This window comes from Cygnus atratus, chromosome 13 (genome assembly GCF_013377495.2).
Source record: "Cygnus atratus isolate AKBS03 ecotype Queensland, Australia chromosome 13, CAtr_DNAZoo_HiC_assembly, whole genome shotgun sequence".
NCBI classification, from domain to species: Eukaryota; Metazoa; Chordata; class Aves; order Anseriformes; family Anatidae; genus Cygnus; species Cygnus atratus.
The window spans coordinates 20,834,295-20,904,317 of record NC_066374.1 but is presented as its reverse complement, the minus strand read 5'-3'; the positions used below and the strand labels follow the sequence as shown (position 1 = coordinate 20,904,317).

At 48.1% G+C, this 70,023-nt stretch overlaps 2 protein-coding genes across 14 annotated transcripts; one reads left to right on the top strand and one right to left on the bottom strand.

Moving 5' to 3' along the window:
• The first annotated feature begins 16,312 nt into the window (after positions 1-16,312).
• On the top strand, positions 16,313-44,573 carry LOC118245620 (G-protein coupled receptor 83-like). 11 transcript variants are annotated; one of them, XR_007708829.1, is made up of 8 exons: positions 16,313-16,544; positions 17,787-17,976; positions 19,400-20,272; positions 21,036-21,161; positions 22,272-22,405; positions 26,191-26,799; positions 34,075-34,167; positions 36,495-36,742. XR_007708829.1 is itself a non-coding variant. In XM_050713516.1 (8 exons), the coding sequence occupies exons 4-7, from the start codon at positions 19,889-19,891 to the stop codon at positions 26,783-26,785; spliced, it is 1,239 nt and encodes a 412-aa protein (XP_050569473.1). In that variant the 5' UTR covers positions 16,313-16,544; positions 17,787-17,976; positions 18,943-19,053; positions 19,400-19,888; the 3' UTR covers positions 26,786-26,799; positions 32,863-33,326. The 11 variants fall into 11 exon arrangements, 8 of the variants coding, with proteins under 8 accessions (XP_050569473.1, XP_035397869.1, XP_035397871.1 ...); XM_050713516.1 differs by lacking the exons at positions 34,075-34,167; positions 36,495-36,742 and adding exons at positions 18,943-19,053; positions 32,863-33,326; XR_007708828.1 differs by lacking the exon at positions 17,787-17,976 and having other exon boundaries at positions 36,495-36,750.
• On the bottom strand, positions 39,909-55,436 carry EDA2R (ectodysplasin A2 receptor). 3 transcript variants are annotated; one of them, XM_035541965.2, is made up of 9 exons: positions 55,197-55,436; positions 50,043-50,152; positions 49,286-49,464; positions 48,305-48,390; positions 47,829-47,993; positions 47,149-47,295; positions 46,252-46,766; positions 45,412-45,460; positions 39,909-44,989 (listed from the first exon to the last, which is right to left on the bottom strand). In XM_035541965.2, the coding sequence occupies exons 2-9, from the start codon at positions 50,127-50,129 to the stop codon at positions 44,694-44,696; spliced, it is 1,524 nt and encodes a 507-aa protein (XP_035397858.1). In that variant the 5' UTR covers positions 50,130-50,152; positions 55,197-55,436; the 3' UTR covers positions 39,909-44,693. The 3 variants fall into 3 exon arrangements, with proteins under 3 accessions (XP_035397858.1, XP_035397859.1, XP_050569470.1); XM_035541966.2 differs by lacking the exon at positions 55,197-55,436 and adding an exon at positions 51,380-53,007; XM_050713513.1 differs by lacking the exons at positions 50,043-50,152; positions 55,197-55,436 and adding an exon at positions 48,796-49,169 and having other exon boundaries at positions 49,286-49,428.
• Between the last annotated feature and the right edge of the window lie 14,587 nt (positions 55,437-70,023).

The window sequence follows — 70,023 nt, the reverse complement described above, 5'->3', positions numbered from 1 at the left end:
ATTCTGAAGTAGTTCCTGAATTAGTCTATTATTAATAATCTATTTTCACCATAATTGGGAGGACAAGAAGTTCTAGCAGGCAGTGCATGAGACATACAAGAGAAACTGATTAAAACAAAGCCAGAAATATCATCATACTAGAGTCGTGAGTCAGATCCTGACCTTTCAAATAAGCACCACAGCAAGACAGCTCATGCGGCTGGGACTCCGGTGACCCAGGTGACACTAACTGGACAGCTCGGCACGGCAAGCTTTTAACAGAGGGGGGAACTGGGAAGGTCGCGCAGTGACACTGGCGTGGAGGAGGCACGAGGGGCTTTGGGAAAGGTTCTCCTGGCCCAGGGCCTGCCTCCTGCCAGGAGACTTGCTATCCAGCTCCGAGACTGGCACTAGACCCCGAGGGTCCTCCTGTGGGGCCAGGGACCAGTGCCCTCCCCAGCCGGCCCTGGCTCGAGACTGGTCCATGCCTCCAGAGCGCTTGGCAGTGGTTCCGCGGGGGACAGCAGCCTGGGTCAGGCCAGTGCCAGGTGCTGTGAGGGGCAGGATGTGTCCCGAGCCCGTCCCTGGTTCCAGCAACAAGTAGCAGAGGCATGCCATGGCAAAATGTGCATTTGGTAGGAGCAAAATACTGCTAATGCCCGTTTCGGTTCTCCTCCTAATTTTGGCTCAGGATCCAGACTTTCACCGAAGTCAGAACTGACTAGTCTGGCGTATGACTCAGGCCATAGGCAGCACAGAACTACCAGCCCCTCAGCAAGCGAGGATGTAACCTAAGCCTAACCCTCAACCTGTGTTTGTCTCAAACTTGTGCCTCTCCTTTATTCCTCTTTGTGTTTCGTGCCAGCTGTCACCACCAAAGTGCCCGACAGGAACCAGGGCCAGTGTGTGCCAGGGGGTTTTGCCATGCTTGCCCTGCCAGGTCCCGCAGTCCCAGAGTGATGCAGCGAGCTCTGCTCCCGGCGCTGCGGCAGACAGGGAAGGAGATTCCAAGCATGTTAATCAGCTGAGCTGTTGACCTTATCCCTTCTGCTTCAGGAAAACATTTTCTGTTGCTCACTCTTAACAACGACACACCACCTCCCTTGTTCAGTCACCGAAGATCTCCACAGAGGCAGAGAAGAAAGCCCCATCTTCGCCATGAGCAGAGATCCATGGGGCCCTGCATACGCTGTGCTGAGGCCTCCTTCAGGGAAACTTTGTGGTGCCCGAGTCCCAGCTGCTGCTGCGGCACGCCATGGGCACGGGACAGCTGCCAGCTCCGGCAGCCCTGGCTCTGGCCCCGTGGCCCCGGGCGCTGCCCCGGCGTGACGCCCAGGCAGTGGAGGGGACGCTCCAGCGTGGCCGACGCAGCCTCCCGTGGAGTTGCTCGCACGCCCGCCAGCAGCACTGGCACACAAAGAGGGAGAGAGCTTCCACGCCTTGGACCCAGGGCCTGAAACTGTGTTATCCGTCGCCTTGCCTTCCTGTTCCCCAGGAAGCTGGACAGATAGCTGCCTGGCTTACGCACACAAAGCCTTTAAAACACACAGACAGCTGCTGGCAGGAAAACAGCATTTGTCTGTATTAATTCACTGATAAAAAGCTAAGTCTCTTTTAAGGTCATGGGCAGTGGAGTTGTCATGTCACATCCTGCTGTTTATTCCTCCGCAGCAGCCCTTCACTTTCCGAACACGCAGAGCAGCAATGTCTCGTTCCAATAAATTAGCTCTGCTCACCATCACTGCTTGGTAGCGGCAACAACCAGCAGGCCACGCTCCAGCAGCAGGAGCATGAAGAGCAGCAGCACATGATAAAATGACAAGGTGGTACCCGGGCAGCCCATGGTGCTTTGCTCCCTCTGAGACTGTGGGATTTGCTGCCTGTGCAGCTCAGCAGTCAGCAAGGCCTAATCAAAAGCTAGGAGATGGAAAGAACAATTAGAAAATTGTCTTGATATTTAGTTTCCAAGCCCAGAGTTACTCGCCTTGCCTGGGGACTGTGGATGTTTGACTGGGATCATGGGTGTTTCATGGGATCATGGGCACAATTTTCTCCCTCCCAGGCAGAAAATAGCCAGATAAAACAAGCAAAAGATACTGCTTGTGTTGATTCATGAGGAAACAATTTCTTTCCCTTCTATTTTAGCACATACCAGCAGGAAACTGGAGGGCAATATGCCACAGGGGCATAGAAAATGATACTAGGTACAGATTTCCTGGGTGTCAGATAATTCCTTGATGGCCCTAAAATCTGTAAGTAGGTTTACACTGAACAACATGATGTAGATTAAAGATATTTGTCTTAGTGTTTAGTAAGCTTCAATACCAGAAGGAGCTTAAATCATAAAATCATTAAGGTTGGAATAGGCCTCCAAGATCATCTGGTCCAACCACCCCCTCTACCACCAATGTCACCCACTAAGCCATGTCCCTAAGCACCACGTCCAACCTCTCCTTGAACACCCCCAGGGACGGTGACGGCACCACCTCCCTGGGCAACCCGGTCCAATGCCTGACTGCTCTTTCTGAGAAGAAATGTCTCCTCATTTCCAACCTGAACCTCCCCTGGCACAACTTGAGGCCATTCCCTCTAGTCCAATTGCTATTTACCTGTGAGAAGAGGCTAACCCCCAGCTCCTCACACCTTCCTTTCAGGTAGTTGTAGAGAGCAATAAGGTCTCCTCTGAGCCTCCTCTCCTCCAGACCAAACTTGCCCAGTGCCCTCAGCCGCTCCTCACAGGATGTGTGTCCCATGCCCCTCACCAGCTTCGTAGCCCTTCTCTGGACACGCTCCAGAGCCTTGATGTCCTTCTTGTACTGAGGGGCCCAAAACTGAACACAGCACTCGAAGTGTGGCCTCACCAGAGCAGAGCACAGGGGGACGATCACCTCCCTGGTCCTGCTGGCTGCACTATTCCTGACAAAAGCCAGGATGCCGTTGGCCTTCTTGGCCACCTGGGCACACTGCTGGCTCATGATCAGGTGAGTATCAATCAGCACCCCCAGAACCTTTTCCTCTGCACAGCTTTTGAGCCATTCTCAGTGGAGTGTTATCTACACCACTGGAAAACGAGATGGGAAGGGTAGGGAACAGGAAGGGAAGTGAATCCCCTTGGTGTTCCCTGCTGTCAGCTGTGCTGGGATTTGTGCATGAGATTTCTCCAGGTTTGTATCCACACCTTTCAAGTGGCTCTGGTTTTGAGCCACTCGACTCAAGTTTCAGTCCCCACATCTTGAAGCACTTAAGAGTTTTAATAGCTTAGATTTCACTTTGCAACTAAAAGCCTTATTTGCTACCTGTATAATTGCCTATTATTATCTGCTTTTCAAAGTCACAAAGTGGTTTCTTCCTCCTATGAATCCTTCTGTAATACCTCACTCCTCTGTCAGTGACAAGGCAGTTTCACAACTCTGACTTCTCTGAGCATGGTTGCTGTACTCTGAGAATTCAATGGCATTTGGTTATGTTGTGGCAGTTGAAGCCACCCTTTTTGCCTCTGCTGGCATCAGTAATTACCCCAGTAAATGATCTGCAGTGCTCAGAAAGGTGCTATGTAGAGATGCTTGAAAGTGCTGGTTCTGAACTCATGAAAATTCAGCCCTTTGGGTTGAAGGTTCCCATCAGCTCCCATTCATGGAGACAAAGCCTCATGTTTTCTGCGACTCCTGGTTGAATCTGGAGTTTGTGGCTCTGGCTTTTAACAGCAGCTGCTCAAATAACCCTGTTCTGTGTTTTGTAAATATTCAGGAGAAGAAGACAAAAGATTGTCTAACAAAGTGAGCAATTTTGCTTTCTCTGAGAATTAAGTAACTGCTAAACTGCTTCTCCAACAATTCTCCAACAGCTCCAAAATATTTTTCTCCCCTAATGATCTGTCGTCATTATTTCTGAGCTGCTGTGTGGCAAGGAGCACAATGGTGCAGTGAGTTAGACCATCCATTTCCTGTTTTCTCCAGCGTTGGGGCCATACTATTTTGAGTAGAGTGTAGCAGAATGTGTTGGCTTGGTCGTAAGAGTGGAGATAGCACAGGGAAAGGTAGCAGAAAACTATTCAAACTAATCCAACATTAAAGATGTTGATCTGCATTAAAAAAAATCAATATAATTGTAGGTTGGTATTTATTTCCTTGTTTCTGCTATGATCTTGCTTCAGTAGTGAAATAGCTTGCAAACAGAGGTGTGAATTTAAAAATTTGTTACACTCCATTGCCTACCACCCTAAAAGACAATAAAAATTGCTGAAAATATCCTGTTTCTAGCAGCCCTCAAAGGAAATCATATATGGTCTGCAATCTTGAAGGGCATTCTGGTGAATACACAGATTAGCTCTCCTGCAGTTACCCTCAATTTTGAATTTTGAAGTCATGGTCATCAATCTCTGTGAGAAATAACTAAGAGAGCAGTAAAAGCAAAATGTGCTCAGATACAGAAAAATCAAAAAAAAAAAAAAAAAGAGAAAGTTAGGTTAGAAGGCAAGAAGCATTCATGGCTAAACTTGAAGGGAACTACCAAAGGATCTGCACTCCCCATCACCAGTACAGTTTCCTCCTCCCTTTCTGCATCCTGTCCAGGATGTTCATGTCACTAACAATGCCCACTTGGTCATCTGTGTGAGCTTCTTGCGTATTTTTATAGATTTTTCAAGAAAACTTTTTTCTGTCTCCTAGGTTGTGAAGAAATGGACAGTCCTTTTGTACAGTTCAAGGATGAAGCATATAGGAACTGGGATGGTGGGGTTTTTTTGGCATTTTACTGACATGAATATTCAGGCTATCCTGGGACATTCACAGGAAATCTTTTTTCTACCAAAGTTCTGAGCATCCTAAGAACCCAGAAAGAGTTTACTAGCAGCAACTCAAAAAATGCTTTCATAGCCTTTGAAGAGCCACCCTGTATCTTCTGGTCCCCTTTTATGTTCGATACTTGTCAGAGCGTTCAGATAAATATTAATTGCTGAGCCCTGTAGGAAATGGGAGTGTTATGATGTGGTCTATAAAGGAAGATCTCACATATTTCAAAGCACTTGAGAAACAGACAAACAAACCCAGATAGCAACATCAAAGCTGACGTTATATTATTCTGATAAAATATACAGCATTTGGTAGAGGAAGAAGATTTCATAATATAGTTGTGTTTCTGCAAGAGAATAAAATACCACTTTGTGAACGTTTCTGAGCTGCAAGAGCTGCACTGTTCACAGCCCCCAAGCTCAGTCATCAATCAAAACTCTGGGAGAGCAGTTCCAGCAGTCTGATGGGCAAGAGCAGAGAGCAATGAGGAATTACACCTGGGCCAGAGAGGGTAAGCTGGTTCAGCCGGGCATTTGCCAGGTGTGTGGGAAGGGAGGAATTTGCAAATGCTTGCCAGGGACTGGAATTGACATTATCTTGAAATGATTTCAAAGTTCTTTGAAGTACAATTACACTTAACAGCTTTCCATTTTAATGCATTGATTTCTCAAAAGGAGGTATGAGCTAACATGGAGAAAAACTAGTGTTTAATCTAGATTTGAAGTTTTGAATCTTTATTGTCTATCTCCAGACCAGACCAGGGTCTCCATGATAACATCCAGTAGTGAGAGCTACAGATTGAGTCCCAGGTTTTATTAGAAAACTAGATACTTTGGGGAAAAAAAAATAAAAAAATAGCCTAACAAGTTTGAAGAACAACCAGTAGAAAGACTCCGTCATGACCTGGCAGCTCATCTCCAGAAAGCAACTGTGTATTGACAAAGTGTTCATTAAATAAACATTATCCAGCTCTGGTGGAGAAGAAGCAGAAGCCCTGATGGAGAGATAGTACTGGATTACATAGATGAAGACTATCATGAAACAGACACATAAGCAGCATGGATTCATGTTGCACAAGAAGTCTTTACTCTGGCATTTATTGATTGCTGAGTCTTTGGCTGTGCAGTCCTAGCAAGCACTCCACCAAGGCAGTTTTCCTGTGGGTGTAATTGCAGATGAGTCTGGAATAGCTTCGAGCCTGGGGTGAACGCAGTGTTCTGAAGCTGTGATACTTCGCAGCTTTGCTGCAGGAAGCTAAGGACTGCTGGTAAGCCACAACTGACCGATAGCCATTCCTGGAGCACAGCGGGCTCTCTGTGGAGCAGATCAGCTGCCAGAAGGTCTGTGGCATCTGGTCATTCAGAAGCAAAGAAAAACTAATATTTTTAAGCCATAGAATGGTATTTATTTTGCTCTTTCTATTGCCCACACATTCACACAACACTTCCTTTCTTTTTGAAGTCTTCTTTTCAAGCTCTTTTTCAGTGTGGAGGATCCCAATCATATACTAAACAGAAACAAAAGGAAATCACTTGCTGAGCAGCCTTGCAGAAGAATCTCATGACCTAAGGTACTCGTCCTGCTTGCTGCGGTAAGGGAGGTACCCAGGTGCTTATGTGGGCCACTTCCATCACTTTATTGCAGTGCTGATGATTGACTGGAGCAGTAAACTCTGGCTGGCATGAGTAGGAGAGGTGAAGAGCTGCAGCTACCTTGAAAGCTACCTGCAGCTTTAGCATATCTTTTCTGACAGTGAACTTCTCACACACAGAGAAGTTGTCAATTCACAATCACTTCAAATGCAGGCAAAGCAGAATATCGGCCTGTCTTTGTTCACAGCCCCATGCAACTGTAACAGCCATTTCTGCACCTTTTCTTTTTTGAGATAAACAAATACTAGTTCCTGAATCAGAATGGGAGAGCTTAGACTGTAAAAATAAGTAGATGGCAATAGCCCAGAGATTTATCTGTGCTCTTATATGAGGTCTCCAATGTTGACAAGAGATGACTATTTTCATAACAGAAGGTTTTTAGGGTTCAATTCCATAAATCAGTTTAGGCTGGTCTGAGTCAGGCTTCCCTCTATCTCAGCAAGCCACATCAGTGACCAGAGTAACTTTTTTTTTTTTTTTTTCCCACTTAAATTATACCCTGTTCATTAGCACAAATGAACTGAATGGAAAGAGGAAAATTGCTCCCCAGACTCTGCATTTGGCAGTGAATTTTCTATATAAAAAGGAAATGCCTGTCTCTTCAGCTTTAATTGTTCATATTCTTAAGCAAACAAAGAGAACATAGCAAAGTGAGGTTCATGGTATTCTTCCTCTGAAGCCATTCATGTGCCTCTGGGAAAGATTTGGCTTCCGTGCTTGCCAAGCTAATCAGTGAAACAGAAAACACAGAACAGTAATGCGCATTTTAATCCCAGGCACTGCATAGTCACACACACAAAAAAAAAAAAAAAAAAAAAAAAAAGTTTGAAAGATAAATCCACCTGATACCCATGGCCACTTGACACTAAACACCTTGGACTAGAGAGAGAAAAGCAGAAGGGACATTTCTCATTTTAGTACCAGCAAGGACAGGAATTAAAACTGGAAGAAGAATGGATAGGACCCAAGTTCCAGGCTGGACAAGCCCCAAATACACAAATTAATCCATCATCCGGTGTAATTAAGCATCACTGACATGAGCAGTGGGTTGCCAGAGCGGCCAGATGAACAGACAATGTGGCAGGCTTTCCACAGGTCTCAGTGTTAGCCTTGGCTCTGCTTCTACTATGGATAGCACAAAGCCGACCAAAAGCTTTGAAATCCTGCTCCATGTTTCCTCTTGGGAAAAGCCTTCACTTAGCATCTGTATCTGAATCCTGATATGGCATGGCTCTCCCTCGCTTTGACATAAAATATTTTGTAGCTGTGGGTTAGGTGTTTGGAGGCATGCACCGTGCGATGCAGCGCACAGTGGGGAAGGTCAGGTTGGAGTGTGGGGCAGCCTCCCCTCCCCAGCCCCTTCTTGCTTCACCCATGTCCCGGGCAGTTTCCCTGGAAAGACGGGATGTGCCATGAGCAGCAGCAGAGGTGACTCGTCTCTTCTGGTGAGCGGCTTGCAAAATGTTGCAAAAGCAAGAAAGAGTTTCCTAAGTTTTGTTCTCACATCTAGAAAAGGAGGAACCCTACAGGACTGTGATTTAGATCAGTCCCTCAAGTGAGAAAGAGAGACGGAAGCAGGAAATTAGCTTTCCTGTGACATCTTCTTGTATCGAGGTTACTCAGCCTCAGACAGGACTAGCAGCCTCTGATTTGTCAAGCACGACACCCAGCAGTTGAGCAAAGCCCACCCCCCCCCCCCAATCCAGAGGAAGATCAGAGAGTTTCAAGAACATTTTGAAGCTTCATTTGACATTTCCCTGGAGATAACAAATCTGCAGGCACTGCATGCAGGATCATGCCCAGAGCGCCCGTCCAGGTTGAGTGGTCAGGGGCTGGGCTTTGCTCCCCAGGACACTCAGGTGTCACTGCAGGCACCCGTGGAGCCGCACAGCCCCAGCTCACGTCAACAGCCATGGACAAACTGAGACTGTGTTGGGAACTGGAGATCAGCAGCTGCTTCATCCCTGAAAGGTGGGGAAGCCTCGGCAATTCTTCTGAGATGAAAGCACTGCGAACAGGTAACAGGCAGTAAACCTTCATGTATTTTCCTTTTGCTTTGCATTCGTTCCACAATCCTGGTTCCGGAAGATTTAAGATTAACTCCACAGAAGCAGTATTTGAGTTTCCATTTGAGTAAGTTGTAGAAACTATTGCAGATAAAAGAGCCTAAATTTACACATGTAAACATGTTTTGCCCAGTAATTGAAACTTGGAACAGTCTTCACAGAGTATGCTGGCTGGCCACTCCATACAGCCACATGCTAGTTGGGTGGTTTGCCTATTTATTTGTTCCCTGGATTGTTTAGGACACTGGATGATTCTGCATCAGTAAGGAAAAAATGGAAAATTACTACCTTGACCACAAAGTATTACAGAAATCAGTCTCCAAATAGCTCTGGAAATCTTTCTGTATTGCTTGGTCCCAGGTCCAGAGGTCGTTTTCCAGTGCTCTCACTTAGCTCCTTAGACCTGAGATTTTGAGGCTGCAATTTGCCCAAGCACTGCATTTTGCAAACACACTCAAGCCCCTGAATTCTTTGCCTGCTTAAAGCTGTAGAGATGTGAGTATGGTGCGGCATAGCTGTATGTCTGAAACAGCAGTATTTTTCAGCAGCTAAAGGCCAGCCCTTCAAGTAAGTCCCAGCACTGTTCAGCAAACCTGAGGCTTTCCCTGACGTTGAAAAATGCCCCTCTCTGCTTCTGATCAGTTAAGCCATTCCTCCTTTGCTGCAGTATTTTCCTGGACTGCTGTGGAGAACATCTCAGCCTGCAGCCCTGCTGTCTGCCCGTGTCCTGTACACGGTCTCCTGCTTGTTGCCCTGGGTCAGGCAAAGCAGCCTGAGGAATTCACCTCGCTGCCAGGTTTTTCTGTCCCTGGGCTGTCCGGGCTGTACTGGGCGCGCCATCACACAGCGGCTTCATTTCTTCAAGAGCCTTTGGTGAGAAATCCAGCACAAACCTTTCTGGGGACCCAAACTGGCTGTATGTAGTGGGTCCTCCTTGTCCACACTGCCTCCTTTAAGCAAGAACGTTTCTCTAAAACCAAGGCATCAGACATTTCCTCCAGTCAATCACCTTTCTCCACATGTGTGTTGATTTTGTTTTTCAGGCTGCCTGGGAGGGAAGCTGGATGTGCTGATCTGAAGTGACTGGGATTGCCCCTGGCTCTTGTTTTAGAAAGGATGCCACATTTGCCATTTTGTGTTCCCTTGGTGGTAAGACAGGTTTAATTTACAAATTAAAAAGCACAGTAATTAGTGTTTTTGTATTTGAGCACTTTAGACCTTCTGGGGAAGTACTGTTTGGAATATGTTCTTCAGATTTCATTATTGTAACTTCATAACCTCTTTTGCCTGAATTAACTGAAAACTAAAAAATAAATGCGTCAGAGTGACTGACAAAAACAAATGTCCCTTTCCGATTGTTTTTGCTTCTGCTTCCACTCGTTTGCAGGCACAGAGAGCTGTACTACGCACCCCCCCTGCTGAATTTCAGACCTGCAGAGGCTTTCAGCTGCCTGTTCTCCCCACGAGTTTGTGGCTGCTTCAGGCATCACCTGCTGTCCAAAGCCCTCCTGAGCCGCAGCTCCTTGCACAGCTGCCCACAGGTACACTTGTCACCGTATTCAGGTACCCAAATCAGGGGCCCGAGGGGTGCTTTTGCCCAAGCAGAGCTTGGAAGGACACTAATTACTGCCAGCTTCTCTGTGGGACCATCCTTTGTAAGCTAATGCGTTTTTTTCTTTGTCACCTCTCTTCCTTTTCTCAGAGCTGCACAAAGAGACAGAGACCTGAAATGAAAGCACACTTCACCACTACAGCTCAAGCCTCATCTTCCTTCATTCCTCGCTTCCTCAGTATGTGAGTTATCCCAGCAAACCTATCACAACTTCAAATCAATCCAGGAGCAGAAATGATGAGCAAATGCAGGATGCCCTTGTTTAAAGGCAGGAAAATGTACAGCAAACGCTAAGGTGCTACTGAAATTTTTCTCACCCTGTCAAATGCATCCAAATCCCAGTTAATCAACTTGTCTTCCTAGATGATGAGTGGAGAGGTGTAAATGAGAGGTCTCTGCCATGTCTCCCAATCTCTAATGCTTTGAGAAGGGCTCAGGGTGGCAGGATTCCCGTTACAAAGTCTTGCCTGCAGAGTTGCAGCTCTCTGGCCTCAGATCCACAAGGCACTTGTAGATAGGCTTGTTTTTAAGACTGAAAAGTGAACAAGTTTTGAACTTCTCGTCAAAGGCAACACAACTCCATGTGAATGCAGAGAGAAGTGTGCTTCTAAATGCTTCTAAATGCAGTTTCTGGATGGTCTCAGTTGAACTTGAGGGTCTCCTGCTTACGGTTTCTGTATTTTCACAGACAGACTAAAAGCAATACGCACAGGTTGGTGCATCAAAGAGTAGACTGCTTTCAGAGGTGAAGAAGCAAATGTGTACAGTAACAGTATATGTACATGACACATGAAAAATTGCTTATTTTCTCCATTCATCGTCAAGTCATTTTTGTTAGCAATGAGTTTTCAGTTAAGGAAAAGATGGTTTGGGTTTCTTTTTTCTGTCCTATATTCCAACAGAGATTATGAAGAATGACCAGATCTAGCACCTACCTAAGAAGAAAACTTACCCTAAGGAGTGTTAAAGGCTTGGAGGCTTCTGGAGCTAAAAGTCTACCACAGCAAAGGAAACTGCATTCTTCAGAAACGTCAGGGTGGCTGCTCTTCCCAGAAATGGGGCTCTTCCTGTGGACTGCAGACTGCCTACCAGCACAGTGAGCCGTGCTGGCGTACCAAGAGACTCCAACAGGACTTCGCTGTCTGTCAGTGTTACCTGCTGGTTTCATACCACAATGGATATCATGTGGCCAGATGTCAGATGGGAACTGAACACACTGTCAGTGGCAGTCTCTGCGATTTTAAGGAGATAAAAAGGAAAAAAAGAAAAAAAGAAAAAGAAAAAAAATTAAGGCTCAAGATCCAGACCCAAGAGGACTAGCTAGACAATACCCATCAGCTCAGGGAGAGGGAAGATTTACAGTGTCATATTGGTTTTCTTTGTTCTGTCACCCAAATCTTTCAGCTGAAAATTCAAGGACTATCAAACCCATTTTAAAGCCTTTCTTTTCCAGCCACTCTGAAGTTCCATTATTAGTAGCTATTACGTACTTGCCATTTGTGTTTTGAATAATAAAGTCTAAATTGTAACAGTCCACAGAAAATCAAATGCAATTGCTATTGCATTATTGGTCTTTTCTTGTTTTCTTTTCTTGTTTTCTTTTTTTCTTTTTTTTTCTTTTTTTTCCTTTTTTTCTTTTTTTTTCCTATTGAAGCCCTTTTTATAAGATTTTTCCCTCCACCCACTTGCTTATGATGAATGTAAGTGCTGTTTAAAATATATGCTAATGGAAAATTTTAATCTGAAATAATATGTATGAAAGCACTGTTCCCATTTATATGGACAGCTAATGCTGGATCATACTCTGACCCTGGGGAAACTGTGCCTGAATATCACTGGAAGTTTAACTTACAGTTCTTGCCACCTGAATTTTAATTTGACTTAAGACAGCAAATGAATTTAAAATTTGGTTATAGTTTCTGTTTTAAATTTGAAATATCAGTTGTTTAGATATCTGACATTTTTATCCCAGGTAGGCAAAGCCTCCACACAGCTCCATCTGGAGAGAGGCTTGAAGTCCCTGCTTTGTGAGTTGAGCTCAGATGGAACAGTAATTTGAAGGGAAGTGGTCCGGTGCAGAAGATCTTGCCCTGCAGTTCAGAATTTGTTAATTCACTCCCTGGCTATGCTGCCATCACCTTACGTAAACCTGAACTGGCTTTTTAAATGCAAGTCTCATGAGAGAGAAGGGGTGAGTGACCTAAGTGTTGCCCATCTGTATACATTAAAAGGTGAATGCAGGTATCGTGCATGGTGATAAATATTTCAGGGAATTGGCTATGCCTTTTGTGCCTCAAAATATGATGATGATAACAGAGCAGACATCAATATTTGAGGGCAAAAGGAGTTTTCCTGATGCTGGTAAATTACAATGCCTCTGTACCTGTGTATCATTAATTCATCGGTCTAGAGGGCATCTAGCCCTCCAGGAGACAAAATGACCTTCTGACATTTAAAAGTAAGACACCAGAAGGAAAGATATTGAATATCTTTAACATCTTCAGTCTGCAAAGTCTCCACACAGACAGGCAGGTAACTTGAATTTTGCCCAAGAAAAAAATGCAGAACACTCAAAGCAAATTTATTCCACAGCACAGCCACTCCTGCTCCTAAAATATTTTCTGGTAGGCAAAGAAGCAGACTGATGTCAGAATGACATGGAAGCAAAGGCTGGCTGCTCCACAGGGTGCCTGAGGGGCAATGGGGCCAGTGGCTGGCACAGGAGCCAGGAGAGAGCTGCTGTGAAGAAAAAAAACACAGGAACCTTAAAGCCAGAACATAACAAGTTGCACTGATATGAATTATTTCAAAATAACATGATTTAAATGAAATGTTTTAAACAGTGCCTTTGGAAACATGGCTGACTTGTTTTAGTCTCCACTTGGATTTCAGGTTGCAAACAGTTTGAGACCTTCAGTTCATCCAGAAGTTCAGGCACATGCATGAACATCATCAGCAGCAGAGCACCAAAACCTGTGCTAGCTCTGAAAGCCATGGACAAGTGCTCTACTGAGTCAGCTTACCAAATGACTCCGGACAGGGACGTGCTGTGGGTTGTGTGCTGGCTTGCTGAGCTAGACATGTCGACGTTAGCTATCAGGGAAGCGCACAGAGAGAGTGGGGTGGAGAAGGTGGGCTGCTTCTGGCCAAACCCCTTCCTCTTCCCCCTTCACCAAGCAGGGGGCAGTCATCCTGGGCAAGAGTGAAGGCCAGGGAGAGCAGCAAGCATTATCCAGCTTCTTGCCCATCCTCAATGTAGAAAGCAAGCAAGCAGTAAGGCATAAGTAGAAAATAGCAGGGCCAGCTGCAAAGGGGAAAGTCACTGTCCCCAGTCAGGAGGGCTAACAAGGATTATTGTTGTAATAGGAATACTGGAGACAGTGGCTGTTGTGCATCAGGTTTTCATTCTTCAGCAAATGAGTGCGAGATTGTTTCAAGAGGTTCTAGCACATACCTGTAATTAAATAATTTGTACCTGAAGAAAGATAATACGCCTGGGATTCCGCTGGGAACTTGATTGAACTCATAGCTTTCATCTTTGAACATGCTTGCAGTTAGAAAGCAAGTAATAATATGTGTCAGGTAAGACAAGTATGAGAGGATAATGAAATGGCTCTTGAGATGCATGGAAATCCCTCAGTCCTGATAAGAATGACTTCTGGGAAAAAAAAAAAAAGAGTACAAGGTCATCTTGTTTTAATGATAATAAGTGTACAGAAGGTCCTTTTTACACCCCTCAGGTAAGAAAATATAGTAAGTACTAGGCTTCAGCCAGATCCAGCTTTAGTTGAAAGCAACTGGAGTTTTGTCACAGCCTTGGACTGGAGCAGCACTGAGACATAAGCAATAAATAATAAATTTTGAGCAAAGAACTGGTTCCCTTGAAACACATATATCCAATATACACATTTTTCCTCTCATGGGAGGAATTCCTATTTTAGCCTAGTGTCTCTCTCTTTCTCTTCTATTTACTAGGAAGTTCTTCACCGGTTTCTCAAAAAGTCTCTCAAAAGTCTGATGCAGCAGATGCTGGCATGCTCGGTCTACTTTCAACAAACAGACATCCAAACTGCAAACAACAGTAAAAATATTTAAATGATCACCTCTGTTTACTTGCTTTGGCAGCTGGCAGTGAATTAGGTAGCATGCCCATGGCCAGCTTCCATTGCATGGTAACACAGAGAAAGCCTGACTTTAGGAAAGAGAAAAAGACTGTGCTTGGTGCTGGCAACCTGGGGAGAGGAAGATCCCTGGGCGGCGGGGGAGGCAGCAGCCCTGTGGCTAGGGCACCGAGGTGCCATCACCAGCGAAGGACCACAGCTTCGCTAACAACCGTGTAATGCAGAACCCAAAGGGCTTGTCAGGCCCGGCTGGTGTTTGCCTTGTGTCGAGATTATTTCAGCTTCCTTCAGCTGAGATAGCAAAGTTCACCTACAGTTAGATGGCTGACATCTAACTTAATTTTAGTTTTCATGTATCTTTATACAACTGAGTGGTTTTTTTAACCTAAAACCATTACACTGTGTATGATAGAAGTCTAGTGCAACCAAGGAGTTGTGTTGTAATTAAACTTCTGGACCAGAAAGAAAGATGTGTTAACAACAAAATGGTCAGTGATAGCACCAAGGAGACCAAGATGGGAGGAAAAGGGAGGTGGACTATGGAAAGGAAAACAACACTGGTAAGAAGCAAAAATTGTGCAGAGGGAAAGGAGGGAAAGCAGCCATGGACAGAATCAGATCATAGGGGAGACTGGAAGCAGACAGAAAACCAAACCTTTTTTTTTTTTTTTAATAAGGTGTGAGCTACACACACATACACAGGGTGGAAAATGAGAAAGACAGTAATCTCCACTTCAGAGATATGTTTTCTAAAATCTTTAACTGAAGCCTAAGCTGCCTTTGTGTTTTTGCAAATCTGTGTCAAAATCTGTCAAGAGGGTTCCAGAGATGGGAAAAAGCACTTGTCTAAGAAGAATGCACCAGTGCTGCAAATCCACTAAGAGCCCCACTTCAAAAATTCAGACTTGAAGATTTTTGTGATTTTTTTTTCCTTTCCCATTAATTACTTTGCCAGCATCTCTGCACAGCCAGATGCTCCATACCAAAAGGTCAGTGAAGGACCCTGTCCGTGTTCGATGCCCACCCGCTGGCCCCATGCCCGCCGCCTCAGCCCACTGCCAGCAGCCTGGCCGCAGGCTGCGCTGCAGCACCCGCCGTGTCCTCGCCGGGACTGCACGCAGCCTGGCCCCGTGCTTCCCAGCCTGGGGACTTGATCCAGAGCCCAGTGAAGACAACGCAAAGATCCTCACTGAGCTCATTGGTCTTCCAGTCAAGCTTCTTGGCAATTTCCTTTCAGAAAGGTGCCATAGGCACTAACTTTCTGTGCCAGCTGGTCTGGGAATTAATGTGTGGTGGAGACCAGGCTTTATCCTTGGCATCAGGGTGTGCGTGTTCTGGCAGCCCACACAGAGGAGAAACCAAGGCACCATTCTAGCTCCTGTAAATGACTTTTGAGACCAACCAAATCTCTTGGAGTAAGAAGAAAAGAATCTTGTTCTTTTTTCACAAGAACTGATGAACAGCTTCTGTTCAAAAGGAAGTGACAATTTTACTACACGTATCAAGCATCCTATCTGCTTTTTCTTACGCTTTCAAAGTGAAAGAATAGCATGAACCTTGTAAAGCACTTTTCACTCTTCTAAAATGTCAGAGGAACATGTGAGTTGTGATTCCCATAGAGCTCTCTCTATAGGAAACTTCTGTCTTTGGACCTCTCCTTTATGTGCCTGTAAAGCATACGCGAACCCACGGCACAGAATAAACCAAAGAATCGCTAATCCCCGGCGTTGCTCTCTAACTCCACTCGTACATGCCGGGAGATGAATCGTGTGCCTCGGCGCTCGGGTCCTCCTGGCAGCCACGCTCTGCAGAGCCGGGGGCTGCCGTCAGAGCAAACCCTCGGTAAAAGCTCCGGGAGCCGGCGGCAGGGAGCCCCCCAGCTCACGCCCGCTGCGGGAATGGCCGTGGCCGAGGGAGCTGCCCTCGGGCCGCTCCGAGGGGGAGCTCCGTGCCCGATCCATCCCTGGCACCTCCCGGGCGCCCCCCGCGCCCCAGGGCTGCGGCCCGGCGGGGCCGGGGAGGGGCCGGGCCGTGGCGGTGGCTGCCCGCGGTGGGGGAGCGCCGCCCCCCCGCCTGCTGCCGGGGCGGGGGCTCCGGGGCTTCGGCAGCGCCCCCCGCAGCAGCGCCGCAGCTCGCGGCCGGCCTCGCTTCGCCTCCAGCCTTCCGCGGCTGCTCGGGGGTGGAGCGGAGCCCCTGGGCCGGCCCAGCCCGCAGCCCCCGCCCGGCGTGCTCCGGGGGTCGGCAGCAGGACCCTCAGGGGCGCCTGGCGAGGCCCGGGGGCTTCCCGAGGAAAGGATGCGAGCGGGAGGATGGCACGAGGGGACGTAAGTGGCGGCGGGTATTAGGTTTTGTTTCCTCCTGTTTTTAGGGTTTTGTTAGGGAACTGTGTATAACTTGTGCTTGCAACGTGTGTGCTCTCCTTTAAAGATTTATCCGGTGCAGGGAGTGAAGTGTTGATTTATATCGAGAATTCAAGTAATTTGACAGACTGTGGTTGGAAAGATGTATTTAAATTCTTTGGAATGAAGGGTTAATATTTCTGCATCAGGAAGAAATTACTGCTAAAGCATGTAGGTGTATTTAGCCAGCCTCTTGCAACCAGATAGTAGAAGAGCCAGGAAAAGTTGAACTGAGGTGGGATCTTCCTCCCCGGTCCTTCAGATTATATTAAGTTATATAGTTGTATAATTTTCAGTTGAAAGCTGAACTCTCATATTGCATGGAGCCATAGTGTTCCAACTCATCAGGGTAATCTGCATTTAAACACTTTCTCAGGAAGACGGTGGCCATCTCTGCTGCACCTGTGGTCTAAAGCAACAGCCAGTGCTGACAGCTTTAACAATCACCTCAAATAACGTTTTAGTGGATACAGAAAGATCTGAGGAGAAATTCCATGTCAGAAAATCAAGTTGTAGCTCCGTCATCTTTTTAAGCTCTTCCATTCCCCTTGTCTATTTGTTCCTAGAGCCTTCCTTGGAAGAAATAAGGTTCAGCCATGGAGTGGGCCAGGTCAGAAGGCTGATCGAGCTGAAAAAGCTGCTTATTTAATTTTCAGCTGGAACAGCTGAAACAGATTTGATTGTACAGGTACCAAGACATAGGCACGAAAGAAAAGTAGTAACCAAGTCCCCCTTCATTACCCACACTTAAGGCCGTGGCTCCCTGATCACTGTGAACTACCTAGAGTGCAGGTAGTGCATGAGAAACAGGCTTCTCAGTCACATGAGCACTTCAGAAAACCTGTCTGCACATTTTTTAAATTAAATAATCAGTCATGAGATTTTTCTTGATCTGGTTTGACCCATGTATTGTAGTAGTTTCTTGAAACTCAGCTTCCATTAAAAGCCTCTCTCTCAGGGTAGCAAAGACAATTGTACACATGAGATGCAGGGAAGGCAGTAGGTGTTTTCATCTGTCATACCACAGCATCATCTCTCAGGCTCAGTGATGGCATTTCATTGCAGCATGAATATCCCAGATGTGCTTGTTCAAAGATGAAAGTGGTTCTGCTGGAGCTGACTAAAATTGTCTGTCTTTGTTACACGTACACTGCGCTATCCCTACAGATCACCGTGGCTTCCTTTCATTGCCCAGCCGTGCACCATAAAGAATGATCGCCTCAGCGTATACCACAGCAGACAGCAAAGAGGCATGGAGAACCATGTGCGCCTTTCCCAGATGTGATAAACCTCACAGGTCTTTTAACACCCCAAGTGAAGCAGAGAGACTGTCTGCTCTCCCCTTGCAGAAGTCCAGGTGAATGTAGTTCTGGATGCTCTCATTTCTGGTGTGAGCATCAAGTCCTTTCTGAGTTGTGCCAAGCTCCTAGTCTCAGAGATGTGTCGCTGCAATGAGTCCCCTGTGCCAGCCATCTTCTTCAAACAGGATGAATGATCCCTTTCCTCACTTGCAGCTCTCATTTCAGTTTCATAGCAGCACCCCAGCACCATGTCTTGTGAGAAAGTCAGATTAGGACCTGCTCTAGGGCTGGGCAGATACTGAAACAGAGAATAATGAGGTCAGGTGTGGAGACTGATTTTCTGCCTGTTGCGTTACAGATGCTTTGCTGTAGCAGAATCCACGAGCATTTGTCATGCTTCCTGTCCTTTCAGGGTTATTTCACTCATAAATTTGCCCGGGAAACAGCCACTGCCTGTATTCAAAACTGCTTCTTCTCTTTGTCTCCTGCATAATGCCACCTCCTCCCACCCCAAGTTGTTTAACATTCTCTGCTTTTGAGAGGTATCTTCTCATAGGTCCTCTGTATTCACAACACTCACCAGTGTAAGCAGACAAGCAAAAGGAGAGGTTATTATGGGAATGTATGGGTATGAATACACATATGCAGTCTCCTGCAGCTTACTTCTGTAAGAAAACTGTTGATCCCTGATTCTTGCTCAGTGATATTTGCAGCTGAGGTCCAGAGGCACGAGCAGACAGTGTGTTAGAGCTCCGGATCTGCTGAAAGCCTGCTTCAGGCCCACCACCTGCTACGCAGCGAGTTCGCTGCCCTCAGCAGCCTGACAGTTTGCTGTGTGGGGAGGTATTTCAGGGAGCTTTTAGAGATCTGAAAGCACTGATTATTAATCCTGCACTCCGTATGAGGTCCATTGATTTGTGCACACAGTCATGGAGCTTGACGGGAATTGCATGTACAAAAACAGGCTCTCCTCTCTGAGAACCTGAAAGAGTTTCTAAACAACTTTCTCCTCCTGTATGCAGCATATCCAGAAATACTGGTGTGCGTGGTTCATAAGTTCCACCCAACACCAACAGATCAGTGCAATCTAAAATCATCAGAAATATGTAAACACAGTAAAAGGAGGCCTAAAGGTGAGTAAGCAGAGATTTTTTTTTGTCTAATGAATTGTTCTGGTGCATGTAGCATTATATACTGGTTTGTATATGGTATAAGTATATAGTCTGGAACTTGCATGCCACTTTTATTGCTAAGTCTCACCTTTTGCAGGAGAGACCATTTTCTCACTGAAAATGAAATGCTGTAAGCAGAATTCAGCTGTTGTTTAGAAGAGAAAATATGAAATAGACCAAAGTCAACTTCTGATGTGATTTCCACATTCTGAACCACTTCGGGATAATTGCTCGGGTTAGATGCAGACAAAAGCTTCTTGTGCTCTCAAAAATGGTATCCCAAATGGCTCTGTCTTTGTTTCAACAGGAAAGAACCAGGTGTTTTGAAGTAGAGGATGAAAGCACCAACTGAGCAGCCTTCTCTGAAAGTTGGAGGAAAAGTGTACTCAGCTGAGAACAAATTAAAACAAGCTGACATGGAATTAAAGCAACTTCAAGCTCCATCTGAGGTTTTCCTTCATTTGCTTCACGTAATAACTAATTATTCTTTTCAGCCAACCTGTGGAGCTATTACTGTTCTTGATATATGAAGCGGTTGAGGGTGTGCAGTGCCAAACCAGTCCCTTTCCAGTGTGCCTGTTGAAAATGCTCCCCAGTGCTGCCTCTGCCCCTGAGGAACCCATCACACCTTAGAGGCTCCCTTTGGCTTTGCACGTAAAGGTATTGTTCATAATGCCAACTGCATCTTCATCAGCTTCCTAGGGAACCGAGCAGTTGAAGCTGATGGATCACTTGCTATGTCAGCTAGAGCTGTGGTCCCAGCTGCCCTGAGTGATCAGGGTCTGGGTAACCTGCCATGCCTCACTCCCTGCTTCGGTCGTACGGGCCACAGATGAGGGGTTTTCTTGAGGAGTTTGACCATTACTCTTCCTTGGTGAAACTCATGTCAGTCTACCAAGCAACTAACAGGACCACCTTCAATTGGACAGACAGCCGCATTGTGGAGTGGGAGAAATTTGCTGAGCTGGCTAAATATGAGCCAGAGTCCCAGAAGCCAACAGTGAAGGCTCTCCTTATCGTGGCATACTCGGTGATTATCATCATGTCTCTCTTTGGGAACATGCTGGTGTGCCACGTGGTGCTGAAGAACAAGAGGATGCACTCAGCCACCAGCCTCTTCATTGTCAATCTTGCGGTCTCTGACATTATGATCACGCTGCTCAACACGCCTTTTACCTTGGTAAGTGGCATGCTGTGTTGTCCTTTCAGCCAGGAGGGGAGTCTCATGGAAATGCTCTGTCCAGTGGTTTCAGGCTCTCTGTGCATGCTATTCTAGGACTGAGGCATGAACCCAACAGAAATAAGTCTGATAGACAACTATGCCAGGCAAGTAAAACTCTGGTCAGCAAACTGTGCACTCCCCGTGCTCTTCCAGACTCTGTATTTCCTAAAAGACTCTGAAGTCTCTCCAGGTATGCTGCTGAACTGACACAAATTAGAAGAGTTTGGGGAATGGAGAATAGGTGTCTGGATATGTATGTGACGTTAACATACATGCTGGGGAATTACAAGGTCAAACTTAAGACTTAGTGGGTCAAAACAACTTGAATGCTGGTTGTACTTAGGTAACTGGAAGAAAGACGGCAAATTCTTCAGATCTACCAGCTGGGTAAAGTCTTTAGTGAAAGCTCTCCAGACCTGCAGGGAGTGGTTGTGTGAGCAAACCATGGTCCACTTTTTCCAAGTATAGTCAAAAAGTTATTACCATTGCTCACAAATGATGTTTATGTGATTAAGCCAGGAGGGCTGCAACAGGACCACTCATTTCAACTATGTTTTTTAACCTTATAAACTCTTCTGTAAAGTGTTTTGAAATCCAACATAGCTAGTTGGGTTTCAGGTGAGGCTGCCCAAACGGCCAACCAAAAAGCATGTGCTGGCTCGGGTGCTGTCCAGGGGCTTTCCCTACAGATTTGCTTACTGATGGCTTGTTTTCCCCTCAGGTTCGGTTTGTGAACAGCACGTGGATCTTTGGGAAGGCCATGTGCCACATCAGCCGCTTTGTGCAGTACTGCTCGCTCCACGTTTCCACGCTGACTCTAACAGCCATCGCCCTGGACAGGCACCAGGTGAGGCACTGCTTGTCTGCGCTTCCCTTGCAAGGCTCCTCCCAAGCCCCTGCCAGCCTTGGCTGAGCCGGTGGTTCAGGCTTTATTTTAAATGGGGGCCTTGAAAGACAGCAGAGCCACTGCTGAATGCAACGCATTTGTTCAGCTATACAGGGATTTTTTTCAAGTTTTTCAGCTTTCTATCCCTAAAACCATAAAACACTGGTCTGTATCATCCTGAGCTTAAATTCTGACCTCATCACCTGTTTGTTGTTTTGTTCTTCTTTTCCCACTGGGCATTTGCTGCATCATCAAGTTGCAGGGCAGATTGAGTTGGTAGCATTTCTCATCTCACTGTAGCAGTGAGTAAAAAGCAATCCTGATGTTAAAGTTCTAAAGCAGAGGATTGAAGTGTAACTGTGGGACTGATGCTGGACCATAAAGGGGAGTGGCAGAGTGAGAAACTTCTGTTGGAAACACTGGGAGGACACGTCGGAGCTGTGAGAAGACTTTTCCTGCCATCTGCCTACAGCCAAGCTGCATCAGTTGCTTACTTACTGTAATAAATACTCAATGTACTGCAAGTAGACAAAAGAGGAGGTAGACCGGGCCAGTGCTTATTTCTAGCAGTCACTCTCCTTTCCTGTATTATATATACACCTATCAGCCAAAATTATATTCTTCAGACTGAGCTTTTATAAGCTCTTTATCTTTTAATCTAACTCAGGAAATTTCGTAAAAGGTGAGTTAATCCCTCAAAACTTGGGAGAAGGGCTCAGCTTGATAGGTTTAGCTAGTACAGAAGACATTTCGTTATGTAATTCGTATAGAATAAATGAACGTACTCATTATTGAAGAGACTTGTGTAGATTTTTTTTTTAAAGTAACCTACAATTTAAAGAAAATTAGTCTCTCAGAAGAAAATAGAGAAAAAGTTTATTTGAAAACACTTCTGAAAAGTTGAAGGGTTGCCATTTTCTAGGTCACTCTAATAAGCAGGACATTTTCCTAATCATGGATGTTATTTTCTTAATAGCATTAGATCATGTGAAAAATACCTCTGCTGTGTGTACTGGTGGAGGGACTTTGCTTTCCCATGAGATAAGAGTCACTGTGAAGTCTTTATTACAGGTCATTCTGAACCCACTAAAGCAAAGGATGTCACTAACAAAAGGAGCGCTGAGCATTTCTGTTATCTGGCTGATGGCAACCTGTTTCTCCCTGCCACATGCCATCTATCAAAAGCTTTTCCAGTATAACTACAGGTGAGTTACTCCCTGGCACATCTGACCCCTTCCAAGCAAGACGTCCTGCAGCCTTCAGCTGCAGTAGTGGTGGCTCGTAGCAGGCAGAGCTCCTGGAGGGACTCCCAGGTTCGGGGGGGAAGGCAAGAACTTGGTGGAATCAGCGGGAATTTGTGTGTGAATAAAATCTAACTTCCTACAGCAGAGGTGGCCGCTGTGAAGAGCCTCTTGGCTCACTTCAGTGCACATACGTGCTCAGGACCTCGGTTTGTTTTCATCTCCCAAAAATCAGGACAAGCGGGTTAGTCTCACCTGTGCAGCCTCGTGCTGGTGGTAGGCTGTAAGGCGCAGGTGGGCAGGCGGCGCGGCTCCACTGGGGCACAGCAGCTTGGGGCCTCCTTGAGTTTCATCACACCTTCAGGGTGGGGTCTGTCCCCAGTTTCTTCTCCCAAGGGCCCTTCCTCTTCCCTCCTCACACTTACTCAGCTTTTCAGTTCCAAGAAGACCATGTCTATCTAGCTTGCCCAGTACCCAGACAAGGAGGAAGTGGAGAGCAGGTGCAGCAGTTTGAAAAAGAAAGAAAATAAAACCTATCACGTAAACATCTGGTACTTGCTTTAGCAAGACTACACAGAAAACCACCTAGATAACTGTTTCTAGTATGCTTCTTTGTCTTCCCTAGCAATGAAGAGGGCTCTTTGCTTGGCTGAACACTACAACAAAAACTATTAAAAGAAGGTAAAGTGGAATTTCACACCCACATGAAGACTTCTGAAGTATCAGAAGAAAGTGAAGGTTCTGCTCTGGAGAAAAAAAATAAAAATAAAAAATATGCTTATCTTCTCATCTACCTGTTAGTCTAGTGAGGGCTTTCATTATTAGGAAGCCACCCTTTCTACTAGGGAGAAATAAAGAATCAGAAGTCTTGTTTGGGTTTGCCCTTGCAATCTGTTGTTCCTCCACATTATCCAATCTACTGTGCTCTTCTTGTCCTCATGAGCCTCAAGAGTGGCACTTGGCAGGAATGCCTATGGACCCATGCTAAACTTTAGCCCTGGGTGTGCAACATAGGTCAGGAGAACCCACAACCCGCAGCACGCCTGTGGTGTCAGTGCTACCTCCCGGCCACAAAGTAGGCCATAATGCTACACTGCGTGTGGTTTTCATGGTGCCGCTTCATACTGCTGGTGCCTGCGTTTTGCAGGAATGCCGGGCTTGAGGCCAAGGGACTGGAATTTTTGGCTTGAGAGCCGAGTACCAGGGAGCAGAGTAAGAAGACAGCAAGAGAAAGATTTTTGTTGTAGATATTGAGCTTCTGCATAAAGGACAAACGTCTTTCTTCCTACAGTGCGGCCACTTCTCTCCTATCAGTGTGACAAGACCATTCAACTATTCGCTCAGGCTTTCTATAGCTGTTTGCGTACAGGAGGTTATAAAAAATAGGAGAGTAATCAGGGCTTTCACAGCTCTTTCTTGCTTGTGCTTATGATTTATTTGCTGAGAGATGCCTTATGGGGCGATATAAGATCTTCAACTGCTTAGACTTTGTAAACAAAGTGCTGGGTTACTCCAGTGCTTGCATTGCTTCGCAGCTGCGCTCAGGCTATTACTGAACAAATTGCTTATGAATGAACAAATGCCGCTATCTCTTTCACTGCACCTGTCTCTGCTTGTCCTTTAGCATGCCCAGAGGAAACCTAGCCTCGAGCTGGCATGAGGCAGCTCGGTGATATAAGGACTTCCAGGACATGTTATTCTCATCGCTGTTTTCCATTGAATAAAAATCCCGGTTGTAATATCGCCCATAATAGGTCCTGTGGGGCAGGAGCCCCTGTGACAGCCGAGCAGGGAGCTGTTCCTCCTGTGGGAACAGGGGATGGGCTCCAGCAGCGCCGGATCCCGCTGGCTGCGGCGTGCGGTGGCGCGGCCAAATCCGTGGTGACTCTGGGCTCCACCAACACACAGCGGCCTCTCCAGCCTTGCTCTCTGCCAGCCACCGTCCTTGAGCAGGCGGGAGCTGCTTTTCACGGCTGCACCACCTGCAGGCCAGCCGGCAGCCCCAGGGCATGGCTTGGCCTCCCCATGCCCCGCAGGAGGAAGCGCGTCTGCTCTCCTCTACCACGAGCATCCTCGGAGCCCGTTGTGGCTCCGCTCGGAGGAGCTCTGCTCCCCTGCCCTTCGTACTACCTCTTCACAGGCGCAGCTCCGCTCACTGAAGTCCTTTTCCAAGCAATCTTCTATTTGTGGCACAAAAGCCAACTCCAAGGGTTGAAAACAGGATATTAAAGATATTAATCAATACTGCAGCAAATAATGTGGCTTGATGGAGGCTAACAAGTGAACAGAAGACAAGGTTTGAAGAGAAAAGGGCAAAATGGAGTAAAAAAAAAAAACAGGGAAAAAAAAGAAAGAAAAGGAGAGAACATCCACAGGAAATAAATTTCTGAGTGGCCCTTCCTCTTAGGGTGTTATTGTTTCCAGTCATCTGCTGTGCCGTGTGGAGGAACACTTGGTTCTCTGCAGGGGCTGTTGAGGTACGTGTGCTGAGAGCAGCAACGCAGTGAGAGAAATGCTAACAGAGCATGTGTCTGTTGTGCTGAATTTGGCAGATTAGTTAATTTCTGTTGAATTAAGCTATCAGATATAGTTAAACTATTTTTTAAAATTTATTTGTTTTTTAATTATTGTTTTTATTTATTTATTTATTTTTGTTAGTTAGCCACCAGAAGTTAAACTGTGGTGTTTAAGTTAGACCCACGTTAAGCAACCCCGTTTTCCAGTAACTGTGCCTGTTTTACGAGGCAGCAGTAAGGTCCCTGGAGGAAACATGACAGGCAGGACATGAAGCCGTGCTGTCGGGGGTGCAGATGGCTCTGCAGGGGGCACCTGAGCGCTCCCTGGTGCAGCTCGGCCTCCAGCCCCGGCTGCCCGCGGTGGGGTTCTGGGCAGGAGGGCGGCTGCAGCAGTGTGGGCAGCGGCTGCAGGTCCAGCGTGGCAAAGACAAGTCAGAGCTAGGGCAAGCAGGCTGCAGCGATGACCCAAGCGTGTCCTGAAACTCCTCTGCGTCCCAGTAGTATCGGGTCAGTTGTGCGTGGCCAGACAACAGTTTGAACAGGCCATCCGCAATAGGAGTAAATGCATCCTGGGCTGGATTTCTGGGTGGACACGTCTAGGGAAACCTGGGCATCATGTGTGCTTTACCTTGGTGTGTAGGAATCACATACAAGACGGGAGAAGAGCAGGGAGTTCAGTGGTGCTCGCCCACTATTCCCTCTCCTCCTGCATTGGGATTTTCAGGAAGAGAAAGGTGACATTGCTGTGTCTGTGCCCAGGCACGCGCAGGGAAGGGGCAGGGCTGATCAGTTCAGTGCTTCTTCCACAGGAGCCCCTTTTGTAAAAGGGGCCTTCAGGAGCAACTTCTTGCCATGTTAAGGGGACTCATTCAATTAAAATCCACTGCAGCTTCAAAGAAGAAACTCCACATTGTCTTTCTAAGACTTTCTTGTATCAGACAACACGACAATTTAGGAGGAAAGGTGATACAAATACACAGTAGCCAGTCAGCCTCAGTGAGAAAGATGTGGAGAACATCATGAGAGAAGGCCTTCTGGGAAACAGAAAATAAGCAATTTTGAGTAAGCTTTGTTTGGTTGAGATTAGCAATATCTGGCCCTCCTCTGTCAGCATTAGAAGCCTGAGGATGTGGTTGTGGGTGGTGTGAAAGCCCCACTATGGTCTGCCAAATTAGCAGCATCCATTTACAAAGCAATGTCCACATGCTATATACATATTTCTTTGTTTTCAAGGGAAGCCACTGTCCGGAGCTTGTGCGTCCCCGATTTTCCTGAGCCTGCAGAACTGGTCTGGAAGTATCTGGACCTGTCTACCTTTCTTCTCCTCTACCTCCTGCCCCTGCTCATTATCACTGTCGCCTACACACGCCTGGCTAAGAAGCTGTGGCTCCGCAATGCCATTGGAGACATCACCACGCAGCAGTATATCACCCACCACAAGAACAAGAAGAAGAGCATCAAGATGCTGATGCTGGTGGTAGTGGTCTTTGCCGTCTGCTGGTTCCCTCTCAACTGCTACGTGGTGCTCATCTCCAGCCTAGGCATCAAGACGAAGAACTCCCTCTATTTTGCCCTGCACTGGTTTGCCATGAGCAGCACCTGCTACAATCCTTTCATCTACTGCTGGCTGAACGAGAGCTTCCGCTCGGAGCTCAAGTCCCTGCTCTGCATGTGCCAGAAGGTGCCTCCACGTCGGGACAACGTGCTGCCGCCTGTTATCACGTCCTGCCGAGAGGCATGGATGGAGCAGGCCAGGTGCAGGAAGGGACCTTCCTCCCAGACTATTTGCTCCACTGTCAACGTCCAGACAGCCAACACCGATCTGTGAGCCAAAGGGCAGAGGTGAGTTGGTTGGTGGACATCAGAGGGCATCTCCCTGTTTCTTCTCAGGAATCCGTGTTGCTGCTCTGGTTTATTATTACTGCTTTTCACATATTATTTACTGGTATCACAGTAGTACCCGCTTTACTCAGTGCTGTGGAAACACAGCCTTTCAAACACCCTCCAACCCCGCAGTTGAAACTGGTCCAAGGAGCAGGCAAGCATGCAGGGGATGTGGGATGATATGGATGGGGTGGTTGCTTTCCAGGGGGCTCCCATCATTTTAACAGCACAGGCTGTGGGACCCCAGTTTCCCGCATTGCTGGTCTGTGTCAGAGCCTGTAATGTGTGCCGTGATACCAGCAGGGCTTTGCAGAGCTGCAGAAGTGTGCAGGTTTTGACGTGTTTGAAGGAAGGACTTTGACATCCAGGTAGACTTTGTCCATAGATGATTTCGCCAGATAATTTATACCAAAGCCTCCCAGCGGAGTGAAGGGTAAGGTAAGTCAGCAGCGGTTTCCATGTGAAGTACGGCTGCTCTTCCTCCCCTTGCTCTTTCCTCCCTGGCACTGTCCTACCCCCTTGCTGCTTTGGGATCTGCAGAGCAAACAGATGGAAACTTCCCAGGAGTGCTGGTGGGGCTGGGAGCACGCAGCAGCGTGAGCAGGCAGCGGGGCACCAGCGGGAGCAGCGCGGGATGGCGCTGCTGGCACTACCAGGGGGTGTAGAGCTCCAGCAGGGCTATGCGGGTAAAGGTAAGGGAAGAATTTAATTTGGCTGCTAGAGCCACATGAATAACTGTGTTGAAAGGCAGGGCATGAATGCAGGCAACACTGGCAGCATGGGATTTCCAGAGGAACAAGTGGATGGAGCGACGTGCCGTGTCCAGCACACAGAGCTCCGAGCAACCAAACCTCCACCCTCGGTGGCACCCAGGGAGCAGAGCCGGTGAGCAGGAAGAGATCATTCCCACACTGCGGCTTAGACTGGAGCTGTGCTTCATAATTAGACACAATTTCATTTAGTCCAGTAAGGATTCCTTCTAATTTCTATTATAAATCCATTAATTCATCAAATAAACCTACACAGGAACTAAAGGCCACAAAATACTGCATCAGGGCTGTAGCATTCACTAACTGAAGAATGAAATTATTCTACATAATTACTAATTGTTGTAAGAGAAATTCATTTAGACAGCTGAATTGACTCAGAATAAGAGGGAAAGCTTTGTTTACAATCCTGGGAAAAATATAGTTTAATTTAGATGTGCTTGGGAGGTAGATGAAGAAAAGAAGATGGAACAAAGGAAAGAGAGAGAGAGGAAAAAAAAAAGAAAAAGACAAGGACAAGAGACAAAGAGGCAGACAGAAATCAGATTTGCTATGTGATTTTGCAAGCAGTGTTGAGCAGTGGTTGGGCATTGGGAACAGAATCTGCTTCTGACCTAGCCAGAGCTGTCCCCTCCCCATCATGCCACCCCTCTAATAAATTGCACCAAGACTGGAGATCAAGAAAGGCTGGAATAGTCCCACAAAATGCACTGCTCTAAAGTAGAGAACCTTTAAACCAAGCCTAAAAATGTGTTCATTGTGCTCTCTGCAAGTTGTTTTCAGTATGTCTTTTCATAGTCCACTTCATGTGTGCACACAAAACACATGGTTTCGAAGAGATCCATCTTTCTACATTTTCTTTCAATGTTCATGGTATATCTCAGGCTTCTATGGAATAACCATAGCAACAATATTAACATGATATATTCCATGAGAAACATGGCTCTCACTGTAATTCTGTATTTTCTTGTGATGTTTGTCCAAGAGTGCTGGTACAGACTGGCTGCCCATTTCCCTGGAAAGAACCACACTTCTGGGGAGCAGCGAGCCAGCCCTGGGGTCGTACCTGCCTGGCATCCTCTTGGTACAAGAAGTGGTCTGGGAGCACCTGTCACTTCTGTTGGCTATGGGAGTATCAGAAATCTCTCAAGCTTGTCTCAAGTCCATCTTTATTAGTGTTGTTTTTTTTTTTCTTCTTTTTTTCTTTCTATCTTTAAATGGCTTCATGATCTTTTACTGGAGGAATCAAAGACCTCAGTCCAAAGTAGGTCTCTGTTCATGCCTTGATTTCCTGCCAGTCCTCCTGCCATGCATTTAGCTGTCTCTTGCTATGAAAAGTAACTTAGCTTTTTTCCTTAGATTTGTAAACTGTAGCATGTCTTTATTGCTGAGATTTTTCTCCCCTAAATGGGCATGATGTAAGAGCTGTCTGTATTGCATCTTTGTAATGACTTTGCTATCTGGACTGACAATTATCAATGCCTGAATGAGATTCAAAACCTCACACGCTTTACTCATTACCTAGGGGCTCTCATATCACTTGAGGATGGATGCACTGGCTAATCAGCTTGCAAGGAAAGGTTAGGATGCATGACTTGAAAAAAAAAGGAAAAAAAAAAGGAAAATAAAAAAGAAAAAAAGAAAAAAAAGAAAAAGAAAAAAAAGGAGGAAAGCTGAGCTATGTTGTTTGACTTCGGAAGGTACAGTGACTGAGGGGCAAGAGGGTGCACCTCCGCTGAAATGCAGGAACAAGGCTTGCTCCTACCATTAGAAGGCTTACCTGGCCAATGTTCAGAAGAAAAAAACTTAAGAAATCTGCTTTTGCTAAAATGTGTCAGGGTCTGAGCCTACTCAGCAGGTAAGTAGATGCTGAAGTGCTTAACACTTTGTCTTCAGACACACGCTCACATGTGGGAACGGCTTCCTGAACGGCGCCCCAGGCAGCTGCGTGTGCTGCATCACGGCCGTGGCCAGTCCTTCTCCTGGGTGCTCCTGTCCCCCTGCTGCCCTAGCAGGCTGCCGGGGGCTGGTTGTGGCTGCTGCAGGCACCTGGATGGGCAACGTAGGTGTGACCTGTGCCGTCAGTTCCCCGCGGCCCTTCTGGCCCTGGACGCTCTCATAGCTGGGATGGTGGGGTGGGCTGCTGTGGAGTGGGCAGAGTGGTCCCAGGCAGCCCAACCGCTGCACAAGCCCTTGTCCTGTCCCTTGCCAGGCTGAACTGGCCTCTGCTGCCCTGGCTGTGGCCCTCGCCAGCACGCAGGTGACTCAGATGTATCGCTGTGGGAGGCAAGATCCCGAGGGTGAGCCTGGAGGACAGAGTCCTAAGACAGCGACTTACCGGAGCCTGCTCCACAGGAACTACCCGAGCACACGCAAATCAGTATGCAAAGATTCAACAGGGAAATGTCTGAGTGATTAACAACCCAGATTTACTCATGTTAGCTCATGCCAAATGTATCCAACTGCCTTCAGCAGAGTTGCTGATGAAGGCGATAACAGAGAACACAGTGCAGAGGATACCTGAATTCCAGAGGCAAATCCCCTTATATAGCCCCACCACATAATGAACAAAGAAACCACAAAATGCCAACTAGATGAGGAAAAGCAAAGCAGAAAAAATGCACAATGAGTCAGAAAATTAGCTCAGGAAGGAGAAGCAGAATAGAATTATTAGCAGTTAGCTCTTCAAGCTGAAAACAGTACAGAAAGTCTGTTCAAAGGAATAAATGGAAATGTTCTCAGTTAGATCCAGATCAAGCCCTGAGAAGTGGGAATGCAGCTGGGCCAGCATCAGAGACCATCCTCTTGCACTACTATAAAAATTAGCAGATTTGTTCATGCTGATACCCAGAGGGAGAAGAGGGAGAAAAACCCCCAAACCTCACACAGGAAGTTTGGATGCAAAGTGCACACCTGGAATTAGCAGCTGGAAAATAACGAACAGACAGCCACTGCCATGGCCAGCTGAGAAGAGTTTCTCCCGCAAGTCAGGGAAGATTGCTCTACCCTCTCACCGACTGCAAAGCAAACGCCCATTTCCCTCAAGCTATCACCTCCTACATTGTGGTGGGGAGAAAAATTCGTCTGATCTCCCCAGATTTTGGATGAAGCCCAAGCAGGAATACTGAAGGGATAAGGATCTGGTTCTTATGCCCAGCATAGCACTGCAGTCAGCTCTCATTTTAAAGATTCAAGGCTTTTCACAAAGCTGTCCTGTCCCACCGCTGCTCAGCAGTAGTCCCTACCCAAATTCCATGGATGTTCCTACATCCTGAGTTCGATCTCCAAGCACTCCCAAGGGCACACACCTTTCCAATAACAGCTGCTCCATGTAGCTTGTCCTGATCAGATTCTGTGCAAAGCAGGTACGCCAGAGGCCGTACTGTTGGCTGTACCGCGTTTCAGGTGTCTGCAGGAACAGAACTGCAGTCCCTGGGGTTGCCTGGCAGAGCTGTCAGGACGAGCAGGCGTGCAGGAGCAGATCCCCGGATGCTGCCAAAGCCCCGGTGAGAGTATGCCCGAAGCACCGAGCTAAATGAGGAGGGAGGGTGGCATGGGGTCAGCGTGGAGGCGGTCACCGTGCCCAGAGGAAGGCATACGGGCGGCTGTGCCTGATGTGCTGTGCTGCAGCAAGCCCTTCCTAAGGGGCTGCTGGATGTCTCCTTCCAGATCAAAGCCAAAGCATTTCTTGCTTCACCTCCTGTCTCCCCTGTCTGTATTTACTCCTTTGCCCCCAGTAATAGGGGTTAAAGTAACACCTTCGGTCTATACAAAAAAGGTTTTCTCTCCTGTGAGTCAAGAGTGGCTAATAATGCCTTGTTTGGCAACGCTAAATCGCGTGATGGTCCTGCTCTCTGCAATGAGCCGCCAGTGAAGAGCAGCTGTCACTTATCAGAGGTGACAGGGAAAAATAATAATAATAATAATAGGCTGAATCTCACAGAAACCAAGTGCTTGGTTTTATAACACAATAGTCTGTCACTTGGAGAGGCCTTTTTTTGGAGAGGCCTTTTTTTTTGTTGTTTCTATGACAGCCCTCATAAAAATTTCCTTGGCAGATAAGAACAGACAAATTGCTTTATAAAATTGGATTGATGGACCATCTAATTTGTCTGCTGGAGACAAAAACAATTGCTTTATGGGGTACCATAAGAGACAATCATAGGGAGTGTCCCGTTTAATGGAATTCCTGCTTATTGACTTGAAATTAATGCTGCTTTAGCGTATATAAGTTTATATCCTCACCAAGTGTTTTGTGTGTCTGACCTACCTCCATGCTTTCCTGGTGCACATAAGTAGCTAATCCATATCATGTCCTGGCAGGCTGTCGAACATTGGCGGTCTCTTGCAGAAAGGATTTCCACTCTGGCAAGGAGCTCTGCTGGGTACTTGTAGCTGAAAGTTACAGTGATTTTCAAGACATTATGGTTGACAGATTCATGCCATTCTAGCAGAACTGCACCAGATGCTTCTGCCAGACCCACAAAGTCTTGCAGCTTCTTCTTCTTTTTTTTTTTTTTTTTAATTGGTTGGAAACAGGAGTGCTGAGATACTAACAGGCCGACTCCTGTTCTTACCCCTGCCCTCAGAGTGGTTCCAAAGAATGTTTTTCAGTGTGGTGACAAGCACTTTATGTACATAAATGTATATATATAGAGAGAGACTTTGTTCAAATCCCCACTTGTAGCCAGCTTTAGTATGGTAATCAGTGTAATTCCAAGGTTGCCAGACTTTGGATGTTGTTAAGGGAATAATTTATGATACATTGCAAAAAGTGATGGTGGGCAAGTGTTTGAGCAACAGATATAATTCCTTTTCTCAAGAAAAGGAATTATTGCTGGCTGCCACATCTTGTCTTGGGCAATTTCAAACAGGAGTCAAGTGACCAATGGCCTAAACCTTTTGCAGATTCTTTCTCCCTTCATTGCTCTCAAATCCTGTTTGCCTTGGTTCTGAAGGGGAACAGGGGGGAGTGTGTTGGGAGGCTTGTCCCCAGCCACAGTGGCTTTGCTTCGTGCTTTTGCAGGCATGGCGACACCGAGCTTTGGTGGAGCAGCCGTGAGCAGCAGTACGGCTGGCAGCAGCACGTGTTTCTTTCCCTCTTCCAGTCACTGAGGAAGACAAAGAAGACTGAACAAAATACAATATACTGCAGATGGAAGAAATGTACAAAGCAAGCAAGAAAGAAGTTTTAGTAAAGTTTTTTCTCCTTAGGAAACAATTTATTTTCTAATTTTCTCCCCCAAATCTCCAGATAACCATCTAGAATACTGCTGAAGCCTCCTGTGGAAGCAGCTCGAGAAAGGGTGCTCACAGCTCCTGGGGGTCTCCTGAAAAGAGATTTTCTTCCTTCTCCTGCTGCTGTAACTGTGCGTGGTGTTTTCAGGTTATCTGCTAACTCGAGGCACGTGGCAGGGTGGAGCTGCTGGCACAGCAAACATCCACTGCTCCTCAGCCTGCCTGAAATACATCTTTGTTGTTAGTTCAGGATTTGTGTTTGATTATCCAGCTCTGGTCACTGCCCATTGCAGTGAATGTGTAGTAAAAAGGGAGCGAGGCAGCACCGTGCCCCCAGCCTGCTTGCTGGCCTCTGCCACCAAACCATCTCATGAGCAGAGCAGCTCCATTGGGATGGGCATGTTCCCCACCTGATATTCTCCGGTTTTGCTTTTGGAAATGGGGGTGGAGAGGGATTTTGAAATAAACGCGTGCTTATAACTCCTTGTGGCACAGCTCAGTACACGTTTCGGGGGCAGCCCCTGATGAACCCCGCAGAGAGCAAACACCCCCTGTCATGGGAAGGCCAGCCTGAACCAAGGCAGCATTTCCCTCCCCATGATAACAGCTGTGAGACAAATGAAATACTGGACTTTAACCCTCCTTCATGCATTGGTTCACTTGGATAATGCATTTTTAAGTTCAGAGAAATGACTGATTTTCAGCTGCATAAGCTGCCCATGGCAAAGCACCTGCTGAAGCGGCAGCAGAGGGAAGCACTGCTGGCTGCTGCCCAGCTGCTGCTCAGGCAGCCTGGACTTGGGGACCCCTGCCATCAAGCACCCCCCCCCAGTGCATCCAGAGCACCTTTAGGGAGAAGGCGAGATTTTTAAGTGGGGCTGAGAAAAAGCAGACTGCAGAGCAGGCAAGCTGCCACTGGGCGCCAGGGGACGAAGGTATCCTCTGAAACTTGGCTTATTTGCAACACCCCTACTCTGCCTGAGCTGCTTGAGCAAAGCAAACAAACCTGAAGTCTATTACATCTGTATTAATGGGGTTTAAAACTACCTGCACCAACACAGTAGAGTTAGCTGCACTGATAGCCTAAGATTCATTTTCTGTAGCCTTAGTCCATCACTCCAAGTAATTTGCCTGCAACAGACACTCTCAGGCTTGACTCAGTCAAGCATCACTCAGCATGGTTTGTCCTCCTACAGCAAGTACAGGGTGATTTCCTTTTCCCTTGCAGCTGAAGTCACTGTTGGAATCACTCTACAACTGCTGCCAACACTTTTCCCAAGAAAAATAAGGACGATAACCCCACACCTCCTGAACCTGCTTGGTGAGGTTGCTTCTCATTGCTTAGCACATTTTATTCCAGCACTTCCCATTTGTTATTTGATTCCAAACTGAAAAACTAGAGCAGGACAGCAATTTCAAAAACAGCAAAATAAGAATGGCACCAAGCTAAGGCCTGGCATCATGCGCTTCACCAAGCTGTTGTTTAAAAAGCTTGTTTCACTCCTGGGTACCAGTCTCCCCACCTTCAATATGTTTACCAGGGGCCAGCACCAGCCTTTGCTGCTCTGCTGAGTTGCCGCCCGCAGCCCCTGCAGCCCAGCAGCAGCTCGTGCTCAGACGAACACAGCAGGTGCTCAAGCAGCAGTGGTGGCGTTGTTGGACTAGCCAGGTGTAGGCAATTACTTTAACAGTGATGAACTGTCAGAAGCCTGGAAAAGGGAGAACAGCCTTACTACTCCAGCATGGGAGAAAACATGGGTGTTGTGGTGACTGTCCCTGCAGGCTCCTAGAGGAGGAGCCCTGCCCAGTGGGAACCTTGGGGAGCTCCAGTGCCTTCCTTCCCCTCCACCCCTGCCTGCGTTCCTCACCCCTCTCCCTCAAGCTCTCTGCCCGGCAGTTGTTGCTGTCCTCCTGGGCCACTCTTTGCCTGTGCAAGATGAGTGACAGCTGCCGGGGACAGGCAGAAGGTGATTTACCAATTTTTCCTGAAGCTAAGTTGTCGGTGATTTTCTTTCGCCCTTGCATTTCCTCTGCAATTGTGAAGGAAGGAGAGGCTGAGGGTGAAGGTAGGAAGACCTCCAGTGTTTTTCTGCTTTTTGCTTTAAGCATTGCTAAAACATTCTCTGCCCCCCACTCCTGCTATGAATTGGAGGATAGGAGCCTTTCCTCCACTACATTTTATGTATTTTTGTATACATTTTTGTACATACATGTACACTGCTGACGCTGGGCTGACCTCCTCCTTCCTAAACCTGCTCCCTGGTGTGTGTGCCAGGACTGGGCACTGTACGGGCAGCCCCTGGGCACGGCTGGGTCGGGTGGCTGGCGGCAGGGGCCCGGCGGTGCTCGCAGCAGCCCTGCTGGGGAGCCCGCTCCTGCTCCTTGCTGGGGTCGCTTTTGCTATGGGAGGCCTCTGGAAGTGGCCTCTGGGCTCTCAGATGTGGCGTGTGCTCGCTGCTCCTGCTTGCTTCAAATTAACTGTAGGAGGTAAGAAATTCTGAAAGCTGGGCCTATTGTTATTGTGTTTGATTGGGGTATTTATTTGTAATCTGGTAATTTCTTAAAAGCAGCTCAGGGGATGAAGTGAGGGAGAGTTTGAAGAGGTACTGAATGGCTTGCAAAAGCACATTATTTATTTTCTAAAACTGTGCTCCCCAGTGCAGCTGCATTCAGATCCAAAATCAGCCCATTATCCAGTCTATTGGCTCCCATTAAGGTAATAACTGCTGCACTGAAATAGGCTGGCCAGTCTCAAAAAGACTCATTTCCCACCAGGACTCGGAGAAGGAATACAGGAATTTCACTGGGATAATAATGTATTTTTTTATGAAGAGTAATAATTACTGGCATCAGGCTGTCCCTGAAGAAAAACAGTGTTTATTTTTAATGAACAGGACTTTCTGATTGGAGCAGCGATGCTTTCCCCTAAAAATGAACTTCTGCTGCCAACAAAAGGCAGCGTGCCCTCGTTTTTAATCTGTTGCTCCCAGCTTGGTTCCAGTGGGGAGGCTTTGCTCTCATGGATGTCCCCCGGTGCTCTGAGCCGTGAGTGCACTCCTCAGCCCTGGCTGTGCAGCCAGGGGGCATGGGCTGATGGGGCTCAGGCCGGGGGGGGTCCCCTTCAGACCAGGCTCGGCCCCAGGCCTGCCTGGAGCTTCCCCTGCGCCATGAAGCGCCAGCACTGTGGCTGCACTCCCAGCTTGGGCAGCACAAAACATTTGGAGAAGCTGCACCCCAAACACATGAGTCATGAAGCTTTTTGGCTGCCTTTGGAAAGCTGAGTCTGGAGAGTCCCTGTGAGCCAGCCCAGGGGGTTGCAAGGTGAGTTTACCTGAAGCAGAAGAAAAATGATTTTCTGTCTCCTGGCAAGCACAGTCAATAATCCAATAATTGCTATAAAATGTGTGTTTTCATTCACATATAATTGCCCTTATGTCCTGCGGAGAAGTAATGAGAACCACACACACGGGGAAAACTGTGTAAAATATAAAATGGAAAAATCAGAGAATGAACAATAAAAATATCATCTGTTAGGAAGGAGAGAAAGGAAAGAAACTTGGCCCTGGAAATTCAGTTCTCTCTAATGGATTTAAGTCTTCATTTTTAGCAACCAAAATTTAACTAACTGTTCTCTAACCTACCCTGTAGAGGAGACAGGAACACAGAGAAAATGGTGCAGGGCACATTTGAGAGGTTCAGTGCCACAATTACTCTGTCAAGGAGACTACGGACATGCACAGCTGTGAAAGATGACCCAGCAGGAGAAGTGGTTTATTACTGTGCTAAGTGAGACCAATTCCTACCAGGATGAGTAATTCACACGCAAGGAGTATCGGCAGACAAGAAGAGATGACAAACATCACCAAGGCCCTGTCCTTCCTGAAATTAAAAAGCACAAGCTGAAATTTAATTACTGGCTTTCTGCTTGACTTTTCCCTGTGTGAATGCACTTCCCCCCCTGCCGTTGCACCCTCGCGGTTGGGGAGCACACAAGCAGCGGGGCTGGCTGCTACCTCCCACCTGTGCCCCCCAGTGCCAAGCAGTGGCTCAGTGCTAATGCAGCGATGCCTCATGGGGACACGGGGCTGGCACAGGGACTGGTGGTGGTGCTGGCACTGGGGCAGCTGGCGGTGTGTGCCCACCTTCAGGGCTACAGCCAGCCCAGCGCGGAGGTCTGAGGGAAACTTCTGCTGGAAGTTGAGCATCTGAGCTCAGGTGTGGTTGGGTGCCCAGCTGCCACGCTTAATTCTGCCAAATTATCCATGCTGCCTAAGTTGATGCTAATGACTTGGCTGAAGGTGCCTTCAATAGGCTTGAAAATCTGATGGACCACCTTTCACCATCTGAATGTCGGCTGAGCAGGACGGTGCTGCTGAGGTTAGAGCCTAGAACCAGCACCCACGCAGCGACGGAGGGCACTGGCCAATGAGGAATCAGACATGCTAATGGCCAAGACTTGAGGTCTTGAGAAATACGCTCTGATCATTTATGAAAGATTCTAGTGACTGTCATATAATTGTGTGTAATCAGGCATCATTGTGTGCTAATGAACAGCTGCGCCACGTTAAACCCCTGCGGAGCCACTGTTCTGCTTACCACGGGTGGTTTTGCTGCTTCTTGTTTGTGCACGCTCAAACAGCTTTGGGAGGCCCCAGGTTGCTCCTTGTCCACTTCTACCGCATTTTATAAGCTCCAGCAAGCTAACTGCACGTTGCTCTTCTGTCTGTTACCGCTCTTCTGCCTGGTCCTATGGTCCCTTTTCCTGCCCTCTCCTCCATTTGAGCATGGGTTTTTGGTCTGTATTTTCATGTAACGTTGTTTTTAATCCAGATACTCTCAGACCAAAAATAGACAAGCAAACACAGGGTTTGAGGGGCAAAAATTTATTATAAAAGTACTCGCTGGGTGCATCCAGACTCTGTACACAAGAGAAAACCTTAGAAAGCTCATCTGCTATTACCATTCATAGCTTGGGCAGTCATTGTTCATACAGTAACAACAGGGCTCACTGCTGGTTGTGGCTGTAGGCTGCCAAGCAGGATTCCAGCACAAGTGTTTTGCTGATGGTAACACCTCCTTCAGCCTGACCTGACCTCTCCCATCAGCTCTCCTGTGCCACCCGGCACTCGCCGGGCATAAGGATGTGCCCTCAGATGCGAGTTCCCTGTGAGAAAGATGCAGAGACCCACTTGACTGGCCAGGCCACCTCAGTAGTTCCTAGGTAAAGCACATACAGGGTTCCCAGGCCTACACAAGGACGTTGAGAGCCTCTGATCTCCATGCCTGCAGTTACTTCATCAGGGCACGCGCGTGCTGTGTTTCAACACCCCACGTCTTTCAGCCAGGCTCTTTAAAGCAAACCCCCTTGGTAAGGAATATTCAGCTTGGCAGGATCACTAGCTGTGCACTGGGGCTGCTGTCAAACACAGGATGCACTTTTGCATTCCTGCTTGACCAGCTCAGGAGACTGCCCAGTGCACGTGCTTTGCGTGGGCCAAAGGGCATTTACTGGCATCCTCCTCTGGAACTGGAGGCTTGTCAAGCAGTTGGCCCATGTGCTTTGAATGCCTTCGCAGCAGCTTTGTGTCCCAGCTGGAGATGCTCCTCCCAGAGGCAGCTGAGGTGAGGACCACGTGTACCCCAGCATCTTGATATGCTGCCAGATTCTGCAAGTCATGGCTGATGGGGCACCAGAACAGCAAAGGTAGGACTGTCTTATTCTGAACACCTAGGGGCTGGTTTTCAACCCCACACTTCTCTTTACATGGAATATTTTCCACCTGCCAGCTCTCATCCTCAGATGTAGACTATTATCACAGTGCTGAGAACAAGAATCTGAAGTACTTGGAGGGGAATGTGGCTTCGCATCACTCCTTAAACATTGGCCAAAAATGAGAGAGCAGACAGTGCAAATGCCCCAAGGCAAGCACAGTGGGGTGTAAACCTCTTGTTCAGAGGGAACTCCTGGTCTGGGTGTAAGCCTCTCCTCTGCATGGGAGTGGTCACCCCAGGTTGTTCTCCCGAAGAGCAGAGAAAAAGGCCCAAACCACCCCCACCTTACCTACTGCTGCATGGTGTCCGCAGCCCCCAAACTCAAGAGTCACTGGAAGATAAGGCAAGGTGTATTCTGATTTCCCATCCCATTATGCCAGAGTCTGTGAACCTAAAGTCTTGCTCTCCCACTGAGTTAGCCCCAGCTTTCTCCTCCAGACCAGCCTTCCTGCTGCAAGCTGCTGGACATGGGCTGGGCAGCAGAGGCGTTGGGATCACTTTCCCTGTGGGCCTTCAGGAAGGCTGATTGCAGTCAGTACAGCCACTAATACATTTCACTGTGTACTTGGAGATTATTTCAAGCATGTGTGAAAACAGGCAGCATACACCCAAGATGCTCCAAGCAAAAGGCTTCTTTGGAAGCCACACATGCTGAATGCCTTTACTGATTCTGTACTTTTGCATTCAGTGATGAGTGTTTTCCTGTGCCTTGGTTTCAGAGGCTTCTTTATTGACACGGATTGTATTGCTTCAGTGGTACAGGCTCACTGGACAACACACATGGGTATTCCTTACAACTCAAACAAGCTACACTAGTACAAGAACCTACAAAGCATGAGAGGGTTTGAGCAAGTATAACAACTTCAATTAGAACAGAAAGTCATATCCTACACTCTAATAATTATTTTAAAGAACAGACAGAGTTCAGGGGCATGAACAGACTTAGTAAGGACTGTAATTACAAGCTGACAGAACAACTGCACCTTGTTGAAGCTGCAGGAACAGGGGGCTCCTTGGGCAGCATTTATGGGGTCTCTGCCTCTTCCCCCTCCCCAGGAGTTGGGCCCACAGACAAACCCCACCCAGGATTTGGCCCTTCTGAGGGAGACCAGGCCTGCAAAACAAGTAACAGCTGCTGTGTGACACCAAACACAAAAAGGATATGAGCACACAACTCTGCTTCTGCCCCCAGCCTGTGTTTCAGCAGTGTGGGCACTGGGTCAGGCTCCTCCACACCCAACAGTGGGACCCATGGGCAGGAAGGACAGAATTAAAACTCATGGCGCATCATCACCTCCAACTCTGGAATTTATTTAACTACAAGCACACAGCATTCAACAGCACTATGTCTGGGTGGAATGTGGGGAACTCCGACACCCCTTGTTTAACAAAACTTAGGAGTTTCAGCCACTGTTTTATTTGAATACAAACTTCACGCCAAAAAAAAATGGAAACAAATAAACTCCGGAATTATAATGCTAATGACACAGGATTTACAAAAATATAAATAACCTATTCATAACCTTAAAGAAAACAGAACATCCACCATAAAAATTATCATGTATTCCCAGCGGTAAACTATGACTACAGAAAATTATTTATTTAGTTTTAGAAAAGCACCAGAATTCGCATTGTTAAGTAATCTAAACCACATAGGGCATCTCCCCCTAGCACTTGCAGACTTTTCAGAGCATGCCCACATTGTAAAAAGTTTTCTTCAGTATTGCCCACTCACGTGAGAGTGTAGTGAATTCTTATAAGCACCCTGTTCAAGAATAGCACCCAAGGATGTACTAATTGCTTCTTTATTTTAATAAGATTTAAATACATGCCTATTTTTAAGTGTACGCTTAGGAGCTTTCAGAACAGGGCTGGACTGAAACCCACCACAAATTCTTCTGTAAATCAGACTTCCAGACAGGACTGGTGTCAAAACAATTGCTTGTAAAAAATAAGAAAAATCTCACCACCCAAGAGTATTTCCATTGTTCAGTCACAGCTAAAGTTTGCATAGATACTGGATTATTTTATTTCTTTTAGCTCTTTTTGAACTATGCCAGCTTGGCTTTGGTAGCTTCCTGAAGCTGAAATTCGCTGAGAATTTCCTTCCCTTACATTCCATTTATTGTGCTGAAAATACCATTAAGAAAAAGCAGAAAAGTCAAGTACCAAGTCTATTGGTTCCCAGCTAAAGAAACTGAAGCTTGCCCAGCTGCCCAGTGATGGCCACCGTTTGCCAGTGTCCAAATTGCAGCACCAGAGCCTGTCTTTCAGACTCTTGTGGTCCCCCTTCTTCCGAGGACTTCAGCTAGATTTGTGAAAGATCAGCCCAAAGGGCCTTGAGCTGGCTAAATTAAAGGCCATGTAAACACAGCTGATTCTGAGACTGCTGACAGCACAGCTGGATGGCAGCTGCTGGCCACGGACATCAGCACAGGTGGGAGCAGCCCTGGGACATGAGCTGCGGTGCCCATTGCCATTAAAAAGCCCACTCCACAATACTACAGTGTGGGACTGAGCACCCATGAAGCACCATCCACAGAAGCTCACACTGAGACTGTGTAAAAGGCTCCAGGCAGGCTTGAGACTTCTCAAGAACAGTTAAAACACAGCTACCCACAGACCTGCTGCAGAGGCGGCCACCCCAGCGCTCCCACTGCGCCAGGCAGGGCTGGCGGAGCAGCCCCACGTGCTGCCTCCTCAGCACCACGGCGAGGTAGGTTTTGAATGTGAACAACATTGCTCAAATGGCTAAAATATAAGTTTCCCTTAAAAACTGTTAGGGGAATGGGGTTGATTCCTTAAAAGAACAACAACAAAAAAAAAACAACAACAAATGCAGACCCCACCTACATCAACAGGAACACCCAGCAAGAGCAGAAGGGACGGAGACCACTGGCCCCCAACAAGGCTCTGCAGCACACAAGTGATGACATCCTTTTTATTCACGCCATTTCTAGTTTACCAGGCTGTTGCTAGCCACTGTTTGCTCCCAATCCCATGGTGTTGCACCGGACAGGAGGAGCCCGCTCCGCCATCCTGCACCCCACTGGACGGGCAGGGACACACACCCAGGGACACGCAGGACAATCCACCTACACCTGCTTCAAGTTCAAAGCCATACCTGATTAGTTAAGCTGCATGGATGTTTTTACTTACACATCTGTAGGTGAATTAATCTTCATTCCCGTTGAAAGTGTGTCCATAAAGAGATTAAATATTAGATTTTGTTACATGATTAATCCGAACACACTCTCCCTGCCACAGATAAACCTCAGATGGAAAAACCTTATCCCCAGTCTGCATTTACACTAGAAATACTTTTTCTGACTGCTCCATAACAGACCAAGTACATCACCCCTGCCAAAAATGGGTACATGGGTACAAGGTCTAACATTTCTGGTTCTCACAAAGCAAAGAGCAATAAAACGACCGTGACTCCGAAAGAAATAAACAGCGGAGGAGATAAAGTGTCACATCCAGTTGAAGCTGCCCATGCCTCCTGTTATCTGACCACATCCTGAGTGTGTTCAAGTCTTAACAGCATTTAACAGGAGAAAAGGGGGAAAAAAAACAGAGCAGCTATTAATACTGGTGTTTGGGCAGATCTGAGCAAAGGGCTGTGTTCCCAGAAGGTCGGTTGCTTTTTCCAAGTACTGTGGTCAGATAAAAGGCAAAGCCTGGGGATGCCCTGGCGGTGGCGGGCAGGGAAACAGTGCCGCTTGCTGGCGGCCACCATGCTGCCAGGGTCAAGGACAGCGCGGCCAGCCCCAGCGCAGGAGGAAGAAGTGCTCAGAGCCAGCCGTCAGCTGCAGCCTTTAGTAGGGACACACACACAGTGAGCACCGTGGCTCAAACCTCCTGAAGGTCCTGGGACACAGGCACTCAAGGCCCGCAGCCACCCAAGGCACTGAGCCCTGCAGGAGCCACACCGCATACAGGGGCTGGGAGTGGAGGGTGCGAGGGGACAGCAGCACCAGGGAAGGGTGGAAATGGCATGAGGTGTCCAACAGACCACAAGGACGGGGCAGAAAAAGTTGGGCAGTGAAATTAACTCAGCAGGCACAAAACACGGCGTAGAAAGAGCGGAAGAAACAAGACAGGCTTGTTCTCCCTGACACGTGGCAGCAGAGGCAAAAACCTGCCCCTGCTGACCTAAAGGCATTTTTGACTCTGATCTTCAGGGGTATCAGGCACTGTCCTGGTTGAGTAAGCACTGTGGGTCCATTCCAGTGCTCATCTGAGTTCCTCAGAGGAGGGTGTAAAAGGCTTTGGTAGTCCTGGTGCAACAGGCAGGGACAAAGCTGGGGGCTGACACCTCCTGCCTTCCTTGGCAAGCAACCAGCTCGCACCAGGCCTCCTGCCCCAGCTGCAGAGGCAGCGAACACCCACTGGAGCCAGGCACAGGGCAAAGACCGCTCAGCTGCTCCACGCCATGACCTCAGTGGGACAGGCATCCCCGTCCCGGGCGCGGGAGGCGGCGGCGCAGCAGGGCCAGGCGCGTGCCGGGCGGCCGGGGCAGCTTCCCCAGCTGACGGCGGCCCCACATTCCCATCCGCCCCCGCAGGGCCGCTCCCTGCGCCTCGCCTGCTGCGCAAGGATTCGCCCCCGACAAAAATCCTGGAGCGGGAGGCTTGCAGAGACACTGCTGCTGGCAGGCAGGGCACAGCTTCCCATCGCAGGTCTTCTCCAGCCTCATGAGCCACTCCACCACGGACCTGCAAGCCCCACTTGTCAGACCGCCTGGCCAAACCCTGTGTGACACGGGGAGACCCTGAAGCTGGTGGCAGACGGATGAGAGCAACAGCACGGCAGCCACCAGACCTGCAAGCTGCCCTGAAGCTCCACAACGAAAACTGAGGGGAGCCTCACACAGGCGAAACTGCTGCAAGCTCTGACAAATCCTCCAGGAACAAATTAAATGCAGAAGGGTGTTCCCTGCATAAAAGCTACTCCCAAAAATGAGAAAATTAGCTTGTTTTTAGGCAGAAAAAAAAAAGAATATTCTAAAGCAAGCCTGCTCTGCCACAGGGACTTCAACACTCACTGCAGCACAGTCGCAGTCTTCAGTCTATAGCTGACCCCTATATGCCTGGCACTGGCAGGGCACCAGCTGTTCCGTGCAGAAGGCAAAGGAGGGTCCCTGCCTCTGGCACCCTGTGCTGCACCCCACATCAGCCTGCAATGCCTGACCCACACCGAGGAGGCTGTCAGTGGATGTACCAACACAGCTGAGTAGAGGCAGTCACCAGCCGACCAGGGAGCAAAAACTGCCCTGGGCAGGGAGCAGCACAGCACTGCACCTAACACAACTGCACATCAAAGTACCCTGGTGATCAACTTGGAACTTCTTTAAGAAAACTATAACATTTCAAGTAAAGGAAATGAATTTAAACATGCCACATGCTGCACTGACACAGAGACTGACTGCTCAGCTCTCCCTGCCACAGCAGCAATGGTCACACAGGTCCTCCTTCAGGAGGAGTGCCTCCAGTACACACGGAGGAGCAAACAAAATTTCAACTCAAAGTGGCAACAGAAACCCAGAAAAAAAAAACAACACAGTATTGGCCAAAGGAAAACGTTCTGAAAAGCTGGAATGGGAGAGAAGTGATTGTTGGCCCTGTAAGAGAGTGGCACACAACCAAGCCCAAGCCCCTGCACAGCGTGTGGCCAGGGACCTCACAGAATTCATCCCGATGCCAGCAACTTGCAAAGGACAGGGCTTATTACACACTGACGGGCAGCACAGCGATTGTGACACCGCTCTGCTGCTGGACATGGGTTTAAGTACAGATGAAGAAAAATGAACTCAGAGGTGTTGAGCACAACCTGCCCCAAAGGGGCAGGAGTGACAGCTGTGAGGATACACAGTACTACTGTCACCTCCCCAGCTCCTCCGCTCTTCTCCAAGGAGGGAGACTCCTCATGTGCTTCTATTCCACAATGCAAAGACCCTCTCCACATACTCCCCACATGCATGTTAGAGAGACTGTGTGACCACAGGGCTACTAGATCCTCTCCCGTACCAGTACACACAATGCTTGAAGTTTCCTCCGTCCCTTCCGTCTTATCCTAGCACTGGTGGCCCTGAATCTGGCTGAGAGCAAAGTGGTCACACAGCAGGAGCAAGGCGTCAAACCGCTGCAGTCGCTGCAGAGCCTGGGCCAGATGAGGGACTGTGACCGAGTCTCCTGAGTAGGTGAGGTGAGCAACGAGCTGCTCAAATCCAGATATCCGTCCCAGCAACTGAGGTGTGACCCCCAGCTCCAGTGCCACATGGCTGAAGTTCTTCACACCATTCAAGGACGGGTCTAACAAGAAGGCAAGTGACTGCACCAAGGAATGGGGCAGCTCTGCAACAGGGAGACCTGGGGGCAGCAATACAGTAAAGTGGGGTTAGAAACCACGTCCAGCTTGGGTGAGAATAAACAGTAGCTATATTCAAACCCCCATCCCTGCCAAGCTGGTGAAACATCTACTTGTCATGGCAGGGATCTCCTCCAATATTGCTTTCAGAGCTCAGCAACACAGAACTGGATCAGTCCCAGGAAGGCTGCCAACAGGCGATAACTAGGGGTCCATTCACCACCCACCCTCAAGCCACTTAGAGCAGTACTGCAGGAAATCTAACCTGGAAATTAGCACCAAAGGCAGTGAAAGTCACCACATCCCTGCAATGAGTGGCACCTCTGCACAGCCAAGGTAGGCTTTTGAAGGAGCTCCTTTTCAAAATCTGCATCTTTGCTACCCCAATACATGGTGAGCAAAATGAGGCTGGGAAGACACTTACCCTTCATTGTGTTATTGATCTGAGTCACAAGGTTCTGGGCATCATTCACCTGGCAAGATAAAGACACCGAGGCTGGGGACAGTCTGACAGCAACAATGCCTGTCAGTCCTCCCAGGGCCACCACAGAGGTTCAAAGCAATGGCACTTGTCATTCCAGCGTTACTACCCCAGGAGCTAACAACCTCCTAGGGCCTCCCAGCAAACTACTTCCATGAACAGTGACCTGGAGCTAAGTTAATATATATATTACCAGGCATTTTCTGAACCTCAATTATGTTAATGACTAGGTTCATTACAAGCAAACCTGGGTGGGAGTAGGAATCGCTGCCTCCTGGTGCCAGGTCAGCTTTCTAGATGAGCAGGAGTCTGAGAAACACCCGCAGAGTACATCAGCTATGCATAGCTAAAGGTGGGTTTATACACTGAATAAAGGGACTCCAGTCTTCTTAGCATTTGAAACCATCCCAGCAGGTCCTGTCTCAGTGGCTGATGGCCCTCTGAGGGCTGGTGACCTTATGCCACCTGCAGTGATGGCCAAATCCACTTCAAAAAGACACCTCCAGGAAGAACGCTAATCCTTTCCTCTGGGAGATACACTGGACTTGTGCTGGCTCACCAGCTGCTCCAGGGCTCTGACATGACCTATGGAAAATGATCCTCACCTACTCCCACCAAACATGCCATGAAACATCTGGCAAAACATTTTTGGTAGTTACCAGGTCACCCTGGACATTAATGACCCTAAATCTTAGGAACCCATGTCCCTAACTCACTAGCCTTCTGTGCCCAAGGCCCAGGACATGCGATGGTGTGTCAGAGAGGCAATGAGAAAGAACTTACCGGCCGCTCCCCGCTCTCAGCAGTGGGGTTTTGGAAGGTAGGGGACAGGCCCCTCTCTGGGTCCACCACAAGGCTGCTCCCAGCCTCCAGCGCCGCACTGCCCCCCTCCCTGGGGGCTCCTCGCATTGCCTGGCTCCCCACCTCCTCCGACCTCTCGCTGCCCACAAACTCCACCTGGGAGGAGAACTTCTGCAGGTCGAGCTCGGTGCACTCCACTGGGGCATGGGGCCACTTGTGCTGCATCTCGGAGGCGCAGGAGGAGAGGGGGGCCAGCGCCTCCGCCACTCCCCGCTGGCCTGGCCTGAGGTCGGAGGGGGCCAGGGCGGTGGCCAGACGGTCACTGCAGCCCGAGCTCCTGACCAGGGGCTGGCTCTCCAGGACACTCCTCACCAGCTGGCCTTTGGAGGCAGGGCTGACTGCCACAGCCGACGGCAACTCCAGCTCCGGCTGTGTGGGCGGCAGCTGGAGGCTGATGGCTTCTCCCTCTGAAATGAACTGAACCGCTTCCACTGGGCCTGGAATAGGAAAGGGCCATAATTCAGTGCAATGCAGGCCTTGCCCCGTCCCGCCTCCCACAGCCTTCTGCCCTTGACCTAACACCACGACTCCACAACCCCTCTGCAAAACTTTGAGTCCCATCTGTGCCACCCCCACCACAGCGACAGCTAGGACACGGCTGGATGGAGGCTTGAGAGCCACCAGAGCTGAGTGCAAGTGTTTCTGGTACAAAATCTGCTAGCAGTTGTTAACAGAAGACCCAAAATTTCATTTTGGTGGAACCTGGACACTCTCCATCTTCCCTCCTCAGAAAGTCTCAGATTATCTTCAGACTGTGTGAACTGGAGCCCAGCATTGTCCTCCCTTCCCCCCCAAGAGGAAAGCGAGAGGAACGGGTACCTTCCGCCTGCCTGTAGCAGGGGCTCAGGTTCTTCACGCCCAGGCAGCAGGGACCAGACATCTGCTCTTCACACAGAAACCTGCCAGGTGCAGCCGACGTGGGGAACATTGCTCGCTGGCCTGAGAAATTCTGAGTCCTCAGGAAGACTTGGAGGATAGAGAAGAACCAGTCTGAGCAAAGGCTTGGCTTGGGTCCCTAGCATGGCCTCAGCTGCATGGTATGTCTGCTGGCGAGGAGCTGGAAAACAGCAGCTCCCTGGCCCACCGTCTGGTGGATGCCAACCTGAATGCACCCCAGCCCGGGCCATCAAACATACTCCTTCTTCCTACCTCTGCACTTCCAGCCCCACTGGTCCTGCACTGCGAAAAGCCACTTAACATCTGCCTGCCCTTGAGAAACCCCAGCAAGAGAGAATGCCAACTTTGACAGCAAAATGACATTCTCCTCCTACTAATTATGGTACTAAGGAGGAGGGAGGCTCCTCTGTGTCTTCGTGCAGATACAAAAAAGCAAGAGAAATCCTGCAGATGTAAAAAGCAGGACGAGCCATCTATTCTCTATGAATAGAGGAATGTTTGACTTTCAATGCTCAGGACAGTGCTCTACCAGCAACAAAGGGGCCAGAAACGTGTAAACAGCAAAGGGAGAACAGAGAGAAATGCTGCACGCACTGACTCACCTCGCTGGCACTGGCTCTTCCAGAACCGCTTGCAGTAGATGATGGAGAGGGCCAGAAGCACCAGCACAATGATGACTAGGGCACTGCTGGTCAGTGCGAGAAGGGCTGTGTCCTGTGGAGGTACCGTGGGGACTGCTACTTTCACCAGGTTTGTTCTGGATCGACCTGCACACACATCAGACACAAAGTGTTGGAACCTGACCCAAAGGCTTTGGGCCACCCCTTCCCTGCCCCTTCCCTCTTCACATATAACAAACAAGCTTCTTCCAGCAGGCCCACATGGGACAGGGGTTCAGTGTTGTGGAGAGAACAAGCAGCAATGGCTCAAGGATGGTGCAAATGCACATCCGAGCACATGCCTTCGACATGGTCACGACGACTTCACGCGCACACCATGAAGCTGCCCTGCCCCGTCCCCCTGCTCCCTGCACCCAAGGGCCACGCCACCCACAGGAGGTGGGCTGTGGGGCACCTACACTGGGGCTCAGAGGAGGGCGTCTGCTTGGTGCACGGGATACACTCCCAGCCCAGCTGCCCGCTGATCCGTGCCTTGCGGTAAAACCTGCAAGAGAGCAGAGAGGGTTCTCAGCAGTGCGGGGCCAGGAGCCAGCCCGTGCCCACCCCACCACGAGAAGATGCGCCCGCCTCCCTCAGCCGGCGGCAGCACAGAGGCGGCTGAGCCTTCTTCGTGCCACAGCACGCCAAGAAGGCACGAGGCACCATGTCTCTCCCAGATGCCGGCTCACACAGTGCTCAGAGCTACTTTTTCACTTCGGTAGCTGCTTTTGTCAAGGAGTGACATCACCCAGAAGCAGCCTCCCGCTTCCCTCCTCCCCCTTCCCCGGGTCTTGCTAAAGGAGGGCGATGGTGATTAATAGCTCCACAAAACCACAGAAAAACTCCAGCTAGCAACTTGGTCTGGGAAGAGATTCAAAAACCAGAGCTCTGACATTCCTCTGTCACAAACCACATTGCTTGCTAAGAAATGGTCTGCAGCTCTCAGGCGTTTCATGGGCTGTATGTAGCAGTCTTCACTTCCGGAACTCCTTAAAAAATTAGCTAAAATCAACAGTTAAAGAAACCACAGCTTCCTCCACATGACTGTGCTTGGAAAGAGGCACCCATCACTCGAGGTATGGTCTCTACCCTCCTCTTCAGGGACTGCTAATTGTAGTGGTCTACAGACACTCCTCCTCTGGGGCTTGGCCACCCTGGTGTCCACAGGAAGAGTTCAGGCCTGGAAGTCCTCCACTGCTCATTCGTGGGAGCTTTCAGGTTCCCTTCTGATGGCTCTGATTTGTGTTTCCTCAAAGAGGCAGCTCTGGACCACCAGGGCTCATCCTAAGTACCGTGTGAGAAGCAGCCTCAGATGAAGCTCCCTCTAGCCAACCCCTCCCCGCATGCTCCCAGGGGTAATCACCACTGCTGGCCTGGAGCAAGGATCCGGCCCTACTCACCCCGGCAGGCACTCCCCACAGACCGCGTTGGTCGTTGCTGTGCAGTTGGACTTCTGGATGCGGTTGATGAGGGCGCAAGACAGGCAGGGCTTGCAGCTGTGATGGCCCCAGCTATCCTTAAACTTCCTGGGTGGGCAAGGAACGCACTGTGCATCCCCCCCTGTACCATCACCACATTCCTGCAAGACACGAGGTTGGGCAGCAGTGAGAAGCCACTTCAGAACCTGAGGTTATACTGGAAGAAATGGCGTCTCTTCTTTGGAGGCAAGTGGAGCACATTTTAGACAGGAGACCCCTGCAGGGCTGTGCTCCAGGAGGGAGCGCTGGAGATGGGGACTGAGCATGACTGCCATGGCCAAGGCTGGGCCAGACCCAGGCATTGCAGGAGCGTCCTGCTCATGCTCACCCAGTCTGCAGCTTGGCCTGCATGGAGAGTTCAGGAAGGAAAAAAGTTTTCTCAGAAAGGCTACAGTGCTGCAGCTTTACCTAGTGCTACTGACTGGGAGGAAATTCAGATTTCCTTTGGCAAAAAGAGAACCACCTGTGCAGAAACCTGGAATTCCTCCCCACTTTTTACTTCTGTCTTCTCACCCTCCTATGCAAGGTGAGTGAAACTGCTTATCTTCCCTTCCCAATGAGGATCATTTCTTTCTAATGTATGGGGATCATCCTTCTTAATGACAACTAGCAGAGGATTCATCCAGCAACGTAAAAGCCTTGGTGCTAGATGATTCCTAGTCCTTCCAGAGCAATTTACCTTGGAAAGCTCCTGCCCAGGCATGCAGTTTCTACATGGGGTGCATTTTCTGTGCTCATACGGGTCCTCACTCTCTTTGCAGTCCATCGAGGCTGGGAAGGTGCCGGAACCTGAAGAAGGGAGGAAGAAAAAAGCACAGAGGTCATAGCAAGTCCCAGTACTTAAGAGGAACAACGTGCCCTTTTCTGGGCAAAAGTTTCCACACTGGCCAGGAAGACAGCCTGCACTTCTTATGCACCAAGAATGTCACTTTGGCAGGAGCCAGACTGCCTGCTCTCACCCACGCGGCAGCCTGCACAGACAGCTCCCGAAGGAAAGAAGATGCTTTCTGAGAAAGGCTACAGACAAAGTACCTGATTTTGCTGCCATACTGCAGCCCTCAAGGTAGAAGAAAAGAAATATTAAGCTAGACACAGTGACCACTTGAGCCACTGGTTCAGCGGGCAGGCAGTGGGTTTTGCTGGCTCCAGCTGTATTTTGGGGCACCCCAGACTGTCAGCCAGAGGGATGAGTCCCAGCTCAGGGATCTGGCAGCCAAGCTCTGGCCAGTGCCATGACAGGCAGTCCCAGCCAGGCAGGACACGCGCCCACACCCCACAGCCACAGCCCAGGGCTGTATGGGCTGCTGGAGCTCCTGCTGCACTGAGCTTTCAGCACAACACGGACTCACTCACAGCTGTCTCAGAGGGCTGGCAAGACAAGCAGCCATCTCCCTGCAAAACACCATCCAGAGCCTTTCCAAGGGGAATGAATGGCTCAGCTGAAATTAATGGCAGAACTGCCCCTAGCCTCAGTGGAAACATGATTTCCACCTTCAGTGAGCGTGGCTCATGGGAGGACACAAGACTGGAAGATTCACCAAGAACAAGCAACAAAACCCAAAGCTACAAAACCCAGCGACTTGTTTACAGTTTCAGGGTTGTCTGTGCTTTTCTGTATATTCTAGGTGGGTTTTTATCATGACAGAAATGGAATAAAATCCACCCCCACTGGACCACTCTTCTTTCTACTTCTCTCCAAACCTCCTGCAGCCAGCCACTAGAGAAACAGCATTCCTCCTGCCTTGACAGCAAGACCCGTTAACTTCTGAACACCCACCAGGAGCAGAAAACACTTGGAAATGCTCTTTTGAAGAGCACCACTCCGAACAGTCTGAAACACCTGGGAAACTTGGCATTTGAGCCAGAGCTGTCCTGTTCAGGGCCCCAGGAGAAGGCCGGCTCAGCCGGGAGGACAGCACCCTGCCAGACCCCCGCGCAGACCAGGGAGACAAGAGGACTGCACGGCCACCAAGCTCTCCCCACCGCCCCCTCCTGCGACAGCCCCTCGCATCCTACCTGCTCCACCAGCAGACGCGGATACAAGTGTCCTGCAGCGCACGCTCGAGTCTCTGCAGGCTTTCTCTGGACTTCGTCTAATCCCCCACCACTCCCATGCAGACTGCCTTTAGGAAGCAGACGTTTGGCCAGGCTCCCCAGTCTCTGAACCATCAGGATTCATTTGAGATGAAGTCTGCCCCGGACAAGCTTAGAAGGTGAGTCACTGCTTACTGCAGCTCACGCACATGGCCAGCGGCTCACTTGCTACAAGGAAAGGCAGCGAAAGCCAGCGAGGATTGGACGTGAAGATATACAGCAATGAGAAGCTAAGGGAGCTAAATTTATCTTGCAAACATCTCGGGAGGGGCACGATCACAGCCTATAAATAGCGTAAAGGTTACTGACACTATAGAATAAATAAAGGAAATTTGTCACCATCTCAGAAGGTGGTGAAGAGGGACCTCTGTGCCATTGTCAAAGGACAAACATTCAAGTTCAGCGTTAGGCTCCTGCTACGGGCTAAATGAAGGAGGAGAAATAAAAAGCCAGGAGACGGGCCGAGCACAGGCGATAGCCACCACTTCAGCAGGCTGGCAGGCTGCTGCTCCGAGCTCCAGGCCCCCAAGCCTTGGCAGGATCTCACTACACCGGGCTGCCCAGCCAGCGCTGCCAATACTCCGGTACCTGGGGCTGAACTCAGAGAAAAGAAGGCAAGACTTCAGGCTGCCTGCCTATCAGCTCTCCAAAGCGTCCTTGTAATACAAGAAAGAAATACAGGTGACAAAGAAAGTCTTGGTGAAACTGTAGTGCAAACAACTTCTGCTGACATGACCTCTTTCTCTTGTGAATTTACAGACTTTTCTGCACGTCAGAAGGGTTTGCAGATACGAACACATCCCTTCCAGACTATCTCCCCAGGAGGGGCACAGCTTAAACCAGTTTGCCAAATAGAGAAAGTTACACAGGCAAAAGGAATCTTATGCCAGTGCAAGTACGCATACATTAGGACACCTGCCAGCATGACGGTATCGCTGAGGGATGGTGGGGGAAACATCATACCACAACCATGCCCGCAAAACTGTGAAGCATAGACCAGGCCTGCTGTTTCTCAAGCCACAATATAATGATAAGTGGAATGAAAGCTTTCTTGAATATCTGGCGTGAAATTCAAAGTGATGGTACTTCTTAAAAAAGACCTTTTATTTTAACAATACCAGAACACCAAGACATTTAATTTGTAAATGAAGCACACATCAAAAACCACATAGCACTGCCCTGGTAAAGCAGCAATTTCTGATTGTCTAATAAACAACAAAAATGACTAGTCCTAATTAGCTGAAAGTAAAAAACAAACAACAAAACCCTCCCACCTCTCTGAAAACTACACATCTAAAGGTGACTGCCAAAGAGGAATACAAACATGGTATGGTATCAATGTACTTGTCAGCTGGAAGGCAGCAAAACGTACTGCCATTGTTTCAAGATGTGCGAAATCTTCTAACTTAAAAGAAAAGTCATAACTTAACGTACTTTTTTATCGTCTTAACGGGACAACTTGCCTGAGTTGAGCGAGCAGGGTGTGCTCCCTGCTGCGTTATTACTGAGACAGCAAAAACGTGAATTGCTGAATGAGTTTCATCAGATCATCATCATCAGATAAAAAAGCATTTCCTCAAAGCTACAGTGCGAGTCCCAGATCATTTACCTCAGTGACAGTTCTGGAGCTCTGATTCTCTTTTTCCTGTGTAAACTAAGTTTTCAAAAAAAATTAAACTATATGGGAATCTGAACTATTTATAAACTCCCTTTTGTGTCCAGCTAACAGACTGTGGTAGGGAATAAAAAGGAGGAGGAAATAAATGAAAGGGTACAAAAAAAAAAGTCAGTGCAAATGATGTTGCTCCTGGTCCCTGCCATGTCACCACCGCAGCAGGTACAGAGGTTGGGCAGGGCAGGACCTGCAGCAGGTCAGCCCAACGAGCCCCTGCCCTGGGCCACCCCTACATGGGCCCACAAGGCCCCCCCGAGGAAGGGGGGTCTCTGCCTGCCCCCGCTGCTGGGAGAGCCCTCAGCCAAGACCCTTGCTTCAGGTGCCCTTGTGTCCACGCACAGGGAACAGCTCCTGGGCACTGCTGCTCGAGCCAAGGGGCCGGCCAAGCAGATCCCTATGGGCGGCTTCATGAATGAAGTTACCGCCTAGCAGAGCCAGGAGGCACTAACAGGAAGGACCTCAAAAGGAATGTCGGTATGTATTGAAAAACAAAACTAGAGAACAAATATCCCAAATAAAAACTGCAAATGAAAAGGAGGGAGGAAAAAAGAAAGGTTATTTGGAAAATATGACTGCGCGTCTTGCATATGGCAATACCTACCCCCAGCCTCTTGCTCAGTTATTCCTCCACTCGCGTTCATTAACCCGGAGTCCTTTTCACCGGGCAGCATTTCTGTGTGCCTTCCTACACTAACCAGCATGCGGGGAGTGACCTGCCACCCCTAGGGGACGCGCGGTGGACCAGAAGACTGCTCAGAGAAACAAAATAGGGGGAAAAAAGGACTTATTCTGGATCTTTCCATGCTCTTTTTGGAAATCAGCAGGTTTTCCAACACATTTGGAAGTTCTGATCACAAAATTGTCCTCTAATTACTTGGCATGGAGTGGCTGGAAACTTATATTTGCTTTAGGGGAAAGCATCCTAACGGCAGACGAGAACGGGAGGTACTCTGGGAGAAGTTGCATCTCTATTTACTGCCCTGCAGTAGTCCCAAGGCTGCAGCGTTCACTTTCTGCTCCTTGCGTTCCAAGCGCAAAGGCAGATATTTGAAACTCTACCAAAACCACCCACAATACAGGACACAGTGCATCACTCCTGTTTCCGCTGTTGTTCCCATTCAGTTTTATAGTCCCACAGAACACCCACCCGGCCACAGCCTCATCCCTGCCCACAGCGGCTGCTCAACGAAGGCCCCAAGGAAGGGCTGCCCACACCAGCAGGAGCTGTATGAGAAACTGCGGTGGGCAAATGGGGCTTGGGAAAAGAGAATAGTGCATCCTAGAGGAGCAGACACCCTCAGCAGCAGGATACCTTCAATCACAGGGCCCCCACACACATATACATATGTTCATATAAACCGAGTGAAATTCTGGTCATCCTTCTTGGGTGTCTGTGACTCATAAGATATCTCAACTAAGACTTCCAAAACTCCTACCAATCTACATGAAACCTTTGATTTCTGTTTTTTTTTTTTCTTTTTCTTTTCTTTTTTTTTCTCCCCACATCTACTCATTCATAACTGTCACCATCTTGCTTGCAATAATAACTCCGGTTACCTGCAGCGTCTATTTTTCCCTCCAATTCTTACTACAATTATGAACACCCTCACAGAGGTACAGTGAGAGGGAGAAGGGGCGCGTAACTCGAGTACCAACTGCTGTGCACAACTCGCCATCGGTACTTGCACACCCACGCGCGGCCGGCCCAACCCCGGCCCGAAGACGGACCCCGCCGGCGCCCCCCGCCGCCCACCCTGGGGACGGCGGCAGGGCGCGGGGATATGCCCGGGCACGCCCCGCCGAGGGGCCCGACAGCTCGCCACCGGCCCGCCACCGGCTGCCCCCGGCCCGCCGCCCCCGCACCGGCCCCCGCGGCCGCGGCACCCCCGGCCCCGGCCCCACGCGCCCGGGCACGGCACCGGGGGCGGCCGCAACCGCGCGCCGCGCCGCTCCCGGCGCCGCCACCCGCCGGCGGCCCCCGCCCGGCGGTGACACCGGCACCAGCGAAACGCCGGGAGCCGCCGCCGCGGGTGGGCGGGCGGCTGCGTGGGCTCCGCCACTCACCTGTGTCCCGGCGCGCGTGGGGCAGGGCTCCGTGGGCAGGCTGCGGGGCTCCGCGGGCAGGACGCGCGGTGTTCCGCGGGCAGAGCTCCGCGGGCAGGACACGCCGCGGGCACGGTGCGCGGCGCCGCGGGCAGGACACGCGTGGCTCCCGGGCAGGGCGCGCGGCGCCGCGTGGAGCGAGGCGCGCCGCGGACAGCGCGGGGGATCCGCACCCGGCCGGCCCCGCCCCGCCGCCTCCCATTGGCCGCGCGGGACGCCTGGGCGGGGCTACGCAAACGGCAGGTCCCGCAAACTCAGGCGGTCTCGTGTGCGGGGTCCCCGCCTCCATCCCTCCGCCTCTCCATCCCGCAGTTCAGGCGGTGTCTTGTTCCGGGTCCCTGCCTCCATTCCCCCGTCTCTCCATCCCGCAGTTCAGGCGATCTCTCTCCTGCGGGTGCTTTTGCTGAGTCTCAGAACTCCCCCCAGCAGGGTGTAAGGAGACCTCAGGCTGGGACAGCCCGAAGGGGTTGTGTGAGATCCCACGCAGCAGCCGCCTTCCCCGCTGCGTCCTCCCCAGGCCCTCTGATTTCCCACAGCTCCGTCCTTCAGCCAGCTGAAAGGTGCAATCTCCACAGGGAAAAAGCTCAGCTGGACTCGTTCTGCGGAGGGATAGGGCTGGCTTCCCTGCTCACACGGGCAGTTTGCCTCTCGCAGGTCCGTGTCTGTGCAGCCGGCCCGCACCGTGAGGCTGCTGCTACTCCTGCGTCGGTCAGGCAGCAGCGGAGTGCGAGCGGGTGCTCGGCTGGAGGGCTTACACACAGCCAGGACGGGCAAGGATGTTAACATCAGCTCCCGCACTTTGGAGAGCTGATAAGAGAGTTGTTTAACTGGGAAAAACTAAGTCAGCAGAGGTCATATGTAGAATTATTTTCTGCTCTGAAGCTGTCTGAATTGAGAGGAAGCTTTGCAGGCAGAGCATCCAGCACACCGCGCTGTGCCGATGGGGTGGGTTATCTGAACAAACCGCTCCACCTAGTCAGACCTTCCCCGAGCCACGGGGTTCGTGGTGGTCCTGCTGGCAGCCAATGCACAGCTGCTGAGGTGCTGGGAAGGCGCGTTTCAGTGGTCAGCATGGGCCCTCCAGAGCTGGGGCTGACTGAAACGTCCCTGTCTCCCAGCTCCTTTCAGTGAGATTATGCTGTCCCCTTTGTGGCCTTATGTGAGCCAGAGCAGAGTGCTAAGAGATCTGGAAATGTTATTACTGTGTTTTACTTTTCCCCCATTCAGATCACCAACTTGACCCATCTCACCTTACAGCCGCAGGCACAAGCAGCAATGCTGCCCCACGCATGTCTGCAAAAGCTTAACAGCCACCTGGGGAGGTGCAGCACTGGCCTTTGGGTGGCAGCACAGACTTAGGTTGGCTTTAGTGGCTTATGAAACTGCACACAGGAGTGACTGTTTGTGTGATGTTGGCCAGACACCTGATATTCCAGATGAAGGGATCTGTTGGGTAGGTAAAGTGCTGTACATCCAACAGATTTGGATGTATTTTGCAGCCTAAGGCCTTTCAGATGTTAGTTTCAGCCTACAGAAACATGTCCTGAGACATTTAATGGTATAACTAATTACCTGATATGTTCTGGGTCACGTTCTCTTCACTGAGTTATAATTATGAAACATAATTGGCAGCATTACTGTATTACAAGTTAGCATAACCATGAATCCCGAAGAAGGGAATCTGTTTAACAAGCTTTTCTTATACACTGGAATATTGACAACAGTAGAGGGCCCCAACTCCAGGCACGAATATATTGTGGGGGCAATTGCAGACCATAAACACCCCACCTGCATGCAGACATACACAAACACACAATCCCCCAGCTGAAACAGCTTAATCATGCACTTGGCACATGATGTGGTGAAGAAATCACAGCCATTTGGATACCTTACACCTTTCCCTCCATTTCAGATCAGCACTCTGCCCAACCCTGCCTAAGACTTCACAAATCATATTTTAACCACATGGGGAGGTCATGAAATGCAATGGGAGCAGTGCAGAATTCCCCTCTTTGCACATGCTCTGACGCACCTGGCATCCAGCTGAAACCTGGAGGAGGTGCTCCAAGGGAAATGCCCAGCACAGTGTTCAGGTGAAGTCTCACCCCTGCCAGGCCGACATTTCTCCAGTTTTAGTTCTTGTTTTGTGGGCAAGGCCACCTTTTCAGAAGCACCTTTGGTTGCTTACCTTGTGAGAGAAGCTGCTGAGATCTACTGACTTTTCTCTACGAAAAATCTTGTGATTGCATAAGATATAGCTGAGCAGTAGAGTTTTCAGGTAATTTGTGACTTATATGTTCTTTGATTCAATGCCATTTCCATTTACAGTGCTCAAAATAATAGAGCACGTATTCAAAGGAACTTACTCTCTTACCTGGTTGTATGGTGTTTCCTGCATCTATCCATCTAGCTCAGTGAGAATGGTTTCTTTTCTCCAAGGCCATTACATGAACTGGGTTTTTCATGTGATCACCCCATGCATGCTATGACTTCTCTGTACACGTCAGTTATGATTTGTTGCTGGCATTTTTTAAAGGTGCTTGGAAGGCATTTGGCTTCTATAAGATACGGTATTTTGGTTCTCTGGGGCTTGAGTCGTAAAACTAGGCAAGACTTTTTCAAGACACGACTGTGCTTCCCAGTGCTCACGACATGTTCCTAAACCTGGGACACTGAGCTGCAAGTCTAACTGTGAGCTGGACGCTACCTGTGATGTACAAGCCAGAACACAGGTTTCGAGATTCCACCTGAATCCAGGTTCCTCCAAAAGAGACCTATGCCTCCAAACCCACCCAGACTGCCCTGTTCGCATGGGTTGACAATGACAGCTTGACAATGCTTTAACAACTTCATACCACTCTCAACCCCAATGTAAGCATCCAGCAACCAGGCTTTCTCCTCTTCACACCCATGGGATTCAACCTCATGGGTGCACGCTGAACCCACCTTACCCATGTGGACGGGTTAGGGTTAGAGGTAGAGGCAGCCATGCTCACTTTCTGCACACAGCCTGGGGGAAAGGGGTTGATGGCACTATCTGCTTATACACAAGCACCCGTTGACTAAGTGACTTTCCTGGGAAGCAGAAGAGGTAAAGTCAGTTCCCCTCCCAGCATGAGAGGTCACAAAATCCCCTGGGAGCATGTCTGGCTGGCCAGGAGTCAGCTGGCTGACAGCCTGCCTCTGGCAGTGACCACAAGCATAAGGACAAAGCTAACATGATACCTCTCCAAAATAGCCTCCCAGTGAACTGTGGTTCAGGGACAGGAGGTGTATTTGCACTAAACAGTGCAGATAGCTTATTTTCCTTGTGAATTTGTCCAGCACATAAGAGCCATGCAAGTTTTTTATCCCCAACCTACCCAGGAACAGAATCCAAACTCAGCTGGTGGCAGAAAGTCAGCTCTCCTTTTGAGTCTCTTAGGTATGGGCCAGTAAAAAGTAATATTGCATCTCATTTGCCAAAGCTTAAAGTTTTTTCTGTACCCATACTACTGGTCACAAATCTTTCCTGGGCATTAAAATGTCTTTCCAGGGCATTAAAATGTTCAGAATTTGTTCATCTTTACATTTGGAAAACAAACAAGCAAACAAACAAAACAAAAACAAAACAAAACAAAAACAGATAACAGCCTCCAAAACAATGTGTCATTTCTGTGTCTGAAAACTCATTTGTTTGTTTTTCCCCAGCTATCTTAGACTAACAAAACAGCCTATCTCTTTCTGTAAGCCCTACCTTTTGTAACCCTCTTATAAGACAGCTTTCCGTCCCGTCTCGTGAGGCTGGCTCAGGGTATTTCCATGTGCTCTGGGAAATGAGGATGCATGTTCACAGGCAGGCACGGGCAGGAAAGAGGAGATTGCCCGCAAGCACTTCGGGGAGGGTCAGACCAGCTTTTATTTCAGCGTTTCTCCAGAGGGCCCCAAGAGCTGGGTTTTCTCGCTGCCAAGGGAATTAAGAGCTCAGAAAGTTGCCGTGCGTTTGCTGAGCAGCCTGCTGCCGAAAGCTTGCGGGCTCGCTGCACCAGGCTGGGGTTGCCAGCAGAGGGTGGTCAATGCTTTCTGACAGAATCACACCCGGCCTGGGCTGTTCACCTCTGCTGCTCCGAGCAAGTTGAGAGTAAATTACGCTCTCGTTTCCAAGTTTAGTTGATGAAGGTCACACAACCACAGGCACAGATTTAATTTCACTTTGCCTTAAGTTTTCCATTCCTTTCCTTTTACTCTCTGACCCAGTTTTGCTCACTAGCTCCAGTTTTTCCTTACCACTCCTCCGCTATGTTTCTTCCCAGCCATAAAATACAGGGCTTTCTGAGCAGCCGAGACCTCCTCCCCATAACTCCACTGACCAGGATTTCACCCCTTTCGGTCCACACAGCTTGCCCATGCCATAACCAGCATGACAGGCGGCTCTGGACCTCCCTGTTTCATACAATTACATGGAAAACCCTGCAGTTTTAACTATAAAATAGAAGCCGGTACTCCTGACAGAAGAGGTGGTGTGTTTGAACTTGGTATTGTGCAACCAAGTGGATCTTGCTTTCAGGCTCTACTTTCAACAGCGAGACCCAAATGAGTTGTGCTCTGCCTCATCCCACTGTTTCCTCTCCGTCTCATTGCTAAATGCCCCGTTTCTCCCAGCAGGTTTGCACCTTTCAGACAGTTAAAAATGCCTCAAACACCTGTACTTAAAGTCAGCTTGAGGCGAGAAGGGGGACTCAAACCCCTCTGTCTCTATTTGGTTTCACTCAGAAGGCAGCACAGAGGAGCCCTGGGGCACGGTCTTCGTCTCACAGATGGAAGACACAGGTTGGACTTTTCCAAAACATTGCATGTGGTGAGAAGACTGTTACATCTTCTGGAGAGGGGGCTGGGGAGGCTTTGGAGCTCTGGGTGACCCAGATGCTGCAGATCTCTCCCCCTACTCCTTTATAACTCACAGCTCTCCAAGTGGCCCAAGAGAAAAGAGACTGGGATCCCTCTGGGGGACTCAGCACTGCCCCTGCAGCCATCCTGCTATTGCTTCCCTCTCCTCAGCATCCACTAGCTTCCCGTGTTGCTTTCTTCTACAGCACTGAGACGTTTTGCTCCTTCCCTGCTGCGTCTCTCACTTGCCTTGAGTAACTCACTCAAAGTAATTCAGTGGCTTCCAGGCTTCATTTATTTGCTTCCTTCCTCATGCTTCATTTAAATGCTTCTTCTCCCCAGCAAGGTCACAAGGCAGCAGTTGCACGGTCACTGAGGCACTGGCCTTGACATTCAGGTTTTGATTTCCAGACAAGGTTTTAACCCATGTCACGGTGATGGCACAGAACCATGCAAGGCAGTTGCCACCTTGCACTTCACTGGTTTATTACTGGCCTGTGACTCCTGCTCCTGCACCTTTTTGGCAAACTCTTTCTAATTAGCACATCGAACTTGCTGGGCTAGTGTGACAATTAATTACCACGCACTGTAGTTTTTATGCAGCCTCTCATTTTCTGGGGTGTATTTTCAAAATCCATTTCATACCAGCCACACAATTTACATGGCAGCTTGCCCTGCTGTGACACTTACATTGGAGTCAGAAATCGTTGGATGTTTGAAGTGGGACCCTATCCTGGAAATGTCATCTTTACCTTCTGCCCCTTCTCCCAGTGGATCCATTTCTAATTTGTTCAGGTTTGGGAGCAAGGGGATCATTTTGGGCTCTGCCTTAGTGCAGGTCACTGCAAAATCATTGTAAGGCCTCAATCACATGGATTACTCTTACCTTGCAGTCACGTTCTGAGCAGCGTAAGTTTGCACAGTTTTTCAGTTTGATCCAATTCCAATGACAACAGTGGAGGTAGGATCAGACCTCTCTGGAACAATGGGAAGGTCTGGATTGTCTTCACGGGCTGAATATAGCTGTCCCAGAGCAACACACAAGAGCCAATTTCTTGCCTAGAGGTGGTAAGATGAAAATGAATGCTCTCAGAGGTGAAAGCACTACACCTGTATGACCCTATTGCCCATGTGAATCTTGCTGGAATTATGTGCTTGCCTTTGGCTCTTTCCAGTGCTCTTCAGGTGGTCTTTCTTAAAAGAAAGAAGTTAGGAGTACCCAGTGAAGTATTGTACTTTTTTCATATTATTACAGCCTACAGCAAAACTGAATCTACAGCTGCATAAGAGAAACAATCACAAGTATATGGGCAGTGCAGCAGCACTGTTTTGGGTGGAATTACTCTTATTTTCATCAGTTGTCTGCCACTCTCCCAACACAGCAGCATGCTCTGCACCTCCCTGCACTGCCCAGGCTGGAAAAGCCAAGAGGCAGTCAGTCGTCCTCAGACTTCTCAGCCTCCTCCTGTGCCTCTGCTGCCTTTGTCTGGGGCAACACCACCCTGCAGAGCATGGACAGAGCTGCAGGGGGGCCTGGAGATCTTTGGCAGCAGGGAAGAGAACAAAAAGATACTCTAATTTGAGAGAAAAAGGACAAGAGATGATTTTAGCTTTTTTCACATTCCCAATGGAGAAATGAAGAGCTCTAAAAAGTAGAGATGGCACATCAGCAAGTCACAGCTCCAGCTAGCTGGTTCATGGACCAGCCACAGCGATTAGGAGCGTTAAACATTCAGTTTTCATACCTGTGCTGCAATTAAGTCTGGAGTTCAGATTCTGAGTCCTCTATTAGAAGCTGACATTTACTTAGAGACCACAGCAAATAAGGGCTCATTCCAGCTACTACTGTAAAAGTGCTTGTGCACAGAAACCACGTCTGCAGTTGTATTCCCTGAGCATCTCTGGTGGGTCATCGCCAGGATACTCTCAACTATCCAGAATCATAACTGCCCCACCAGAGGAAAATGCCTAAATAAACAAACAAACAGATGCACTGAATGATCAAAATGAATGAGTGAGCAAGCCCCAAGAAAGAAATTTAACCTGGCGAAACAAGAAGCACAAAATATTCCTTCAATAGGGGATAACTTCTCACATTGTCTTTCTTCCTTACTTTCTTTATTTCTTTGGTTTTGCTTATTTGTTTCTGCTGGGGGTGTGTGGGAGGGCTGTGTATTTTACGCGGATGCCTGATGCAGCCTGTCTGTAATGGAGGAATGCTGTGGAGACTGACTCCCTGCTTGCATACAGAAACAGGGCTTCAGATGGGGATGGGGAGCACTGACGTGGAGACAAAGACCTGTCAGACACTGGCAACGCTTCCCTGGGGCCCCATCTGCAATTAACAGAGCAATTCAAGGGCTAGAAAAGCTTTCACAGCATTTAATAAGAGAACACTTAAGGAAAACAATGTGTAAGTGATGCACTTGCTGTCTACAAGCAACCACCCAGCCCAAGCCCAAGAGCCACCTTTCTGTGCGAAAGAATTTTGAGCTATTTTATTTGAAACACCGTCAATGAGCAGGCCTCTAGGAGGTGAATTATTGATGGTAAAAAGATCTATCTGAGAAGAAACAGTAAATAGAAAGGAAAAATGCTGAACAAAAACACAATGAAAACCAGAAACTGGAAATCTTCTGGCTGGCATTTTAAGGCTGTCTTGGAGTCTGGATATGCAACTCTTCATTTTCATGGGAGTGGGACATTCACTACCCTCCTGCAGCTTGGCAAATCTCAAAATTATCACCTTCCTTATTCTGTTCAGAGAAATCCCTAAATATGTCAATAGACTTAATACAGGTGAAAAAGAGAGAAAATAAGAGGAGAAAAAATGAGAGAAAAGAAAAGAAACCATGTGTTGATTTAAAAGCCCAGAAATAAAGGCCCTCAGCAGCTCTCCAGCTCAGGGCTTTCTTGCAGCCATCCTCCTCGTGCCTTTCCAGCCCTGCCTTTTGCAGGCTCCCCTCCTTAGGATATTGGCCTACCTCTGTGCTGGGCACTTCAGGTCTGCAGCACAAAGACAACAAGCAACAACTATCCCCTGCCCAAACACTCCAATTCTGAGGAACAGAAGGTATTTCTATGCTGGATGTCAGCCACCTCCAAATATCCCATACTCTCTGTTTCACAGAATCACAGAATCACAGAATTGTCTAGGTTGGAAGAGACCTCCAAGATCACCGAGTCCAACCTCTGACCTAACACTAACAAGTCCTCCACTAAACCATATCACTAAGCTCTACATTAAACAGCTAGCTCCCTTGCACGCAGCCTGCACTCATTTCACAGCCTGTATAGCACTGCATAGCAGGTCAAACCTTCTTTGTTAATTCATGCATTTGCAGCAGCTGAAAATCTGGACTTCATGTGATAAGAAGCCACGTGGCACGTGAATTGGCCTCAGTGTTACGAGGCTTTAAGTATAGCCTTGCAATATAAGGCACTGGCACTATGGTGCAGCAGACTCCTCCATCCAGAAAACTTACTTTAAGGAGCTTGTACTGTTGACCATTGCTGATGCTTGTTCACGGTCCCAAAAGGTATGAAAATCACTATATTAGATCCCTTTTCATTGGACCTGAGAAGAAAAACAGGTGCTCTAAAGATGTCTTGGTAAAGTTTTTCCAAGGCATTCCCAGTCCCCACTGTCAATGTCCATCAGAAATCATGCTGTCCTTGCACAGCTCTGTTCCTGAGATACTGAGATTTTCCTAAAAGCTTCCATCTGTTCCCTTAGTACCTTCAGAACAATATGATTCTCAAGGATTGCTTTGGTTGTCTACCAAAGCATATACGTTAGAATGAGTTTCATCTAGGAGCACACCCACCATTCTGTTTATCGTGAACATCACAGGGATCTAGCTGTACCAGGGCATTCGGAAAAAGGCATGAGCTCAGAAGACTCTCTGGAAATCTTTAAAATAAATAATATGGGAAAACTTCTTCCATCTTCAAACACTTCTTGTGTTTTCTCTCAGCCTTTTCAAAGGTAAATGCATGTTTGTTTTGGTTTATAATAAAATGAATTTTAGCTTGTATGTTGATTTAACTCTGTTTTCATGTTGAAGAAGAAAAGCAAATATATCCAGTGTCCATCCTTTTGACTGCAGGATGCAAAAAGAAATTCATTTCATTTGAAGGATTTGATTTTGACAAAGCTATGTGGAAATGGACATCTTGTGACTTCCGTACTTCCTGGGATATCAAATTCCCAGTGTCCATGATCACTTCTTTTGAAAAAGACCTATTTCTCCAGATGTGCGAGAAACTATGAGGCGTGCTAAAATGAACGCTGTCCCAGGAGTAGTGGGAGACTTGACAGCAACCATCAAATACACCAGATGAGAGCAGTACAATGTTTTGTCTTGGAGCATAAGAAGTTTCCTCAAGCTTTATCAGTTTGCTGAGCAGTTGTGTTTTACGGGCACTGCCACAGAGGACTGAAGTAGAGGTCATCAGTGGGCTATATGTGCTCCACATTACAACACTGCAGTGCAAAGTACAGATAGGAACAGGAAGTTACTGCCCCAAAAGCACCTAAGAAAATCTACTGCTGGTTGCAATACCCCTAGCTATGGTTTAGGATCCCACCCTGCCCTTAGACAGCAGTGAATCAGTCCCCAAGTGATGGCAGTTTCTGTGCTTGTTTGTTTGTTTGGTGGTGGTGGTGGTGTTTTGTTTTGTTTTAAGGTGGAAGGTACTTCTCTGGTCATGCCAGCTCAGGTCGGAATTGCTGGAGGATGATCCCCAGATAAACAGGGGCTGTGAGAAAGACAGTGCCTTCTAATTTCAGAGGGGAAAATGATGAATGGAACAATTGGCTGGATGCTTTGCTGTCTTTTGCAGAAGGAAATAACTCTGCAAGGTTGGCTGGCAGCTGGTTAACATTTTCCAGCTGTCTTCTTCCACGAGCCTGAGTTTTACAGTGAGGAAAAGAAACCGGGAAGGATGGTCCTGCCCATGACGAAGGTTTGTCAGCCAGAAGAAGTCTGGTCCTTCACTGGCCACCTGAGGAAATACACCCGCAGTTTTTCATTCTTCGTATTCATGTCCTTCCAACATTTTAAGGAAAGTCTGCTGGTAACCAGAGTCTTGAGTATTTAGCAGGAAAAAGGCTTTCATTCAGTTGCAGAGTGAAAACAGTTCTGCATAATCCTTAATGTTTTTTATGGCATCCATTTTTGGCCACCTGTTCTTTCAGCGTGATTAAAAGTAAAAACAGAACAGATAGATTTTTTTTGGCACACATCCTTCCCTGCAGCATTTAGAGGACATTACAGTGTATTTCAGGAGCTTTCTTTTGGCAGGAATGGTAGAAAGTTACGGACAATCTTGCAAGAGAGCAAACAAACATATTATTGTTATATACTTCTAATAATTACGCATTTGAGAAAAGGAGGAATTATGTACTTAAATGTCATTGTTTGCTGCTCCCTTGTTAGAAAAGGATATTTGGATATTGCATTGTTTGTTCTTTACAGACTCACCGTCTTAACAAGTGCAAGCTGCTAAGCTAGCTAGCGTGAGCTGGTTTCACCCCCAGACACAGCCCTGATGGCAGAGCTGCTGAAAGAGTTTCAAGCTAGCCCTGAGCTGCAGCATGAGTAGCTGTGGGCTGCAGGCTGCCTCAGGATGTGTTTCAGTGCTTATACGATGGGTCAAATGCTCCTGTGCCTTTCCTTCCTGGAAGAAGGCTCCATGGAGATGCTGCTGTTTCCTCTGTGCCCTGCCTCGGTTTTACAGGGAAAATCCAGTAGATGATAAAAGCTATGAACTCCCCCCATGCTTTGATCCAAGCTGGAGCACTTCTGTCACTACTTGACCTTCCCCATGTGGCTCCTGCAGCTTGTCGGGCAGGGCTTCGTTGTTCACTGCTTCTGCTGTTGCAAACACGGGGGGCATGGACAAGTGCCTCCTCCTTGCTCAGAGCTTCCCTCTTTCACTGATGACACAAGGAGACTTAACCCTGATTAATGATTATTCTGTGTTGTCAGTCATATGCATAGCACCCAGAAGCAGAGGTATTCTTCCAAATGCAGTCTCTGCTTTGGATCTCTCAGTTCAAATTTCAGTGGCAGAAGAAAAATATCAAAGAGCACAGGGAGTCTGAGCCAGGCTCAGGAACTGTCTGGGAGGGACGGCATAAAGCCTTCAGCGTGAAAACCCGACTGACACTGGGGTGAGGCTGAGAGCAATGGCAGAGAAAGGAGGACAAAGTGACTTGAACATGACTAAAAGGACCGTATGCAGATGTAAAGCTTTGCAGGTAAAGACAAGGACCTGATTTAATAATGGAGGGAAAGATTCCAGAGAGGGAATTAGCTAAGAGTGTAAGAACAAGCCTCCCGGGCCGCACCAAAGGACCCTCTAGCCCAGTACCCTGATTCTGATAATAGCCAGATGCGAGGATGGGGGAAGGGAGTTAAAACAAAGCACATTTCCTTATGAGACCTTGACAGAGTTCTCTTCCTTGAACTCTCTAGTTTGCTCCCAAACCCATGCATAAATGTGGCATCCACAGAAGATTTTGACACGGGGTTTCACAGCTCATCTACCTATTGCATAAGGGAGCACTTCCTTTTATTTGCTCAGAACTGGAAATCCGTAACTTATTTGACAACTGCCAATTTTGCATTACAGGGGAAAGTGAGCAATCCATCCCTGGGCATCCTGACCAATGAGGAACAGGGAAGAAGAGATTACTTCTTCAAGTACACTTCAGCCTAGCCCCATTTATTCTTCTTGATGTATGACTGCTAGATTGCAGCTGCAAAAACAATATTGCTTTTTATATATATTTTCCAGTCTGCTCACAGTAAGAAGAGCTTAAGCTTTCTGCAAGGAAAGATTTCACATGTTGCCACTGAGTTCATCTGATTCCATCTGTGCAGATGTGTTTAACTCCTCTGACTTCAGTAACATGCAGTCCATTTGTAGTTGAACAGCAGTCAACCCTAAATGTGTCTATACATCAGGTGCCAAAGCTGGCTGTCCAGAATAAATAAATAAGCAGGAACTCAGCACTAGCAGTAGCAACCTACTGCCAAAAGTGCATCTGTAGGCATTAATGCAAATTAACTGTTCTTAACTACCTGGCAATAGCTATGATTGATAAACAACTAAATAACATGATAATAACTAAATAAATGAATACTGCAAAGAACTGTTTCAGAAGGCCGGTCATAGCATGAAATCAGCTCAAATCAGTCTGATCTTTTAATGTATCAATGTCTTTGGGCAACCTTTTGCTTTCACTTGCACACACAACATCATTCTATATCAATCGATTATATTCTTTGAATTGATTCTTCAAACTTACTTTCAGATCCATGACAGAGCTTTCTCTGTGCAAGAGACTTTGTGGTGTTCAGGTCTGCAGGCACTACTTATTACTGTTTTCCACTAAAATTTAAGTCCTGACCTTGCATATTAATGTTGACCAATGGAAGCTAAGAAAAGCAGGTTAATTTCCATCAATCACTAAAACATCACTGGTCAGAAAAGGCAAGCTCTTTTGTCAAATAAAAAGTGTCATTAGCTGTACCTAATATGACTTATTTCTAAGGATAAATTCAAAACTGTTTATAAAAATGTCAGAGAACAGGTCCTGGCCCATGCTTAGGGAGCTGGATGACACAGCAGTTTAATTCTTTGAGTGTTCCACAACTGTGTGTGTGCTCAGCTATGAAGGTGTGTTGCTGCTGCTTTCCCTGTAGCACAAGCATCGTGGAATTAATGCGCATACACAAGACAGTAGCTATCCATCTGTCAGTGTTAGGGAACCGTTACATCCAACAAAAAGCAGATCCTGCTTCTGACTTCCTTAAATATTCAGTTATTTTCACATACACTAAAAGGAAGCCTTAGCTTTCCATTTTATCACATACACAGAACCACCAGAGTAAATGAATGTAAGAGCAGAATGTCTTTTAAGAAGAACTGCACACTGCCAGCTCCTCTGAAAGCCACTGGCAGCAGCAAGCATTCAGTAAGTAACATCTTTTGTTGAAAAAGTATTGTTTTGTTGAAAATGTATTGTTTTATTGAAGTGAAAATACTGCTGGGAATCATACTGATTTAGGAGTTTTTATCAGCTTTCTGAGATGCTCTCTTCCAGTGAGGGATTGGCCCAAATTAAGATGATGGCTTTTTTTCTTTTCTTTTCTGTTTAAAAGAGGTATTTAATGTCACAAAACACATTGGAGAGATTTTAGTCTCAAATTCGGAATGGACTCCTGGGTTCCTGGAAGGTGGCCATGCTGTCACTCCAAAGCTTGGCATCAAAACCTGAAAGTTTCCTTTTCGCATCACACGCAGAATGAATTTACATTTATGTATATTGGAATAACGCAGTGAAGATTCATCTTTCTCTGTTATAAAATACCTACTTGGGTTCTCTTTGTTTTGCCTCTCAGTGCATTATATCTCGGCTGGTAGCATGTCTACAGCGTCCTTCCTCAAAAGCCCCAGCACCCAGATGAGGGGTTCCATGCAAATGTGTATCTCTGTAAAATCATTCCAGAAAAATCAGATTTTATCTAATTTATGTGTCTTTTCTTTCTCATTTAAAAAGGCACATCCCAGCACGATCATGCCATTTATGCTGGTCTATAGTACTGGCACACAGACAAAGTACTGCAAGAAGCAGGGGTACATACAGCTGGACAATTCTTGCGAAGGCATGAAGGGATGGGAGACTCTCCAGTTGGGTGGCATGGGTCAAGCTGCTTCAATACAAAAGAATACGAGTCCACACAGGTAAACAGAAAGCCACCTACAAGCTTTGTTTTTACAAAGCAGCTTTGAGTCATTCTAACTCAGGTATCAGTGCTGGTGCTACCGTTCTCCGACTGCTCATGGCAGAGATCGCTTTGTTCACCATTTTTCTGAAGGCAGAGATGTTTTGATGAGCTATCTTTAAAATACAACATTTAAGTCAAGAAACACCAAAGCAAGGGCCCTACAAAGTCCACGTTTCCCAAAGAAAAGGAAAATGCGCATAAGGCATCAAAGCTGAGTACAAGAACTAGTTATAGAGGTAAGTGATTTCAGGGGCTAAGGGAAGGCTCTCTGGTTGTAACTTGCATGGATCACAGATTCCAGTGACGCCCTCTGGTAAGCTCATTCAGCTCCCACTGAGCAAGAGTATTCATTCTCCAACAGTGAAAAATTAGACAACATACAGAAAAAAAAAAGGTAAAACAGCAGCAAAGCTGAGATTTGCAAACGAGTCTCCTGACTCCAGCTCATACCCATATATACCATGCAATTGCCTTGCAGGAGGACAACCAAAACTAATGTGCAGTAGCACTGGATATAGCACTTCATTTAAAGGTCAGCAGGAGTGCAAGAATTAAGCCCTTTTTTTTCCTGCTCTTCTTTGTGTTATGCTTCTTAAACAGCTTTGCTGAATTTTTGAACCCAGATAGATTTGCAGTCTTGACAGCAGTTCTGCTCTCCTGTCCCACATCTGCTGCTGCTGCGACACACTGGCTGCGCTGAAGCTTCACTGCTTGGGAGCCACATCTGAATAAAGGATTTATGAAAAGTGAGCTATGGTCATGCTGCTCCGAGATGTCACCCTCAGGAAGGGGGCCACCAGCACGCCAGGTGGGTGGTGTAAATCAGCAGCTTTTAGAAGCCACAGTGAGGGACAAACCTTGCTTCATTCAGGACTTAGAGCACAACTGGAGAAAGATTTCCAGAAATGAGATAAAGATCTTCAAAACATCTGCAGTCACAACAAGACCTCCTTTCCAAGTTGGATACCATGTGCATGAGAGAAAGCCTGTGGTTATCCATCTGCACGCTTATAGCCTTTATTTATGGCTGTGTTATTGTTTGGTGGCCTTTTGTCTTTTTTTGGCAGTGACAATGACTTTTCTGCCGCAATATAAACCAGGAGCTGTGTCCATGAGAGAAT

What these genes read in the sequence shown, in the direction of transcription:
- LOC118245620 (XM_050713515.1), top strand. Translation starts at nt 19,889, where the DNA reads ATGCCTCACTCCCTGCTTCGGTCGTACGGGCCACAGATGAGGGGTTTT. An exon ending in TCAACACGCCTTTTACCTTG is followed by an intron (nt 20,273 to 21,035) that starts GTAAGTGGCATG and finishes TTTTCCCCTCAG; the next exon opens with GTTCGGTTTGTGAACAGCAC. An exon ending in TCGCCCTGGACAGGCACCAG is followed by an intron (nt 21,162 to 22,271) that starts GTGAGGCACTGC and finishes TCTTTATTACAG; the next exon opens with GTCATTCTGAACCCACTAAA.
- EDA2R (XM_035541965.2), bottom strand. Translation starts at nt 50,129, where the DNA reads ATGGACTGCAAAGAGAGTGAGGACCCGTATGAGCACAGAAAATGCACC. An exon ending in CTGGGCAGGAGCTTTCCAAG is followed by an intron (nt 49,465 to 50,042) that starts GTAAATTGCTCT and finishes CGTGTCTTGCAG; the next exon opens with GAATGTGGTGATGGTACAGG. An exon ending in GAAGAGCCAGTGCCAGCGAG is followed by an intron (nt 47,296 to 47,828) that starts GTGAGTCAGTGC and finishes CTATCCTCCAAG; the next exon opens with TCTTCCTGAGGACTCAGAAT.